General features: G+C 40.6%; 1 long non-coding RNA gene and 1 pseudogene across 1 annotated transcript; both read left to right on the forward strand.

Annotated features, from left to right (window-relative positions):
* Window positions 1-8,767: 8,767 nt before the first annotated feature.
* On the forward strand, window positions 8,768-9,149 carry LOC121994026. Its single transcript, XR_006115544.1, has 3 exons — window positions 8,768-8,827; window positions 8,907-8,995; window positions 9,080-9,149. It is a non-coding gene; the product is annotated as an uncharacterized LOC121994026 (long non-coding RNA).
* A 25,116-nt stretch (window positions 9,150-34,265) lies between these two features.
* LOC121994874 lies at window positions 34,266-43,369 on the forward strand (annotated as a pseudogene).
* Window positions 43,370-72,089: the final 28,720 nt, after the last annotated feature.

The following is a 72,089-nucleotide window of genomic DNA, read 5'->3' on the forward strand; positions in this document are numbered from 1 at the left end:
CTTTTCTTAACTAACTAATATTGCACACATGTAATTATCAATACATAAACTCTCTAAACATGCAACTGATAGCAGCGAAAAACATAAACAACTTATCTCTACATTCTACTCCAGCATATGAACACAACTAAAACTATACATCAATCTAATCATGCTAAAATAAATGTATTAATCTGAACATGCATGTAACCATTATACAACTCAGATAATAGGTCTAATATGCATAACAATTCTAATGAGAAAATTCTAAATACATAAAGTCATTTTATGAATTAAATCATCTACATGAATAAACAATTTCAATAGTCTAAATACATGGCAATCTTAATAAATTCTTATGCTAAATCCCAAGGCTTCTATAGTCCAGGCATCACACATCCATCTGCACCTCCTTATCGCCTTCCTTTGCTATAGCTTTTCCTTTCCTTTATCTGCAGTAAGAGGAAAACGCAACTATAAGCAAAATTGCTTAGTAAGCGCTATCTAACTCACAAAACTCGAATATGCATGTGACTGGAAGAAATCTAGGAACTGAATGCTCAAAAGAAGATACTACTCATGCTCGTCTAACAGCAAAAGAAACATAGCATACTGAAATACTAAACATGTAAGCAAATCTAAACAACATGTCAGCATACAAGAAAACTAAACTTGCTGAATTTTAAACTTATGTGAAGCTTGTTTCTTTTGTCTAAAATCTCATACTTTAATACTTCAAAATAATAATCAATCTCTTATTGGGCCCAGGCGTAGTACCATTGCGCGCTCCCTAATAGAAACTGAGGTAGTGAGCTACCAGTTCTACGAGGGTAAAGACCTCGGTCTTACCAGGGCCAAGACCTCGGAATTGGTCACCTGGATTTGTTTAACGACAACCTCGGAAGTCGGGTACTAGCCTTTCAAAGTAAAATATCTTAATTACTTCTTCTTTAAATGCCTTGGCATTTTAACAAATACCTTGTGCCAAAATCCCTAAAGTCTTGACTTTGGGATCTACTTAAGGCCTTGGCCTTTTTCTTTCTTTTCTTTATCTTTCTTATACTTTTCTTAAACTCAAAATACTGTAATACTTAACAAGATCTGCACTATGATACTTAACAAAATCTGCACTATTACACTTAACAAAAATCTACACTGAAATGCTTAATAAAACTGCGCTGAGATGCAAAATAAAACTGCAGGCTTATAAATAAAACCGTTCATGCATATTGAGGTGGCAAGAAAACTTAAATCTGAATGCTTGAAATAAATAACAAGATCAAAACTGAAATACACTAGCACAAACTGAAACCTGTGGTTCAGATTATAGCACTTGAAGCAATAATTCACACAGGCATTCAAAACTAACATCCTGCTAAAGCTTAAAAAAAAAACCACGGCATACTCAGATTAAAGGAAATTGCTACGGTATGGAACAAAAGGAATTGCTACTGTGACAATTGCTACGGTAACAAAAGGAAACAGAAGGTTGCTAGCTCCCATTCAACCCAACATGCTCACCAAGTCACAAATAACAAATCTAATGGAACTTGCTACTGTAAACTTAAAGATCATAATTGTTCTTCATGCTCCTTGCCTAGAATAACAAAATCCGAATTCCAGCTACAAAGCTTGAGGTATAAAACCCACATGCTTGAACTTTACCCATCATGTTCTTTCTTTGAAAGTCACGGCAGCAAACCCATCACAATGACTTTCACAGCATAATTCGAAAACAAAAACAAGAAGCTAACATGAATCCGAAACTACTCTACTGCAGGTGAGGAAGCACTTACCTCGATTCTTGGATTCAAAACCGAGAGAAGAAACTTCTAGGGTTTCGGATAACTCGAGATTTCAGCCCTTCTTTGTGCCTACGAACTCTCCTTGATGAGAGGACCGCGAGGATGTGTAGAAACCTTCGGATGAACCTTGGCCAGCTGCCGGAAAATGATCCCTAACCTCCCTTTGTTTTTCGCACGAGCTCCGCCGTCACACGCAGAAGAGAAGGAGAGAATGGTTTAGGTCACAGGAAAATAGAACATCAACTTATCCCTTTTTATAACTTAGTATCTCTGTTATGGCTTAAGACCAATTCGTTATTAATTTGTTCATGAAAACACATGGTGAACGCTTGGCTATCGCGATTCACTTAAATCTTGGGTTGGGTCGGAGGTCGCGGGTTCGAATCTCGGCCGAACCTCTTTTATACCTAATTATTTTCTATTATTAACTACTACTTAAATTAATTTCACTCTTTCTTTAATCAGCACTGCCCGCTTGGGCTTCTGGTCAGCAGAGACAACTAAAGGTTTTGCTTAGCCGGCGGTTTCTGGTTCGAACCTTGGCTCAACCTTTTTATTTTTTTTGCAAGTTCTTTTGGTAAAAATACCAAACGAACTCCGAAAATTACATAAAAATACTCTAAAAATTCCTAAAAATATCTAGAATATTTCTAAAGCATTTCTAAATATTTTTAAGTACTATTAGGACTCGCAATGAGGAAATTTGGAATGTTACAATTCCCCATACCTTATAAAAAGTTCGTCCTCGAACTTAGAATAATTCTAGATATCTTTGTCTCATACTGTCTTCACGCTCCCACGTAGTTTCCTCGTGCTTCTGATTTTGCCAGATGACCTTCACAAGTGGTACTTCTTTGTTCCTTAGTCTCTTAACTTCTCAGTCTACTAATTACTTCTTCTTGACATCTAGTTATGTAGAGAGAGGAAATTAAGCAAAATTCTTGACTTTAAACATTTAGGAGTAAGCACTTCTAAACACCTCATTATTCTACTCATATAATCAAATACTTCTAAAAATTTCTCTTTACTGTAAAGAATAAGAAAAGCATACTAAAAAAAATTTAAATACTTTCTTACTTGAAGACGACAAGGCTGGTGCTGATGTATGATGCTGGAGAATAGGAACTGCTCTGATACCAACTTGTAACACCCCACCCTCCTCACTACTAGTCTGTGAGGGTGGAGCGCTACTGGACTACTAACTTTTCTTAACTAACTAATATTGCACACATGTAATTAACAATACATAAACTCTCTAAACATGCAACTGATAGCAGCGAAAAACATAAACAACTTATCTCTACATTCTACTCCAGCATATGAACACAACTAAAACTATACATCAATCTAATCATGCTAAAATAAATGTATTAATCTGAACATGCATGTAGCCATTATACAACTCAGATAATAGGTCTAATATGCATAACAATTCTAATGAGAAAATTCTAAATACATAAAGTCATTTTATGAATTAAATCATCTACATGAATAAACAATTTCAATAGTCTAAATACATGGCAATCTTAATAAATTCTTATGCTAAATCCCAAGGCTTCTATAGTCCAGGCATCACACATCCATCCGCACTTCCTTGTCGCCTTCCTTTGCTATAGCTTTTCCGTTCCTTTATCTGCAGTAAGAGGAAAATGCAACTATAAGCAAAATTGCTTAGTAAGCGCTATCTAACTCACAAAACTCGAATATGCATGTGACTGGAAGAAATCTAGGAACTGAATGCTCAAAAGAAGATACTACTCATGCTCGTCTAACAGCAAAAGAAACATAGCATACTGAAATACTAAACATGTAAGCAAATCTAAACAACATCTCAGCATACAAGAAAACTAAACTTGCTGAATTTTAAACTTATGTGAAGCTTGCTTCTTTTGTCTAAAATCTCATACTTTAATACTTCAAAATAATAATCAATCTCTTCTTGGGCCCAGGCGTAGTACCATTGCGCGCTCCCTAATAGAAACTGAGGTAGCGAGCCACCAGTCTTACGAGGGTAAAGACCTCGGTCTTACCAGGGCCAAGACCTCGGAATTGGTCACCTGGATTTGTTTAACGACAACCTCGGAAGTCGGGTACTAGCCTTTCAAAGTAAAATATGTTAATTACTTCTTCTTTAAATTCCTTGGCATTTTAACAAACACCTTGTGCCAAAATCCCTAAAGTCTTGACTTTGGGATCTACTTAAGGCCTTGACCTTTTTCTTTCTTTTCTTTATCTTTCTTATACTTTTCTTAAACTCAAAATACTGTAATACTTAATGTAACGCCCAAAAATTCTCAAAACTATTTTAGAAATATTCTATGATTTTTCTGGAATTTTAGGATATTTTTACAGAATTTTTAGAGTAGCAGAAGTAGCAAAAACAAATAGAAAACGAAAACAGCCTAAGCGGGAATTGAACCCGAGACCTATGGTTTACGGATAATGTTAGTAACCAGTTGAACCCAGCAGGGCCGTGCTGAAAGGAAAGGGAGGCAACTAAATTTATATTAGAGTTGGGCTTAAATTACCCACTTAATATAAATAGGGAATTTAATAGGTGAAGAATTATTTTTTTTTTTAACGTGACTTTTCCTTCTCCTCACCCTAGCCACGCCGCCCCCTTCCCTCTCCTTCTCTCGGCGCCAACCACAAGAAGAAACCTAGGGTTCCTTTCCTAGGGCTTCAAGGACACCTTCCGGCGACATCTCCGACACGAGGACGTTCCCCTTCGCGAGAGGAACGCTTAGACGCGAGAAGATCGTCGAAAGGTTCGTCTCCTCCGAAAAATCTCGCGATTAGAATCGTAAGAAATTACGAATAGGAGGTAAGAAACCCCTCACCTGTAGTATAAGTAGCTTCCGTTTGGTTTTTATGCATTAGTTTAGTTATATGCAGATTTTTCGACACAAAGGGGTGTATTTAACTCTCCTCGCAGGTTTAGGGATTTAGTGAGTGCCTTTGGATGGGCCGGACACATCTTTCTCCCTTCAGTTGGTGGTTTAGATGTTGTCGGGTGCCTAAAGGTAGTCTCCCTAATAGAGAGGGGAGTTAAAGCACACTAGGTGTTCGATTAAATGACTAGCTTAGAAAAATGTAACTTAGGCATTTTTTTTGATAGCTCAGAAAATGCAATGGGAGCATTTAAAATATCTTAGTCAGCCTTATTACAGCTTTCATGGGACTACGGTCCAATGGGTGGGCTCCCACAGTCGCCTCTAGGTTTAGATAACCTAGCTCTGGGTTCAGATAACCTAGAATACAGCAAAATTAAGCAATTAGTAGCTATATTCAGTATTTTATTTTCAGTAGGCACTGTACTGGACTAGATGTCCATTGGGTTGGACTCCCATAGTCGTCCCTAGGTTCAGATAACCTAGTAAACCCTACTAAGTTCGGGTCTTGCAAACCCGGGTCAAGTTTGGATGCGCACACAGCAAGTACAGTTGCCGGGCCCAAACAGCAGCATGATTACTATTTTCACCTATTATGATAATAGCTTTCAAATTCAGAACTTAGTTATGTGAATATAGTTTAAGTTCAGTTTTAGCTCAATTTTAGTTGTAGATGCAGTTTAGTTCTCCTAGTTGATACTACGAGATAGCTCCAGTTCAGCTCAGTTCCTTATTATTGTTTATGCCATGTGATTAGCTTGCTATGCCATGTTTTAGTATTCAGTTCAGTTATTTCAGTATTCATATCCATGTATTTCAAAAAGCATGATTTAAAGACATGTTTGCATCGTTGCATGTTTTAGTGAGGTAGTTGGTTTCTTACTAAGCTTTAAGTTTACAGATTCTATTTCCCTTATACTGCAGATAAAGGTAAAGGGAAGATGGACTAGCAGAGGAAGCTGGAGGTCAATGCAGAGATGGTGTGTGTGGCAGGAATCTGGAATGAAGATCCTTAGGGATTTAGCAAGTTCAACGTTGGAACTTTTAGTATTTCTAATTTTATGCACTTTTAGACCTTAAAATGTTTCGAACCATGAAAGGTTTGTTTAGATTGTTAGTAATTATGTTAGAATGCTAGTTAATAGATGTTAGAACTTGTTTTAATTGATTTTAGAACTCTGATGTGAGATTTTGGCACGAACAAGTGCTGAAATCAGGGGGTCTGATTCGAAATCAGAACCCAGATCGATCTACAGACCGATCAGAGTTGAGTTGTGCTGCTGGATCGGTCAGCTGACCGATCCAGTCGCGAACAGTGAGTACAGAAGCTCACTGATCGGTCAGCCAACCGATCAGTGAGCCACTGGATCGGTCAGCCGACCGATCAGTGAGCCACTGGATCGGTCAGCCGACCGATCAGTGTACTCCTGGATCGGTCGATAGACCGATCCAGCCGCATACAGAAGCGATACAGCTTCTGGATCGGCCAGCCGACCGATCCAGAGTCTTCTTCCGTGCCAGTATCAAGCTGGATCGATCTCGGGATCGATCCGACAGCCCAATCGATCCATGGATCGATTGAAATGCCTGATTACAGCTAGCATGACATCCGAGAGGCATAGATTATCCTCCCTAGCATGTGTACAACTCCTAAGTACACCTAGAACATTAAGTTCAGATTTTACAGTAATCAGTTTAGAAAAATTTTAATAAATCTAGATTTCCGCAATAGTAATTTAGCACAGCATAATGTAGCGATCGACCTCACAGCCTAGTCAGTAGGAGGCGGGTCGTTACACTTAACAAGATCTGCACTATGATACTTAACAAAAATCTACACTGAAATGCTTAATAAAACTGCGCTGAGATGCTAAATAAAACTGCAGGCTTATAAATAAACCGTTCATGCATATTGAGGTGGCAAGAAAACTTAAATCTGAATGCTTGAAATAAATAACAAGATCTAAACTGAAATACACTAACACAAACTGAAACCTGTGGTTCAGATTATAGCACTTGAAGCAATAATTCACACAGGCATTCAAAACTAACATCCTGCTAAAGCTTAAAAAAAAAAACCACGGCATACTCAGATTAAAGGAAATTGCTATGGTAAGGAACAAAAGGAATTGCTACTGTGACAATTGCTACGGTAACAAAAGGAAACAGAAGGTTGCTAGCTCCCATTCAACCCAACATGCTCACCAAGTCACAAATAACAAATCTAATGGAACTTGCTACTGTAAACTTAAAGATCATAATTGTTCTTCATGCTCCTTGCCTAGAATAACAAAATCCGAATTCCAGCTACAAAGCTTGAGGTATAAAACCCACATGCTTGAACTTTACCCATCATGTTCTTTCTTTGAAAGTCACGGCAGCAAACCCATCACAATGACTTTCACAGCATAATTCGAAAACAAAAACAAGAAGCTAACATGAATCCGAAACTACTCTACTGCAGGTGAGGAAGCACTTACCTCGATTCTTGGATTCAAAACCGAGAGAAGAAGCTTCTAGGGTTTCGGATAACTCGAGATTTCAGCCCCTTCTTTGTGCCTACGAACTCTCCTTGATGAGAGGACCACGAGGATGTGTAGAAACCTTCGGATGAACCTTGGCCGGCCGCTGGAAAATTATCCCTAACCTCCCTTTGTTTTCCTCCCGAGCTCCGCCGTCGCACACAGAAGAGAATGAGAGAATGGTTTAGGTCACGGGAAAACAGAACATCAACTTATCCATTTTTATAACTTAGTATCTCTGTTATGGCTTAAGACCAATTCATTATTAATTTGTTCACGAAAACACTTGGTGAACGCTTGGCTATCGCGGTTCACTTAAATCTTGGGTCGTGTCGGAGGTCGCAGGTTCGAATCTCTGCCGAACCTCTTTTATACCTAATTCTTTTCTGTTATTAACTACTACTTAAATTAATTTCACTCTTTCTTTAATCAGCACCGCTTGCTTGGGCTTCTGGTCAGCCGAGACAACTAAAGGCTTTGCTTAGCCGGAGGTTTCTAGTTCGAACCTCGGCTCAACCTTTTTATTTTTTTGCAACTTCTTTCTTTTGGTAAAAATACCAAACGAGCTCTGAAAATTATATAAAAATACTCTAAAAATTCCTAAAAATTTATAGAATATTTCTAAATCATTTCTAAATATTTTTAAGTACTATTAGGACTCGCAATGAGGAAATTTGGGTTGTTACAGCCTGCGCTACCTGCAGGCTTGGAGGCGCCTCCATTCCCTTTGAGGCATCTCAAACCCAGTCCGAGGCACCCTTAAGGGCAATGGAGGCACCTCAGACCCAGTCAAGATGAACATTTTGTAAAATACCGAAAAAATGACGAATATTAATAAGGGAATTTTTTGGAATTTTTGGACATTTTTCGGGAATTTTTCGGAGTTCGTACGGACGAGTTGACGGGGATAAAAACGGGGCCCGGAAAAGCCTATTCGGGCTACTCCATTTAAGTGAGAAAAAGTTGATTTTTTTACTTTTTCTTTTTAAATTCCTTTTCTTTATTCTCCTCACCGAAAACTCTTCTCCCTACCCGAGCCTTCTCCTCTTCTTCTCTCACGCCCGACGCCGGCCCTAACCGCCGGCCCTAACCGCCGGCCGGCGGTCTCTTCCTCCCCGAAACCCGAAGCCATTGCCTCTTCCCTTCTTCTCTCCCCCACGCGTGCCTGCCGAGCCTCACCCGACGACTCCACAGCCCGACGGCTGTGCCCTAATCGCCGACGCACCCCTCGGTGCCCTAGCCACCCGGCGCCGCCGATCGCCTTCTTCTCGTTTTCCCTCGCTGTGGAGATTCCGGAGCCACCACAGCCGACGGCCGAGCCTCTCTGCCGATTGGGTCGTGCCCTAGTACTGCCGGCCTCCCCTGTGATCTTGCGCCGCCGTTGTCACCCACAGCTGACTGGAACAGTGTGTCCACCCCGCCGAGCCTAGTTCTTCCTCTGTGTGCCACTGCCGAGAGCGAGCAGTATCGAGTCATGCCCTAGACTTGGTTCACCGTCGCTCTAGCGAGTTGGTCTTCAACCAAAGGCAAAACTCCAAGCTCTAGTGGCTTCACCGTGACCTATACCTCACCATCAGATCTTCCTGCTTCACCACTAGCTGTCGGCAGAGAGAAAACAAGAAGGTATCGGGTAAGTAAGGTTTATTGGATTTGGATTTCAGATTTGGTACAGGATGTTGTGCTCACCGGGTGGATGTCTGTGGTTGTAGAATCAGTGTAGCTCCGGCCAAGAATTTGCGACAGTAGGTATTTTCAGCTAGCAATTTCCAGCAGCAACCTCCCTGCTGTGAGGATTGAGGTAAGGTGTAGCTTGGTTGGAAATTCTGTATGTTTAAGAATGTGGATTAATTACTGTTTTGGTTTGTTCGTTTTGTTCCAGCAGCAATTTATCTTTGCTGGCTGTAAACAATCCTAATTGGGTAACAACTTTGTGACTTCCAGCAGCGGTTGAATTGAGGTAAGGTTTATGGTTTTGATCTTTGTGTTAGATTATTGCTAGTTGTGTTAGCAATAATTATTGATTAAGGTTTAGAAGTTGTATAGCGGTGTAGTTAGGGTTAATGAAACTAACCCTAACTGGTCAGTGGATTAGAAATTAGTTTATCTATTTGTTTATAATTAAATTAGTTAAACTGTGGGATTTAACACAGGACTTTGAGGCGAGACGAGTATCTCGGAGTCAGATTGGACCTTTCTATTTTCGGAGGCGGGTACTTTTGACTTATTGTCTTTGATATGCTTAGTAATGAAAATAATATGTTGCATTAATTGTGTTTCCTATTTGTTTCGGTTAATCACTGCCCACTACATGTTACCTGTATGATTGATTGTTTGATTGCATCTCGTATTGATCTTGTACCCGATCTATCATGCTCATGGGTAGTGATATAACCATGTTTCACATGTTCAGGACCTAGGTTTGATACCTTATTGATCAGTATGTCTTGATATGACCTATTCATTATGGTGCCCATTATTAAATGTCCAGAGGTTGGTTTAGTATATTACCATGCTTAGTGACATGCACCATTTGCATGATCGCATGCTGTGCGATAGATTGCTCCATTATTGTCGAGCACATTGCCAGTTTCATCACTGTTCGGTGCTCCGTTGTGACGCTCATGGGTAGCGAGATACAGCATGGTAGCACGTCAGTTTGACTCTTCCGGTGCTCCGTTGATCCGCTCAGGGGTAGTGTGACGCAGCGTGTAGCACGTTAGAGTTTCCTCCCCGTCATAGCGTACCGGGAGATGAGAGCATTGCGCTCCCCCATTTATTATTTGGGGTAGGAGTACGTATGTACTCCGACAGCATCCCGTCCACTCGATCACTCATCAGGAGTGGTGTTGCTGAGTGCACGGTTGTCACAGCCCTACCCACTTGGTCCCACTTTTGTTGTGAGTTGGCTGACTGGCGTCAGGGGTGACCATGACATTGGCATCATATGCATGATGCATGTATTGCTTGTGTTTGTGCTTGCTGCATTTATATGCTGCATATTGTTTGGATACCTATGTTTGACATGCATACAGGTCTTCTATACCTTTCGGACTGTTTGTCCTTATACCAGGTCCTGGTTAGTACAGTTTCTCTCCTGTTTACTTCAGATGCATATTTTTATCTTTCTTATATCAGGAGACTGTACGCATGATTAGTGCTAGGTGTTATTTCCCTACTTTGCATATCAATTGTATCTGCTGAGTGTTGGACTCACCCCGCCTCCATTGTTGATATTTTCAGGTTGATGCTGTCAGGAGGGAGTTCCAGTCGCTGGTCCCCACAGCACGTAGTGCTACTCCCCTGCTGTTTTTTTTGAGTTGTTGTTTTATTTTAGCTTTTCGCTATCAGACTTTGTTTTAGTTTTGTTTTGGTCTTTACATATGGATATTGTATGGAATCTTTCCGTTTGATGGACTTTTGGTATGATTTGGATTTATTCTACTACATGCCTGCCTGGACGGCAGAAGAGGTGAGTTCGTCGGATTTGAGCTTTACGAGTGTAGTGGAGTAGGGTTGATTTCGAGTCAGGGTATAATCTATCTGTTTACTTATATAAACTGCGTGGTGATGCTTTATTTTGTTGTTATTATTCCAGCCGCCTGTGGCTGAGGTATATGTGAGATGTAGAAAAGTTTCAGATTGTCCACCGTACAGGGGAGATGCTGCCGAAATTTTCTCGGACAGGGACTCCTCTGGGGCGTGACACATTTGCTATCGGATAAAGCTTTATCCGGTCAAACTTCTTGGAGGCACCCTCAACCCTCTTGGAGGCGCCTACAACACTCGAGATAGACTTTCCAGGAGCTATATAAAGGCCTCTGGAGCTAGAAAATAATCAATCAACTCTATATTAAGTTCCTAGCAACTTCTGAGTGCTCTTAGTGTGTAAAAAAGGCTTCTCCGCCTACAGTGAAGGAGAAATTCTAGTGGAACTGTTCCACTGCCTTGGATTAACAACCCCCTGGGTTTTAACCAAGTTAAATTCTTGTCTCCTCTTCTTTTTCTATTATTTAGTTTTTATATTATAATTGTTGCTAGTTTTTGAGTTGAAAGTCTTGAGGAGGGTGTACTTTTCATTTGCAAGCAATTCACCTCTCTCTTGCCGGCCCCGCTGCACCAACAGAGTCCGGCTGAGTCAATAATGGCATAAAAAATATGTAGACTAATATCTATATCTAATCTATGACATAGGGCATATAGCAAGAAAGATTGAAAATGATGCATCATCGCGATGTCGTGAGTGGTCAATAGTAAAATGCAAGAGGCTAAAACTCTATAAAGGGCATAGTCCTGAACTCTAAGGGAGACTAACCTGAATAGGGTAACTGTGGGTACTCGCTCATCCCAAAAAAAATATGAGTAAATTGTATTAAGTGTGATGTGTGAGTAAGGATCACCAAATGATGGATCCCTAAGGGATAGCACTGAAAAGTGCATGGAGATGGACGTAAACCTAGAAAGGTACGGATGACAGCAGGGGATAGTGTGATATCAATACCAGCTACCCTAGTGGTGTATATAAGGTCATCTGCTATAACTAGGTTATTGTATAGTGCAACACATAAACCTATGTTAACTGAACTGCTACAATAAACCAGATGATGCAAGCTGTAGTAGTCGATGACTTCTATAGCAGGAATGCATGAACACATAAAGAATTGTCTATCTAAACACCTGGTCCATATAGGACTGTAAATAGTACTAGCAAACCTAATCCTAAGCTCCTCAGTAGGAAATCTAGGGTCAGTACTAGCGATAGAGGGCCCAGCACCAAGTCTAGAACGTTTCCTAATTTATCAAAGAAAACTAAACTAAGCATAAAATACTAAAACAAAATAAGTTAAAACTTAGGAAGGGAAATAGAATTTACCGAGGCATCTTTACTTAGAATAATAGAACTGACGATCTTGGTTGTTCCATAGCAACGTAATAACGGAGGAAGAAATGAAACTTTAAAATTTGATTTCTTTTGCGTTAAAGCCTAGTGAAGGTCTTTGCAAAAGAGAAAAAGAAGGTGCATCTGTTGGGGGCGCCCCTACCGCCCCTTATATAGGTCAATCCGGGCGCCCGGACGGGGTTCGGGCGCTTGGATCAGAGTGAGGCAGGGCACCCGGAGCATGTTCCGGGCGCTCGGAGTTGAATACCGGGGGCGCCCAACCCTGGTTTCTGACTTTTTTTTTTTAAAAATTAATATTAATTTTAATTTAACTTGATTTAAGTTAATTTAATTTAGAAGTTAAATTTTAAGTTAATTTCTTAATTTGAGTTAATTATTTTTAAGTTAAGTTATTTTTTTTAAAAAAAAATAAATTTTTGAGTTAAAATAATTTTTAAAATAAAAATTTTTAAGTTATATTAATTTTTAAGTTAAGTTATTTTTTTAAAATAATTTTTAAGTCAAAATAATTTTTAAGTTAAAATAATTTTTAAGTTAAAATATATTTGAAATTTAATTTTAAGCTAGACTTAATTTGATTTAGTTTAATTTTAATTTAATTTTAGTTTTAAATTAATTTAAAGTTAATTTAATTTTAATTTTAATTTAATTTTAATGTCAATTTAATTTTAATTTAATTTTGATGTTAATTTTAATTTTAATTTTAATTTAATTTTAATGTTAATTTAATTTTAATTTTAATGTTATTGTTAATTTAATTTAATGTTAATTTAATTTCCATTTTAATTTAATTTTCATTTTAATTTTAATTTAATTTAAATTTAATTTTAATTTAATTTAATTGAAATTTATTTTTAACTTTAATTTAATTTAATTTAAAGTTAATTTAGTTTTAATTTAATTTAATTTATATTTAATTTTATTTTAATTTAATTTAATTTCATTTAAAGTTAATTTAATTTTAATTTGATTTAATTTTAATTTAATTTAATTTTAATTTAATTTATAGTTAATTTAATTTAATTTTTATTTTAATTTTATTTTATTTTACTTGAATTTAATTTTAATTTAATTTAATTTTAATTTAATTTAATTTAAAGTTAATTTAATTTAAATTATGTCCTTAGTCATCTCACCCTATTTGTGTTTTCAATAAGGGAAACCTATAATTTTGTGAGATGAGTTAAGTTAATTTCAGGATTTAGTTTAACTTTTTGTTAGATTCAAGTTTGGCTATGGGCTTAACAAACAAACAATTTTTTGATAAACTTCTGGGTTATGGTGAGTCACTTGGATATCATTAGAGTCACCATGCTTTCGAGATTTTTCAAATAGTCCTATCCACTAAACTTAGTTCAAAATCTTGGTCTAACTAGTTAGGATTCGTAAGAGGTAGTTTCAGTTAGTTACATTCAGCAAATGCACCAGGTCGAAGCCATATCTTCATAGACATGCATATATAGAGCTTTTCTAACCTACAATCATCCAAAACTTCACCAGTACCGTAGGTCAAGTTAAACTTTGTGCTTTCTTAAACTAATCCTAATTATCCTGCCGAGTAAGTTATTTTTGGAGGTGCCAACTAGTTTAGAGTCTCCCCCTGAATTATTGATCTGAATTAACTTTTAGTTCTGGGTTTATGTCGATTACTTTTATAATTATAATAAACTTGATGATAGTCTAGGTTTGATTTTGTTCTGTAGTTATTTCTATTTTTTGAGTTTGGTTTAGTTGATTTAATTTTATAGTTACATTCTAAACTAGGTTATTTGATTTTACATAATATACTTTATTTTTAGGTATACAGTATTGATTAATTCCTACTTGCGTGGTTAGACACCCTTTCGGAACCCAAACTTTAGTTTGTGTTTTGTTTTGAGTTATAAGTGACATAAATGATTTATTTGTTGAGCTCGACTTGTATCCAAGCCTAGATTTGTTGTATACTCCTTTTTGATTATTTAATATTAGATCCAAATTTTTAGATCTAGTTGTGAAATTTTCTAACAAACTTTTAAGTTTATTAATTTCAATTTTTAGCGTTGAATTTTCCTCCTCAAGTTTTACAACTTATTTAGATTAGATTTTTCAATTTGTTCCTTGAGGTGTTGGTTTTCCTTAAGGAGTATTTTATTTTGATTTTCGTGTTCAGTTAATTTTCTATTTAAGCATGCAATTAATTTAAAAAACTTCTTGCTTAAATTAAAATATACCTCATCGGAACCTTCGGAAACGAGTACGGACTCGTGGCTTGATTCAGGTTCGGACCCGTCTTCCGATTCGTCCTCCGATTCTGATTCGCGGGCCATCAGTGCGAGGTGGCTTCGGTGCTTATGATCTTTGGCATCCGATTCATCTGAAGATGATTCGTCCCACGTTGCTTTGAGTGTCTTCTTTTTGGTTGCCTTGGTTTTGTCATTTTTCAATTTTGGGACCTCGTTCTTGTAGTGGCCCTTCTTGTTGCATCTGAAGCAGGACACATTCTTTGGTTCGGTGGTGGAGTTGATCTTCTGTAGGTCTTTTCTGCTAAAGTTCTTCTTTCTCTTGGTGAACATTTTCCTTACCAAGTTCACCAGTTGTTCTTCGTCTTCTGAGTCTTGGTTAGACTCACCTTTAGATTTAGGCTTGGTTCTTGACTTTTCTTTGGAGGAACCTGCAAAAAGAGCAACATCTTTCTCGGTTCTGGTGTTAGTTTGTTCATGTAGCTCAAGTTCACAAAATAATTCGTCTAATTTTAATTTTGAAAGATTCTTTGAAATCTTGTAGGCATCTACGATGGATGCCAACAATGCATTTCGAGGAAACGCGTTCAGGGCGTACCTTATTAAATCACGGTTCTCCATTTGGTGGCCGATAGTGTGAAGCCCATTGAGGATATCCTTTATCCTCGCGTGGAGTTGACTCACCGATTCTCCTTCCTGCATTTTTATATTAAATAATTTATTTAAATAAAGATCATGTTTAGTTACCTTAGCGTCGTTGGTTCCTTCATACAGTTCTATGAGCTTGTCCCACATTGTAGTGGGGTCCTACTCTATTCAGCTCCTCCTTTGTTAGCCCACATTGTAGTGTGTTGAGGGCTTTGAAGATCTCGGCTTTCTTCTTCATCTCCGAATTCCACTGTTCAGGGTCTAACGGATTTCTGGAGTTGTCGACAGGAGTGTTGTATGCTCTGGTGATGCTGAACCACTGGTCGAAGTTAGTCTTTAGATAGACCTCCATTCGCTTCTTCCAGTACAAGAAGTCGTCACCGTTGAACAGGGGAGGACAGACGATGCTGAATCCCTCGATTTGGGCCATAATTCTTGCACACACAAAAAAACAAAGAAGAGAATCCCAAGACTTGGTCTTGGATTTAGCAGTGTGGGAGAAAAAGTAAAAACTTTAAGACTGAATTGGTGTTGCACCAGTTCAGTTTGAATTGCTACAAAAAAAATTTCCAAAGAGGTAATGATACCAATCTGGATTATTTTGAAAAACTTAAAACCAAAAAATGAGAAAAAAAAAAAACTTTCACTCCCTTTGCCTGATTGGTGGTAGCACCAAATCAGAGCGGTACCCGCTCTGATACCACTTGTTGGATCGTAGAGTTTTGCTAGGGGAGGGGGTGAATAGCGATCATTAAGAATTCAAAAATCTATTCGAGTATGTAGCACAAATAAGAAAAATAAAGATAATGCTAACACAACTAATTTTACTTGGTTTGGAGCCTTCGTCGACTCCTACTCCAAGGCCCGCACTCATCGAGTGCTTTCGTTGGGTAATCACTAATAACTTGCAAAAATGATTACAAAAATGAGTATAGGAATTATTAAAAGAATACCGACAACAGAAATAGAAGATTAAATCGTAGGTTGTCGGAGAAGCCTCGCGGCGTCGTAGGAGCAGTGCACAATAGAGCAGTCGTAGCAGAAGTTGTTGTTTTGAAGCTCTGGTGGATGCCTTCTTTTATAGGAGTGCTTCAGGCACCTGGATTCCTTTCGGGCAGCTGGACCGTGACGTCATCAGACCAATCGGCGTGCTCCTAGTTGCCAAGATAGAAATTGCCTTCTGGGCGCCCGGACCATCTGGGCACCCAGATCCCTTCCGAGCGCCCAGACCATCCAGGCGCCCAGACCATCATTTTCTAGCACACCTTTTTCCTGCAAGAAAATATTAGTCTGAGGCAAAATATAATTTATACTACCCTGTAAATAAAGTGTTAGCACAATTATATTCAAACGAGTAGTAATTAGATTCTGTCTCACCGAGACCAGAATCAAGTCATGATCTCAAATTAGATTCCCGAAATGGTTCTAAGTTGGATCAACGCCTAAGTTCCCTAACTGGGAACGCGTCCTCGCCTAAGTTCCCCTCTAATGACTTACCTTAACTTATCCGCCAGACATCCGGTCAGCCCGTGGACCTATCTGGACTTCGTACCAGCTATTTGGTCAGCCCGTTGACCTAGCTGGGCTTTGTGCCAGTTATCCGGTCGGCCTGTCGACCTAGCTGGGCTTTGTGCCAGCTATCCGGTCGGCTCGTCGACCTAGATGGACTTCACACCTACTATCTCGTTGACACGTCGACCTAGCTGGATTTCTCTTGTACACTCAATCAAAGTGTTAGATCACAACAAACCTAACTTAACCTACTTTGTCATTTATCAAAATATGAGTTAGACCATTAGTGCTAATCACACCAACAGCTTCCTTCTCATCCGCCAGCATACTCTTCCACAGCACCTCATCCCTCAAACGCATCGAGCTCATCGACTCTCTCCCGTGCCATCCTTCTCGCTAACAGCGTCTTTCGCTCGACTTCCTGTGCTCCTAAGTTCCAGCACATTTAGACACAGTGGTTAATTACCAATATGACCTAACATGACTCGGTTGACCACATCAAAATTACCTCGGGGTACTAACAATCTCCTCCTTTTTGATGTGCATCAATTTGAGTTAAAGTGTAAAATACCGAAACTGGGTGAATCACCATAACAGAATTTATTTGAATTTTCAAAAATTTTATGGAAATTTTTCGGAGGCCGTATGATGTTGGTTATGGGGATAAAAACTGGGCCCAGGAAAGCCTATTTAAGGTACCCCATTTAAATAAGGAAAAGTTTGGTTTTCTTTTCCTTTCTATTTTTCTTTTTCTTTCCTCCCCTGCCGAACTCGCGTGCCGAGTCGTTCCCCGACGTCGCCCTTCCTTCATCTTCTACGTGCCATTACAGTTTACCAGTCGATGACGCCGCCCCCGCGTCAGTTCCTTTTCTCCTCCCCTCGCGTACAAAATCGCCGGCCGAGGGAAGCTTTGAGTCCTCCCTTTTCCCTTCCTCCTCTCTTCCCTGATCTCCCCTTTGCTCACACGCTCTGCCTCTCTCGCAGATGACTCAACGCCGAGGCCAGAGGAGACTCGTCACCGGAGCTCGATAGTGCTGAGGAAGTCCAAGCCAAATATGGGAGGGGATTTGTTGGTTCGGCACCACTGGATCGATTAGGTGCCATCACCCGATCGCCGATGCAGATTGGGGTTCGGAGCACAGAGGTGAGGAGCTAGCTTCACCTAGATCTTGCAACGTCTAGAGCGCGAGCCGACGACAGGGCCGATCTTTCTTCTTCCGTTTATGCTCACCATCGATGTGCCCTAGTGCAGTGTCCGATTCTCCTTTCTGTTCGTCGACAAGAATCTCGTCGTGCCCTAATGGTGATCTTGGAGGTTGTTGCTGGATTGGTGTGGAATTGTTGATCTCTTCTCTTGATCCAAAATTCTGTTCTGTGGGGTCTTCGTTTGGTTCCGGCAGCACTCCAATCAGCAGTTCCCTTTGTTCCAGCATCTAGAGGGGCTGTGAATTGAGGTAAGGTTCGGGTATCAGAAATTTCCTTGCTGTATTTCAGTTGTTTGGACTGATTCTAAGAGGAATGGATGTTTAGTTGTTCCTTAGGTAATTGTCGACAGAAGCTTTAGGGCAGTGAGGTGGATTTCTAGCAGCTCACCTTGTTTCCGGCTGCAAACACATTCTTTGACTGTGGATCAATCATGGCTATGAGTTTGAGGTAAGGGTAGGAATTTGATATGTTTTGTAGTTAGATGTTTATGTGTAAAGGGAATTAGGTTTGGATTTAATCTAATGGGTTGATTGGGGATTAAGTAACTAACTCGAATTAACTATTAGATTTAAATAGGTAGATTGAGGTTATGTTGATTAGGGGTTTACCCTAAAATTTGTCTAAGGGATTTTATTTAGCAATTCTTATGATTTTAGCTAAATAAAATATGTATAAATTGGTGACGCAGGACTCTGATTCGAGACGAGCATCTCGACGTCGGATTTGACTGGATTGGACCTTATATTTGAGACGGGTACCTTGACTTATCTATTTTGATATGTCATGTTGATATTCTTAGTAATAAATAACAAGTAGGAATATTTATGTTTATTGTTGCATCGGTATGTCATTACTTACTACCTGAGCATGCTGTATTTATTTTCTGCTATTGCATACATGTTCCTTGATTATTTATGACCTTAAGGTAATGACATACCATGCCTTATATATGTTCATGACCTAGGATTTTTTACCATATCTAACCTGTGTACCTAGACCATTGATTTGGTCCATTTGTCCTTTTAGTACACATTATATAGAGATGGATAGGATCAGGATATTTCTATGCTTAGTGTCTGCATCATCTTGCATGATTGCATGCTGATCGATTGACGACTCCGTTATTGTTGAGCGCATTGCCAGTTACATGGATCTGCACACACAACAACTCATGAGTTAGTGGTTTTTATTCAAGTAGGGTGTGTTGCAGCAGGTTGCTTTGTTTGGCTCCGTTGGTCCGTTCATGGGTAGTGTGACGCAGCATGGTAGCCGACAACGATCCCTCCTCTGGATATTCTTTGGGAGATGAGAGCATTGCGCTCCCCCACTTATGATTTGGGGTAGCAGGATTGGTGTACTCCGACAGCATCCCGTCCACTCGGTCACTCATTAGGAGCAGTGACGGCAGAGTGCACGGTTGTCACAGCCCTACCCACTCGGTCTCACCATCGTGTGTGAGACGGCTGACTGACTGTAGGGGTGGCCAGGACATGTCATTAGCATCATATGCATATTTGCATTATTTGCTTGTGTTTGCTACACTTTATATGCTGCATATTGGATGGATGTATATGTTTGACATGCATACAAGATTTACGATATTTTGGGTCTGACGGCTTTGATATCCCTATACACAGGTCCCGGTTAGTATAATTTTTCTCCTATTTATTTCAGTTTGCATTTATCATTCTTATATCAGGAGACTGTACGCACAATTATTATTGCTAGTTATTATTTACTATGCATGTCAACTAGATATCCGCTGAGTGTTGGACTCACCCCCCGTTATTACTATTTTCAGGTTGAGGTTGTTCCTGTGGAGTTCCAGTCGCTAGTTCCCCTGCATATCGCAAGGATGTTTGTTTTATTTTTGGGTTTCCTTATTATACTATCTAGACTACATTTTAGACTTGTACTAGTTTTGCTCTATGGATATTGTATGGTTTTGTTTTATTTGTCGATGGGGTTTTATTTTGGATATGTTTTGCTACATGCTTGCCTGGATGGCAGATGAGGTGAGTTGATTTTATTTACATCTTCGTAATTTGAGTTTTATGGGTGTAGTTGAGTAGGAATAAGTTTTGAGCTTTATGGGTGTAGTTGAGTACGATTTTTTAGATGATTTCCTTATCGTTGCTTAGGTTTGGTTTTTTTTTTCTATTAAATTGCGTGGGTTCTTGCTTATTTTGTTGTTATTGTTCCGACCGTGTTGGCCGAGGTATATGTGGCCCTGAGGGCATTGTTAGAAGTTTCATATTGTCATCCGTACAGGGGAGATGCTGCCGAAATTTTGTCTGGCAGGGACTAGTTGGGGCGTGACAATATTTTTGGTATCAGAGATAGGTTTTGCGAGTCAAACTGGTACTTTCATATTTGTATGGATTTCCATTATGTTCATGTTTCAGAAATCCATTTCGGATTTATACGGATTTCCAGTGATTTTATCGTTTCGGAATTTTCGAGGTCAAAAAGGGGGACTAGACAGCGATGGAACATCTCCAGACAGCAAATAGGTAAAATATTGATTTTTATAATTTTGATACTTGTAGTAATATTTGCGTCATAATTTAACAAATATGAGGCGAGGTACACGTGTTCCCGTGCCGAGACGTGGTGCAGGACGACCACGCAAGAGGATGTTGGAGTCACTGGCAGCAGAGTTGCCAGAGACGTCTGCTAGGGTCGAGCCTGTTGGTCAGGGACAGACCCCGCATGGTAATGCCGGTGCGTTTGGTTCTGAGACTTTGATGGTTTCAGAGGTACATACCTCGACCGTACCCATCGTACCCACTCCTATGGTATTCACAATACTACCAGCGGTGCCACCTGCGGCATATTCGGCACCTCCTCCTGTCGTACCCACGACATACCCGGCAACCCCGCCACTAGTGCCTACTACATACCCGACACCACCGCCATCGGTGCCTACTACACACCCGACACTCGCACTAGCAGCAGCAGTTGCTCCACCTCCGGTACCACCACCCACCGTACCTCTAACCGCGCCCACTTATGCTGACCATGCAGTGCCACTAGTGGCACCTACCCCAGCCTATGTAGCAGCACTGGGGATACCTCCCCGAGCCTATCCAGCGGTACCACCTGTAGTACCAGCTCCAGTGGTTTCGCTAGTTCCTGCAGCCATCCCTACTCATCACACTGATATAGTTGCAGCACGAGCTCAGATCCCAGCTTTGGCAGAGTCGATGAAAAGTCGATTCACCCTATTTTGGGGAGAGATCGATCCGAGTGTGGCCCAGTCCTGGATAGAGACTTTGGAGCGGACCTTCTTCTACATGGCTTGCTCCGAGTGGGAGAAAGCAGAGCTGGTTGCTTTCCATTTACGAGATGAGGCTGATATCTGGTGGGATACACAACGTTCCATTATAGGCGAGCAGAATATTACCTGGGCGAGATTTAGAGAGGCTTTTGAGAGCCGGTGTTTTTCACGAGCATATCAGACGACTCGCCGACATGATTTTCTAAGTTTGTGGTAGAACAACTGCTCGGTGATTGAGTATAATGCTGAGTTTAATCAGTTGGCCAAATTTTGTCCAGAATTAGTTGCTGAGGACATGTCTCGTATGGTTCAGTTTATCCAAGGACTAGATGGACATCTGCAAGTAAAGCTTGCCGGTTTTAGGAATTCATCCTATTTAGAGGCATTGGATAGAGCCCTTATGATTGAGTCAGCTCAGCAGAGAGCATTTCCGGATAGGAAAAGGAAGCAGACGGGTCAAACATCAGGATAAATCCAGCAGGCAGAGGCGACCGGACAGCAGTAGAGTTGTCGCAGTCGGCCAGGTCAGGGTATTTATGGGGCTTCTGGGCAGCCTCAGAAGTCAGGGTGATCTTCATCACGACGTTCCCGGTCTTCTTAACAGAACCGGAAACAACCCGCCAGCGACACTCACTGCACTAAATATGGGTCAAGAGACCACCTCACCACATCCTGCTCCCTAGGACAGTCAGTTTGCTATTATTGCAAACTACCTGGGCATTTGAGCCGAGATTGTTCATTGAAGGCTCAGCATATGGCTTCCGGAGTGTCTGGTCAAGGAGGGCAACCCAGTCAGACAGGGACTTATCGAGGAGGGTGAAGAGCCCAATCTTCGCATAGCCAGCAGAGGACAACTCCCCCGGCAGCAACTGCATATGGCATGCATGGACAGGAGCACTCCAGTGCCCTTATGATATCACAGGGTTCTTATGTGGGACCTCAGTATCAGCTGCAGCCCCAGCCACTGGTTCAGTACCAGTCACACCCTCAGCCCCTAGTTCAGTATCAGCTGCAGCCCCAGCTACTGGTCCAGTACTAGTCACATCCTCAGTCCCTAGTCCAGTATCAGTCGCAGCCTACATATCCGTCTCTGGCTCAGTACCCGGCACCGTCACAGTGGCAGGCTCAGACTCAGGCGCAGCAGCCTTTGCCGGCACTACCACTGCTAGAGACTGGACGTATTCATGCGGTTACCAGAGAGGATGCACAGCGGGCCGACAGATCCATTTTTCATGGTATGGTTTTACATTATGCATTATCCGCTGATATGCTGATAGATACTGGTAGCTCGCATTCTTTTATTTCCCGTGCTTTCGTGAGGGGCATAGGTAGATTACCCACTTTCAGACCGTAGCGATTGCCCATCTCTCTACCGTCCGGTGATACTTTGGACGTCACCCAGGAGATCAAAGTTTGCCTGTTAGATTTTGGCAACATGATACTCATGGTTGATTTATTAGTGCTGGAAATGGTCGAGTTCGATATTATCCTTGGCATGGATTGACTGTCTACATATCATGCCACGGTTGATTGTCAGACGAGGGTGGTCACATTCCGACGTCGAACCAACCCTCGTGGGATTTCACTGGCATCAGGGATGATGGCATAGCGATCATTTCAGCGATTCAGGCTCAGAAGCTGCTGTCACATGGCTGTCAGGGTTTTCTATTATCTTTGATTTATACTGAAGACGGAAGTAGTTCTCAACTCTCTGACGTTTCGGTAGTCTGAGAGTATCCAAATATATTTCTAGAGGAGCTACCAGGTTTGCCTCCCAGAAGTCAAGTGGAGTTTGCTATTGAGTTGATTCCGAGAACCGTGCTGACATCGAAAGCTCCTTATCGTATGACGCCAAAAGAGTTGAACGAACTGAAGGTTCAACTCCAGGAGCTTTTAGACAGGGGATTTATACGTCCTAGTGCTTCTCCGTGGGATTCTCAGGTATTATTTGTCAAGAAAAAGGATGGTACTCTGAGGTTGTGCATCGATTACAGACAGCTGAATGCAGTGACCGTCAGAAATAAGTACCCTTTACCATGGATCGAGGATTTATTTGATCAGCTCAGAGGTACCTCAGTATATTCTAAGATTGATCTATGGTTCGGATATCATCAGCTGAGAGTCAAAGAATCTGATATTCAGAAGACAGCATTCCGTACCAGATACGTCCATTATGAGTTTTTGGTAATGCCATTTGGGCTTACCAATGCTCCAGCGGTATTTATGGATTTGATGAATCGCTTATTCCTGGAGTATCTTGATTAGTTTGTTATCATTTTCATCGATGACATATTGGTATACTCGCGTTCCGAGGAGGAACATGCACAACATCTTCGCACAGTCTTGGAGACTCTTCGACTGTAATGACCCAATTTTCCTTATTTCAAGTTCTAAAAGTCCATAAAAATATTTGGAAATACTTTTAAAATATTCTAGAGATTTTTAGGAATTTTTAGAGTATTTTTACGTAATTTTTGGAGGTCGTTTAGTAGGGTTACAAAAAGAAAGAAGTTTTAAAAAAAAACGTTGAAGGTGAGATTCGAACCCACGACCTCGGGTCGGACTGACCCAAGCAAAACCGACCTAACCAGCTGGGCTACACGGTTTTTGTTAACCTTATATGGAGAGAAATAGATTTAAGCTATAGTCGGAACAAATAAAATAAAAGAGAAGAAAAATAAGTTTGTAGAAGCAAGGGTTCGAACCCAGCTCCTCGGCCCAAGCAGAAACCGGCCCAACCAGCTGAGCTACGCGGGTTTTGTTAACCAGGTATGTAGCGAAATATATTTAAGCTATAGTTGGAACGTTTAAAATAAATTGGAATTAAAAGTGCGCGGCTGAGGGTTCGAAGCCGAGACCTGTGGCTTCGAGCAAAACCCAACTGACCAGCTGCGCTAGCGGTCGGTGTTAATCAAATATGCAGCGACATATATATAATCTATAGTTATAATCGAAACCCTAGTTTTAAAAGGATCTAATTCCTTTTCTCCCGAGCCGAAAACCCTTTTCTTCTTCTCACGCGACGGCGCGACTCTTCTGCTCGGGCGAAACAGAGCCGTGTTAGGGTTTCGTCTCCGGCGCTTGAAAAAGGGCTCTCTCTGGCCGGTCTTCACCCAACTGTGATCTTCTCGTCGTGGAGAGCACGAGGACCTGAAGGAGACGCCGAGACCTTCACCTATCCGAAACCTTAGCAGCCATCTTCTCGGTTGTAAGTCCAAGGAAACAAGTGAGTTGCTTCTCACCTGCAGTAGGAGTAGTTTCCCGATATTGATCTTCTCTTTTTGTTTGGTTTCGGAACTTGCTATTGTATTCGGATTTACTGCCATGAACCTGAATTGATTTCCTTTGCTTTTAGTTGTAACCTGCCTAAGGATTTCGATATTTCTGTGAGGATTGATGGGTTAAAGGGTTCTGCCGTGAGGTTGAAAGGAAGAAGATGGAGAAGGAAAATTAAGGGAGAAGTGTGATGGGCATTTAGCTCCTTTTTGGTAACCTGCCGTGCCTCAAAAAAAAAAAAAATTCCGGGAGGAATTGTATGCTGTGATCTTATGGATTAGGGCAATGGGCAGAAACGATTTACATGTTTAATAGCAGTAATTAGTTTTCCTTGCTGCAGGTATCACAATTCAATTTGTTGGACTGGGAAAAAAATGAAAGAATTAATTAGATTGGCATGTGGCAATTGTTTTTCTTCTTCACTGTTGTAGCACGTGATAGGAGGAATAATTGTCGTAGTAATTGGTTCTTTTTGTCTTCTTGATGTGGTACCGATCATGAAAAGATTTAGTTTCGTTTGAGCTTATAGCTTAAGAAGTATGCACTGCCGGGTGATTTAGAAATTCTGTTTTTATCACTTAGCAAGCATGAACAACCTCTTAATTATGGAGTTCAGCTTTTATAATAAAGCTTACAATTTGCCCTGCCATGGAACAAAATTGTCCAGTACATTAAGCTTGCAGATTTCTAGTTCTTTATGTTATTAAATGTGCATGAGTAGCATTTCTTCAAAGCAATCAGTTTCTAGTTTCTTTTTTTATAGCATGCAGATTTTTAATAAGCAGATTTTCATAAGTACTGCTTGCAGATTTTGATAAGTATTGCATGCAGAACCTCAATCTTAGAACAGATTTTTACTAAGCTTAATATGCAGATTTTTATTAAGCATTAGTGTGCAGATTTTTATTAATCATTAGTATGCAGATTTTTATTAAGTATTAGTGTAGATTTCTGTTGAGCATTAATATTGCAGAATTTTTATTAGTTCAGTATGCAGATTTTTGGTTTAAGCATTTCAAAGTTAGAATTTGCTTAAACATTTCAGTTTCTTTTAAAAGAAGTATTCTTTTAGAAGTATTAACAAGTATAAGAAAGCTAAAGAAAAGAAAGAAAAGGCCAAGGCCTTAAGTAGATCCTAAAGTCAAGACTTTAGGGATTTTGGCACACAAGGTGCTTAAATAAATGCCAAGGCATTTTATTATAAGAAGTATTTAAAGATAAAAAGTATTTTACTTTTAAAGGGCATGTACCGGACACAAGGTCCAAGGGATGGGCTCCAAGTTGCCCCTAGGCACAAGGCCTAGAAGTATCTTAGTAGTTTCGGGATTAGCTACCTCGATTCTTATTAAGAATGCGCGCAAAGTGGTACAATGCCGGGCCCAAAAGAAGTTTATTATTATTTTGAAGTATTAAAGTATAAGTTTAGTTCTTGATGTTTGAAGCATTCAGTAGTAGTTTTATTTGTTTCTTGCTACTAGATTATTCAGCATGTTTAGTTTTATTTGCTTTCAGCATGCTGTTATAGTTTTAGTCTTATGAGCATGTTTAGTTTTACATGTTTAGAAGTTTTACATGTTTAGTAGTTTTACATGTTTAGAAGTTTTACATGTTTAGTAGTTTTACATGTTTAGTAGTTTTACATGTTTAGTAGCTTTACATGTTTAGTAGCTTTACATGTTTAGTATGCTTCTTTTATAGTTTCATTCTTATGAGCATGATTAGCTATACATGTTTAGTATTTCAGTTAGCATGATTTCCTTTGCTATATATGAGCATGAGTAGTTTTATATGTTAGCATTCAGTTTTAGCATGTTTTTATTTATATACATGCATATCGAGTTTTTGTGAGTAGATAGCGCTCACTAAGCTTTATGCTTATAGACTGCACTTCCTCCTACTGCAGATAAAGGGAAGGAAAAGATTTAGCAAGGAAGGCGACAAGGTGGTGGTGATGAAGGTGTGTGATGGCTGGACTATGGAGAGATCCAGAATGAGCTGGCAAATTGCCAAGACTTTTCTGTTTAGTTAGTTTAGTTCTCTTTTAATGCTATGATGAAGTTGAGATTGTAATTGAGTCTATTCCGCACTTGTAGTTTGGTATGTCTTATCGTTGGAGTTCTATTTGTTTACTATTGCTAGAATAGTTTCCTTTTAGTTATTGTGATATTATTACTGCGTGGTTGTGAAGTATTTATACCAGCCGCATGTGGCTGATGGTTTATTATTTGTTTGTATTATGGGAAATGGTCACCGGTACAAGGGAGACTCTGCCGAAATTTTTCGGTAGGGTTTTTCCTAGAGATTTTTAATAAACCGGTTAAGTAGAGTTAGTAGATAAGTAACGGTCACTCTTAGAGAGTAGTAGTAGTAGTAAGAAGGGTGGTCGTTACAGTTGGTATCAGAGTAGTGTTCCATTCTCCAGCATCACACACACATCAGCATCATCCTTGCCGTCTCCAAGTAAGAAAGTATTTAAATTCTTTCTTTATTCTGCTTTCCTTATTATTATCTGCAGTATAGAGTATTTGTTTTTAAGTGCTTAAGTAAGATAGAAGTTTGTTTCTCTTTTATTCATATACCTAAGTTGGTTAGGAAGGATAGAGAAGATAGCAAGTCTCTTTCTTTGCATAATTAGATGGCAAGAAGAGAACATCCCCGTACCGTTCATATTGAGGACCAAGTTCAGGAGAACGAAGAGCCCAGAACCCCTGGGCCTATTCTCTCTGAAGTTGTTGCTTAACTTCAGAGATAAGTAGCGAGCAGCAGCATGTGATTGCCAATCTAATGGCCAATCAGAAGCCAGCTCCTCTCACTCCCCCAACCATTAATGTGGAGACCCCAGTGGTGACTGAAGTCGCCACAGCATCTAAAAGACAAGAAGCATATCTCATCCAGTGGCTGAAGCTGAAACCAGAAAGCTTCTCAGGAACGACTGAGCCCTGGGATGCCCAGGCTTGGTTCAAGACATTTAAGAGCACAATGGAGCTTCTTGACTGACCAGAAGTCGAGAAGGTTGATACCATTAAGTGTGCCTCTTTCTGCCTATCTGGAGATGCTTGTATGTAGTGGGGGCGAGTTAAGAGTAAGAGAGCAGTCAACCAGATGAACTGGGTTGACTTTGAGATAGAGTTTTACTAAGAGTTCTTCCGCCAACGGATCACCAATAAACATTATGAGGAGTTTATAAAATTTAGACCAGGTGACCTACCAGTAGAAGAAGTGGTTAAAAGATTTAACAGGCTAGCTCACCTTTGCCTAGAGTTAGTAAATACAGTGAAAGAACAAGTCAGACTGATGCTCCGAATGCTGAGACCAGAAATAACACCTAATGTGAGTAGTGAAACTCACCGACCATAGATTGGTGAAGAGCTAGTCAGCAAGGCATTAGTGAGCACTATCTGAACAGCAACAAAGCACAACAAACGCAACACAAGCCAGTCAAGTAATCAGAACTGGAAGTACAAAGATCATAAGAAAGACCCAAGCAGGAAGATGTTCGGGTAGTCTGTGAGTATCCAAAGGTATTTCCAGAAGGGCTACCTGGACTACCTCCCAACAGATAAGTGGAGTTTGAGATTGAATTGGTTCTTGGTACGCGTCCAATTTCAAAAGCTCCGTACCGGATATCTCCAGCAGAGCTGAAAGAGCCACAAGAACAATTTCAGGAGTTACTTGACAAGGGTTTCATCCGCCCTAGTCATTTACCCCGGGAAACTCCAGAGTTGTTCGTTAAGAAGAAAGACGGATCCATGCTAATGTGCATAGATTTTAGAGCGCTGAGCAAAGTAGCAGTTAGGGACATGTACCCTCATTCCAGAATAGATGATCTATATGATCAGCTAAAAAGGGCAATAGTGTTCTCTAAAATAGACCTGTGCTCTGAGTACCATCAGTTGAAAATGAAGGAATGTGATATACCCAGAACAGCTTTCAAGACCAGATACAGACACTATGAATTCGTAGTCATGTTTTTTTGGTGTGACTAATGCACCTGCAGTTTTCATGGACTTAATGAACAGAGTGTTCAGAGAATATCTTGACAAGTTTGTCATTGTGTTCATCGACGACATTCTAGTCTATTCCAAAACTTCAGAGGAGCATGACACGCACTTGAGAATAGTCCTGCAGACCCTTCAGCAAAAGCAGCTCTATGCTAAATTCTCAAAGTGCGAGTTCTGGTTGGAGCAGGTGGCGTTTCTAGGTCACATCGTTTCTAAAGAAGGCATTCAAGTGGATCCAGCCAAAGTAGAAGCGGTCAGCAACTGGAAGAGACCTAAGAATGCCAGGGAGATCAGAAGCTTCCTTGGTTTAGCTGGGTACTATAGGAAATTTGTGGAGGACTTTTCCAGGATAGCCTCTCCACTTACAGCCCTCACCAGGAAAGATAAGAAGTTTGAATGGTCAGATAAATGTGAGCAGAGTTTTCAAGAACTCAAGAAGAGACTGACCAGTTCTGACTGTTCCGAGAGCGACAAGAGTTTTGACATCAGTGATGCTTCCAAGATGGGATTAGGAGCTGTACTCATAGAAGGAAAAGTTATAGCTTATGCTTCCGGACAACTCAAAGACTACGAGAAGAACTATCCCACCATGACCTAGAGTCGGTGTGGTCTTTACATCAAACTCCGCGACACTACTTGTATGGAGTCCAGTGCAGAATCTTACTTCATCATCTTAAGTACTTCTTCACTCGAAGGACTTAAACATGAGACAGCGGAGGTGGCTAGAGTTGGTCAAAGATTATGACTGTGAAATCCTCTACCATCCAGGTAAAGCTAATAAAGTGGCGGATGCACTAAGCAGAAAAGCCGGTGCATCCTTGATGTCCTTGTCATCATTAGCCCTACATAAGGAGTTGTCAGATTTCAGACTTGAAATTATTTATGGGCAATTCTCTGCATTGACCTTAGAGTTAACCCTACTCGAGGATATACAGAGAAAGCAAAGTGAAGATCCTGATATCCAAAAGATCAAGCAAGGGATACAGGAAGAAGGAAATTCGGAGTTTCGAGTATCGGACAGTGGAATTCTTTATCAGGGGAGTCGCCTTTGTGTTTCCAATGATGAAGAGCTGAGAAAGAAAATTTTGGAAGAAGCTCATAGTACACCTTATTCCATGCATCCTGGTTCTACCAAGATGTACCAAGACGTAAAACAGAAGTTCTGGTGGTCTGGACTCAATAGAGATGTAGCTAAATATGTCAGTACTTGCCTGACATGCCAGAGGGTCAAAGCAGAACACCAGAGACCAGGAGGAGTTCTACAACCTCTTCCAATACCGGAGTGGAAGTGGGAAGACATATCCATGGACTTTATAGTAGGTCTCCCAAGAACCACAAATGGATATGATGCGATATGGGTGATAGTGGACAGATTGACCAAGTCTGCTCATTTTCTAGCCATCAGGGTGTCTCACTCTATAGAGCAATTAGCACATGTTAAAGAGGTGATCGGACTTCACGGAGTTCCTAAATCTATTGTTTCGATAGAGATGGGCGCTTCACCTCTCACTTTTGGGAGTGTGTTCGAATGCACTAGGCACCAAACTCAAGTTCAAAGACTTTCCATCCCAACTAGACAGAGCGAGTAAATCAGATTCTAGAAGATATGCTCAAAGCTTGTGCATTAGATTTCAAGGGAAGTTGGTGCAAGTATCTGTGCTTAGCTGAGTTTGCCTACAACAACATCTATCAGGCCACCATCAAGATGGCTCCTTATGAGGCATTGTATGGCAGGAAGTGCAGATCACCCATTTGCTGGCAAGAAGCAGGTGAAAGAAGAGAGATGGAAATGGAACTGGGCATTCAGACAGAGCTGATAGATGAGACTACTCAGGCTATTCTGAAGATCAGACAGAGAATTGAGACTGCCCAGAGTAGACAGAAGAGTTATGCTGACACACGCCGTAGGCCGCTTGAATTCCAAGTAGGGGATTCAGTCTTTTTCAAGGTCGCTCCTATGAGGGGAGTGATGAGATTTGGCAAGAAGGGCAAATTAAGTCCTCGTTATGTAGGGGCTTACCTGATCACAGAAAGGATTTGGAAAGTAGCTTACAAGCTGGATTTACCACAAGACATGTCAGCAATACACAATGTGTTTCATGTCTCCATGTTAAAGAAGTGCCTCCACGACCCTAGCCAATATCAGAGCAACCTTGCGACCGTGAGTGCGCCTGTGGCAGGAGCACCCAGGGCACCACCTAGCGAGGGAGATTATGGGATTTGTTTGTGGTATGATTCATCGTTACACAACGAGGACGCTGTGTCTTTAAGTGGGGGTGATTGTAATACCCCGGTTCTGAAATTCTGGTTAAGTATGGCTTAAAAGGTTAGATGGTACTATCCATATCACCAAGGTGTACCTTCCTTTTCGGAAGCCCAAACTTAAGAACTCCAAAGTTAAGCGTGCTTGGCTTAGAGAAATCTAAGGATGAGTGACCTCCTGGGAAGTTTTCCAGGGTACATGCGAGTGAGGACAAAGAACGCTGAAAGGACCTACGGTGATTTGTGGAGCTAGTCGTCAACCCGATGGGCAATTCTGGTGGCGTTCTCAGTTCGGTCCGGCTGGGATGGGGATGGGGCGTTAAATTTATCATGTCATATATGATCATGCTCTTATTTCCTTACCGAGACTGTATATCTTTGATCGCCTTACACTTTTATCCATGCACTACTATATTCTTATTACCCGCTGAGTGATCCGCGCTCACCACCCCTTATACTGGTTTTCATTTGCCAGGGAGTAGGTAGAGGATTCATGGAGTTGATTAGAGGATCCTGGCTGCCTGTCCCACATCACATCTGAGATCAGTTTTCCATGCTATTTCGTATTGTGCTATTGGTACTTTATATTTGGTCTTGGTATTATGTTATGTTGTCTTGTTTATGGTTTTGAGCCTTGTGGTCACATTTATTCATTTTGGATTTTGTATTGTGGTGTAAGTCATGTCGGCATGCAATCAATGTATTATCTTGTGTGGTTTATGTTTGTACTAGCCGTGTAGGCTGAGTATTATTTTTTATCTTTCACTTTATTTTTAGTACAGTCGTGTAAGTTATTTATTATACAACTATATGATTATATTTCTTTTGTCCCAACCGTGTGGGTTGTGTATATAACTGCGTGGTTATGTATCTTCCAGCCGTGTGGGTTGTTGATTATTACTTGTGACTTTGTATACATGATTCATTTGCCACACAACTACAGGGGAGGTGCTATCAATTTTTCGTCAGACAACCTTACCTTCGGGGTATGGCGATTTATTGGTATCCGAGCCACAGGTTTACGAGGTCTATTTTTCATGTTTTGGATTTTGTGATTTATTTTCTCAATGTGACCTTTTCGAGTTTTGGGACTAGGCAGTGACAGGATATCTCCAAGGTATAGGAATGTAAGGTATGTTCTAGTGGTGGCTATACTTGTTTAGGTTCATTATTTTGTTTAGTTATGTTGGATTCTATATTTATTTCTATACCTATCTAGTAGGCACCCACTGACTTGTTATTAGCATGGTGACACTTAATGAGACATACCTATTTGTCTCTATACTCTTGTAGTACTTATTTAGTTGCTTGTAACAGGTATGACGCATGGTGGTTCAAGCACTATTCACACTCGTTGTTAGAGACAACCTCGGAAACAATCTGCTGAGTCAATGGGACTTGAGCTCAACGTTAGTGAGTTGAATCCAACTGATGCCGAGGCAGTTAACAGAGGACAAGGTCATCAAAACCATATGGAAGATTAATGATTATAGTCTCAGAGAGTTCCTTCAACCATACCAGTATCTACTCCTACTATACCACCGGTGGTACTAGCTCTTACTACCACTGGTAGGCGAGGGATATGCCACATATACCATTATTAGCTCGATCAGTGAAAGATCGACTTACACAATTTCATGGTGATTCTGATTTATGGGTTGCTTGTGCTTGGTTGGAAAACCTAGAGGGCACGTTCGAGTATATGACATGCACTGAGGAAGAAAAAGCTGAATTAGCCGCTTACCAGCTACGTGATCAGGCAACTACTTGGTGGAAAATGCAAAAGATGATTTTCGGAGAGCAGGTCATTACATGGACTTTGTTTCATGATGCCTTTGAGAGGCAATATTTTCCTACTATTTTTTTGCATGGCACATCGCCGGGAGTTTTTGAATTTAAAGCAAAGCGATCGTTCGATCATGGAGTATAATGCGGAGTTTAGTCGACTTGCAGAGTTTTGTCCACATCTGATAACTCAGGATAGTGATTGAATGTTCCAGTTCATTTAGGGCCCTGCGACCTATATTCGGATTAGGATGTTAGGGTCATCCACCAGTACTTATTGAGAGGCTTTAGATTGAGCTCTATTTATAGAAATGATGTAGCAGCAGGTATCCCATGAAAAGGGAAATAGTATGCAATTGCCTCAAGATAAGTCTGCTAGTCAAAAACATCAGACTTTGGGATAGAAAAGAGGAGATATGGGATATGAATCATGATTTACTTCTGGAGTATCTTCTCAACCCCAGAAGTCAGGGCTTTCGATAGTAGGATCTCATTCCATTTAGCTGCACCAGAAGAATAACTCTAGTAAAGTGAAATGTTTGCAATGCAGAACTAAAGGACACAACAGGACAGAATGCCCACTCGAACAGGCAATTTGTTTCTATTGTAAACACCCAGAGCATATGAGCCGAGATTGTGCCTTTAAGGCACGAGTGGAGAGCACTGATATTATCCTTCAAGGGGGTAGACCTCCTCAGTCTCAACCATAGAGAGGATCGCAGCAGACCCAACTCTCATCTCGTCAACAGCAAGTGATACCTGCACCAACATAGATATACTTCATTCAGGGTCAGGAGCACCATGTATTACATGTGACTGTTTCTTATTATCAAACATATCCAGCATAGCAGGACTTGCCTCCCCCATCTCGGCCCTATCCGACTCATCAACCCCAGTTACAGCAGCTGGCTACAGCTCCTCCGATCTAGCTGTAGTCTAATTTGAGAGTGCCACCATTAAACCCCGAGATCGGACATGATTATGTTGTTACATGAGATGAGGCACAGTGGGCCAAGGGAGCAGTTCTTCGGGTATTATTTCAGTTTATTTCATTTATACAGATTTATTGATAGATACTAGTAGTTATTATTCATTTGTATTCAGGGTATTATGGGGTAAAATTAGTAGATTATCTGTATAGCTATCACCCAGGCTAGATATATCTCTACTATTGGGAGAGGTACTAAGCAACGGTTTGGTTTGGTTTGGTTTAGTAGATTATCTCTACTATTGATATATCTCTACTATAGTAATAGATACTATTGGAAGTCAATGGATGTCCTTTGGACTTCGGAAGTCAAACACTTATGGTAGATCCGCAAGTGTTGAAAATGACGAAATTTGCCATCATCTTAGCTATGGTTTGGTTGGCTATGTATCATGCCATAGTCAACTGCGGAGGGAGAGTGGCCACATGGCAACCACCAGTATTTGTTATCGATGATATTGGCTGCTGAGGATTCTTGAGTTTGGATAGTAAATTTAGGGACCAAATTTTTATTAGTGGGGGAGAATGTAAGATACAGAAAATTAAATAATAAGTGTTATTGGAGAAATAACATTATTGGAATTTTCAAGGATTTTTAGAAATTTTTTCCGAATTAAATGGAGTCCGTATGACACGTTTAACCAGATAAAACAATTAGGCTTAGAGGATGCCTTAAGTGGGAGTTGATTAAAGAATTAACTTAGGGTTTAATCAATTAAACCCTAATTATATAAAGTTACCGTGCTTCCTTGATCGTGCCGATTTCCCCTTCTCTCTCGATCTCCTCTCAATCCCAATCGCCGATCGCCCTCTTCCTTCTCCCTCTTGCCTCTGCGCAATGTTGCCGCCACCACTTGAGGCTTCACCACCCTTCGCCAATCGCCGGGCATCGACGCGACCGCCTCTTCTCCGACCCCCCCCCCCCCCCAATCATCTCATTTCTCTCCTTCACTACTCCTAAACGTCGGTTGCTACTCGTGAGCTCCTTGCGATGCGTCGGCACCCATCGACGGTCGTTGCTCCTCTCCTCCTCATCATCATTGACGGTCGCCCAAGACTTGCTTTGCCAGCCAGCCTCCCTTCCGACCTCCCATCTTTGGTCGCAGACACCAAAGGGGCTACCGACAACCAAGCTTCCGATCGTGCCCTAGAGCTACCTTCGAGTCACCTCCTTCCGATCTGGTACCATCTCACTGTATGCTGGCGTCTCTTAACCTAGCGCCACCATCAGCCTCTATTGCTTACTGCCATCATCGAAGAAGAGGAAAGTTAGGTAAAGATGCTTATTAACTTCAACAGTGATGTGGATTTAGGTAAATTACTATTAGGATTCCTAATTAGTTGTATTTGGGATTGTTTTCCAAATGGAAGTGGAGGATTGGGTCAGTTGCTTGGTTCCAACCAGTACTGTTTGTCGACGATCCACGTTTTCTGCCCGTGAACCCCTCCGATCGTGAACCACCATTTGCCACCAAGATTTGGTGAGTATGTGAAATGATTAGGTTAATTCAATTAGGGTTTTTAACCCTAATTGGGTTCGAGTTTGGTTATTTGAATTATAGTAGATTGGATTGATTTGTATTCTATGTTTCAGAGTTTTGATTCATTTTGAAGCGAACTATTGGACTTGAAGATATTCAATGTGACTTATAATAAAGGCGGGTAATTCTTCCTTGGCCCTATTGTTTTTTAAACTTAGTGCATGGATTATCTGATGGATTAGATTACTTTATCTTGACTCCACCCATATTTTTTTCCTGTGCTTGATACTTATATGCTTGATCTTTGAGATGCTCTTTTTATTATCTATACAGTCTCATTGTTTGATATTTCTATTCTGTAGGGTACACACATGTATGGTGTGCACGATAGGAATTTGCATTTAGATTATTTGTATGCAGTAGCATACACACGAGTTTAGTGTGTGTTATAGGAGTCATCATGCTGATTATGCATATATTAGTGTATACATATGTATAGGTGTTGTCATGTATTGTAGAGGTTATTGGTTAGCGCATGTTGGATCTTTTCATGTATATAGGTATATGTGATTGAGGGATCATGTTTCTGGATCTATGTGTGTTGGGTGTGCATACATGTCGGGTGAGTTCTATTGGAAGTATCTTGATGATTATACCTATGTTGTGAGTGTATACGTGTTTGAGTGTGTGTATGGGTGGCTGGTGTGCATTATGGGAAGTATCTTGTTGATTAAACCTGTATTATAGTATCTGTACATGTGTCTGGTGGGTACTATTAGAGGTATCTAGATGATTATGCCTATGTTGAGTATTTATACATGTCTGGTGTGTATTATTGGAGGTATCTTGTTGATTATACCTATGTTGTGTGTGCACACGTGTTTGGTGTATACTATTAGAGGATCATGTTGATTATATTATACTTATGTTGAGGGAGTTGTTGCATTGATGATCATTGTATCGGTATCAAGATTATTTACATCATATTTATCATTGTATTATATGCATGTTGACGACCATTGCTCCTTTGTGCTATGACCTAGTTTGATGACCATTGCTCTCTTGCGGTATGAGCTAGCTTGACAACCATTGCTCCCATGTGATATGAGCTAGTTTGACAACCATTGCTCCCATGTGGTATGAGCTAGTTTGACAACCATTGCTCCCTTATGGTATGAGCTAGCTTGATGACCATTGCTCCCTTGCGGTATGAGCTAGTTTGATGGTCATTGCTCCCATACGATATGAACTAGTTTGATGGTCATTGCTCCCATACGATATGAGCTAGTTTGATGACCATTGTTCCCTAGTAGTTGGGTTGCCCATAGTGATCTATGGTAGAGTGATCTTGCATAACCTATACCTAGATAGCTACCTCCTGTTTGCTCATAGTGTTTTGTGGTAAAGTGATTTCGCGTAAATAGGGACCCTGATATTTCGGACTGCCCACAGTGATATATAGTAGAGAGATCTCATGCAGTCCGTAGCTAGATAGCTAGATAGCTAGATGTCTTGGTCACATGTATTTCTTGTGGTGGAGCGTTTTCCCACACATATGATAGTATGCTTGTAGTTTATCCTTGGGTCATTATACCCTGGGTTGCCAACAGTGATCTGTGGTAGAGTGATCTCGCGCAACCCATAGCTAGATAGCTATTTCCTGTCTGCCCAAAGTGATCTGTGGTAGAGTGATCTCGGGCAAACAGGGACCCTAACATTTTGGACTGGCTATAGTAATCTATGGTAGAGTGATCTTGTGCATTCCCTAGTTAGATAGCTAGATGTCTTGGTCACTTGTGGTTTATTTGTGGTGGAGCATTGCTCCCATATATTGCAGATTGTTTATGGTGGAACGTTGCTCCCATATATTGCATATTGTTAATGGTGGTGCATTGCTCCTACATATTGCAGATTGTTTGTGGTGGAACGTTGCTCCCACATATATGGTATTCTTATGCCAGAGCGTTGCTATCACATTTGATGATCTATTATTGTTTTATCACACATGGTTATACTATCATATATATATTGGCCAAGTGTATACTATCATATATATATTGGCCAAGTGTTATGAGATGATCTATAGTGATTTACTGATTGTTATATTATATGTGTTAGACCGATACTGGTATGTATGTCTATCATGTCATATATGATCATGCTCTTATTTCTTTACTAAGACTGTATATCTTTGATCGTCTTACACTTTTGTCCATGCACTACCATGTTCTTATTATCCGCTGAGTGATACGCACTCACCACCCCTTGTACTGGTTTTCTTTCGCCAGGGAGCAAGTAAAGAATTCATGGAGTTGCTTGGAGGATTCTGGCTACCAGTCCCATGCCACATCTGAGATCAGTTTTCCATGCTATTTTGTATTGCGCTCTTGGTACTTTGTATTTGGTCTTGGTATTATGTTATGTTGTCTTATTTATGATTTTGAGCTTTGTGGCCACATTTATTCGTTTTGGATTTTGTATTGTGGTGTAAGTCATCCTAGCATGTAATCAATGTATTATCTTGTGTGGTTTGTATTTGACCCGTGTAGGCTGAGTATTATTTTTTACCTTCCACTGTGTTTTTAGTACAGTCGTATGAGCTGTTTATTATTCAACTGCGTGGTTATGTTTCTTTTGTTCCAGCCATATGTGTTATGTCTATAACTGCGTGATTGTGTATGTTCAAACTGTGTGGGTTGTTGATTATTACTTGTGACTTTATATTCATGATTCATTTCTCACTGCTAAAGGGAAGGTATTGTCTGTTTTTCATCGGACAACTTTACTCTCGGGATGTGACACCTGAACTTCAGATTCTTATATCAGTGCATCTATATAAGAGTAGGTGAAAAATACCACTATACATTGATCAAGTTGAATAATCCTTCTTACTAAAGAATTATCTCGATATTGTTACTGAACTTAATTAATCAAATGAAAATTACTATCTTTTAATATAGTAACTGAAGCTTAAAGAGATCTACCAGGACGATTATTAGATGATTATTATTTTAAATCGTTTTAAAACAGTGAATGCATTAAGGGGAGTTTTGTATTTTCGTACTTGGATGATCCTTAATTAATTTTGTTTGAAAACTTATTTCAATAATTTATTTCAAAAATTGGGTTGAAAATTGTGTTAGAAAATTCAAATTGAAAATGTTGTTTCAAAATTCTATTTGAAAAATTTGTTTGAAACAACCGAAATTTTCTCACTTCGAAATTTGTTTAAAAAATCTGTGTGAAAAACTTAATTGAACAATTTGTTAAAAAAAAAGTGTTTGAAAAGTAATTTGAAAATTTTGTTTCAAAAATTGGCTGAAATTTTTACTTGGAAAATTTACTTGAAAAATGTCTTTAAAAATTAGTTTGTTTCAAATATTTACTTGAAAATTTTTTACTTGGAAAATTTATTTGAAAATTTTTACAAAATTTACTTAAAAATTTTTAATTGGAAAATTTACTTGAAAAGTTAGTTAAAAACTATGTTTTAAATTTTTTTTACAAGACAAGTATCTGTTTAACTTAATCTATGTTTCACCATTGAAAGTTTGAAAATCTTGTTACTATTATGCTATTTGATTGCATACTTGTTGTTAATGTTTTGCATTATTTTTGATGTATACTAAAGGGGAGGATAGTGTGTTAAGTTAGAAAACTTAGAAAACTCACTTTACTCACTCTAGAAAAGTTAACCAAAGAAATCATACTTTTCATGATTTAATGTTTATTTGTATTTTTTTTCTAACTTTAACCCAGCTTGTCATTAAATCAAAAAAAGAGAGATTATTAATACATTTTGCACTAATGATCATGTTTTGATGTATGACAAAAGGTTAAAGTTAGATGTTGTGCAATCTAACCTTTTTATTAAGTGTGTAGAATTGGAAGACTTGAGGGGACCTGACACTAAGCTGAAGTCCAATTGGGAATTGGTAGGAAGACTGGATAGGTTGATGTCTGGCAAGAAGTCCAGTTGGGTCTGCGGAACATGACAACTAGATGAAGTCCAGATGGGGCATCAAGCAAGAAGACTTGGTGGTTAAAGAAGTCAAGTAAAGACTGAAATTTGTAAGTGAGGTAAGAACTAGAAGAGAGTGGTCCACTGAGGACGAGCCCCAGTGGGGCTATAGGCGCTAGTTCATCTTAGATCCATTTTGGAAGTCTAAGTTGAGACCATGAATAGATCATGCTCTTGGGAAGACATGATCTAATTAATAATCATTCTATTTTACTGTGCTAACTCTGTTTTGCAGGTTATTATTGTTGCAAACACATTAATGTAGGAAATTATAATGGCCGGAAAAAAGGGGTTCCATGCGTCTTGAGGTCCGGGTTGTTTTTTAGGTATGTCCTAAGACATATTATTTGATAAATAGATATTCACTATTTGAGTGCATATTATATGTCTGAATATTTTTAAACTCATTTACTGAATGTTCGTAATACAATTCATAGTATATAAGAATTTATGATTGGATCATAACTTTTGATTATCTCTGCATGTGTAATTATGAACACATTAGAATTTCCCTAGTCATCGAATTGGTGCATTCAGAAATCATCAATTCTATAAAACTAGCACGAATTATACTGCTTGGTTCGGTGAAATAGCTATTTCTCACTAGCTGTAGACATTGGGATGTCAAGAGTTAAACGTGGATGCTAGTTATGGTAACTAGTTCATTGGAGTGACTTACTGTAAGACTTCATATGGTTCTCTACATATGTCTATGAAGTTCTTACTATAGCTCGAGTGCAAGTTTCCTTTGACTTAAGGTATACAAGTCATCTTGGTCATGGAAACTTATACTTTGACATCTTAAGCAAGTATCTCTTCGAGGTGTAGACCCGAGATGATTGGGTATAAGTCAAAGTACCTAAAGATATTTGGATAGTCCACAGAGGATTCACCACTCCTTGCGAGGAGACGTATACCCTATGACCACTCGTTAGGATTATTACTCAATGTTTTTGTCCAAAGCATCATATGTTAATAGTATGAGACTTTTGTATACATGTATGAGTAATTTCAATCCGCATAATAAGGAAGTATTACTTGGGCTAGGTGTAACGTAGTCAACCTAGTGGTGGCAAACACATAGACCATGTCCTAAACTAAGTGAGTATAAGACGAGTGAAATGAACGAGGCATGACTCACTGTAGCTACTAAAAGGTTCAGAATTAGTTCTGAGATCAACTGTGTGTTAGTATTAGCCCTAATATCAATTATGAGATGATTGTAAAGGGCTTCTTTTGTATCATATTTTATTATTAATAAAGGTAAAGTTGGTTATTATATTTACTTCAATTTAGTGCCGAATGAATAAGTATAATAATATCCTAGAGTAGGAAGTTCTAATCTACACCATATCAATTGGTTGAATTGATAGTGAGATATTGTAGATATGCATAGAACACTACTCTTAACTATTCCTAGTCAAGCATTAATATGCAAGGACAATATTAATGCGTTGAGACTAGCATGTAGGTCAACAGATGACTTAATCTCATAAGTCATGGATATGAATATCAAGTTAACGCATGGGTATATATTAGAGAATATATACTGAATGACCCGCCATGAGAATGTTTCATGGATTATTATATGAGTGTCATAAACATTCTCATGTGACTATTAGTATGAATAGTCCTTAGACCTGAAATCACTACGGTTCCCTACATAATGCGTTATATACTTTGGTATCGACAAACGTCACCTGTAACAGGGTGGACTATAAAGTCGATCACTGGGTCTGCAATGAGTTATGTGGAGGGATGTGAGTGATGTAGATGGGATATATCACTTCCATATGACGGAAGCGATATCTGTGGGTCCCTTGATTAGTAGGACATAAGAATGCATGGTCATGCTCAAATGAGTCAATATGTGATATTGAGCTTATTTGTTTTAGTGTGTCTACCTAGAGATCAAGAAACACAAAAATTGATAAGACGATGACACGGTCTATGCGTCATTGATCAATCTAGATATCAAAGATAGAAGGACCAAGTCATATAGGATAATAGCCACCGGAAAGGTTAAGTCAGATCTCGACATTCTCGTCACTTGGGTAGCAATAATGTCTTGATAGATGTCACTTATTGCTTCTGCACTACAACAAAAATGTTAAAAGACAACACCATAAAAACAATGGTTTTAAGAGAAACTATTTTGAATTTAGCCAAAGACAACGATTTTTGACAAAACCGTTGTCTTTGAACTCCCATTAAATATAAAAGACAATAGTTTTGTGAAAACTGTTGTCATTGAGCGACTTCGTTTTAAATCAACAATACTTTTTACAATGGTTTTCTAAAACCGTTGTCTTTAAGCGTTTTTTTAAGGCCTACGACAATAATTTTGATAATACCATTATCTTTGACTTTATTCATTTCGTCATTTTCCCCTCGTAGTTTTGCTTTCCTTCTCTCCAAAAATCTTTTCGGCGCCGTGTTTTCCCCTTTGCGTTCCCGAACCCTAAGTCATTTTTCTTTCCCTCTCCTCGGACGATCTCTTCATGTCATGACACCAAATGGATCACTTGCGCGAGATCTACAAGTGCCTCAAAACCCTAGTCAACTTCCTCCTCTGCCATCACGACAGCCTTCCGAAGCGCAACCCTAAGCCATGGGATCCTCCCTTCGACCCGTCGTAGCCCTCTCCCCCGATCTCCTATCCCATCACTAGCCTCGAAGCCCTCGCCTCCCGCTCCTACCTCCACTCCTTTCATTTCCCCTTCAACCGCGCCTCCATCCCGCTCCCGTCCCCGGTAGATTAAGATTTATTTGTTTAAACAATTCTGTATTGTTTCAGCCAGATGTGGTTGTTAACTGTGCTGCGCTCTTTGTTCCTCGTGCTTGTGAAATGGACCCTGCAACTGCTGTGTCCATAAACGTGCCATCTTCTCTTGTAAATTGGCTATCAAACTTCAACAATAGCAATTCTCTTCTAGTTCATCTGTCAAATGATCAAGGTTACTTGCTTTCTATATTTTCCCTGTGTTATTTGTGCAATAGATGTCTCACTCATATATCCATGTCTCCCAAACATGTGTGAAATTAGGATCTGATGAGTTTTCTCAATGTACTGAGCTGGAAATTTGTAGATTTTACTATCAGAAATCACTTCTTTGCTTTTACTCCAATAAGAATCTTTTTACTTTGTTTCATTTCTCCTTGGATCAACAGACTTGATTTAAGATTGATGACTTGCAAGGAGTTGTATTCACATTCCTGATTAAGTGAAAGCTTTTGTACATGTATGTTAGCTGATGCATTATGAATGCAGCTGGGAGATAACATATGCCCTAGGATTTGCTAGTTAAGCCTCCAGACCTATGTCTTAGAGGCTGTGTTAAATGGAGTTGCAAGGGATGGGTGATTTAGATATTAGTGTACACAAAAATATATCTGGTGCGAGACTATTATTTTCTTGATCTTATTTTTTTTCATAATCTAATCAGCCTTAATTTGTAGGACCTCTGACTGACAAAAAGATGCTTCCTAGCTATCAATCTATTGAGATTTATGTTAAGGAAAGTGACTAACATGAACTTTAAAATTCAGTGGATTGTGTTATTAACATTTGTGATGGTGACAATCTTGTTTTCATGCTTTTGCGCTTAATAGCTTTCGATTGGCTTTTACTCATAATTCATTCAATTAAGAATCAATGTGAACTTATAGTATATAAAGGGGTAAAATCATTTTACAAAGAAGAGGATGAAGCTGTACCTGTAAATATGTATGGAAAAACAAAACTAGCTACAGAGCAGCATATCATTGCTCACTGCTCAACTTATGCCATCTTGAGAAGCAGCATAATATATGGGCCACGGACAATTTCACCGGTTGAAAAGTCACTTCCAATCCAGGTGAACATTTCATGGATATGCCTCCAACCATTTACATCAGCTAGATGCAATGTAATCAGGAGGATGTATTTAAGGTCTTATGTTATTAATTCTAGATACTCGAGAGAAACTTGAGTCCAAATCTAACTTGCCACTATGTTTTCAGTGTTTAGCCTCGCAAACCTATAGCATTTCCTGATTTTTCTTGATTATAAATTTTTCTGAGTGGTTGATGCCATTAACGTCATTGTGTACAAGTGTTTTATAACACCTTGTTATCATTTCCTGGTAACTACATATTTCATTTCATTCTGACATACTCTTGCCTTCTATTCATGCAGTGGATTGGCATTGTTCTTAATAAACAAGGTCATGAGGTTGAATTTTTTTCATGACGAGTTCCGTTGCCCTGTGTATGTAAAGGATATGGTGGATGTCATAATGGCTGCAACTAAAAAGTGGATATCCGTTTGTCTGTTCCTTCATCTTGCTATTTGATGCTTTGCTAACCTTTTTTCAGAAAAAAATTCTGCTTGATGAGAGAAAATTCGGTTGGTGACAAGGATGCAAAATGGATTTGCATGTCATTCAGTGTGTTTGAAAGTATTTATGAAATCTCAACTTCTAACAAGGGAGCCATCTGTTCTTGCCTCTCATTTCATATGGCAAGCAAATGCAATTGCTGCTGAACGTGGGTGGAGCAAATAGGGTGTCAAGGTTGCAAATGGCCGAGTCAGTTGCACGAATCAAAGGATAAAAGCCCTCTTTGATCAAGCCAGTATATGCATCATTTGTAAGTCTTCTTCTCTTCCTCAAGCTAGATTTCACACATGTATATCTATTCGAATTTTGCTAACTTCTGTCGGTAAGTTGGGCAGTGCTCTTAAGTTCTTTCATGATTTGTGTCATACCTTATAAATTGTTAGGACCCCTGTATTGAAAAATATGGATTGTGGTTTCACTTGGAGGTCTGACTATTCTTTCCAAGATAAACTTGTGAAAATTCTAAGTTAACTAGAGTCCATCCAATCCTATCAGACAAGATTGGCGACTGGTTCCAATTTTAACTTGCTGAAGTGAATTGTCCAAGATTTTGAAACTTGTCTCTTTTGATCATAAATAGCTTGCATGTTTTTACAAGATCTAATACACATTTCTTTTATTTATATGATTATTTTTACAAGATTTGATGACTTTTTTTTTATTTCTATAATTGTAGATTGTGCCTTGTGTATTGTTTGCACTTGCAATTTACTTAGAAGTTGTTTCGGTGTTGCCATACACAAGGTCAACGACTGATGTAGAACATAAAGGTAAAACCTAAATTATCAGATCTTTGCATATTCAGAAATAAAATCTCAAATTTATGTATACTTTTTAAATTGTGAAACCATTCACGACTCTGAAAGAATAACACACATATGGTAACTGTTGTAAAAACATGTGTGTTTATTATTCTTTTAGAATAAGTTTTTTCATATATATAATAGTATATTTCTTTTGATATCAATAGGTTGTTGATCTCCTGGTGCCTTATAAAAGGATGGAAAGATTGGACTTTTTGATATAGCTGGTGTGGGGAAGACTGGATTCATTATGGAACTGATGATTAACAATATTGGAAAAGGTTGGCATGAAAGAATCAGCAAGTGAGAAAGAGGAGTCCAATGAAATCCTACAAGTTGAATATTGTGATGGGACTTGGGTTGATAATAATTAAGTGCAATCCTACATGGAATGAACCACCATCACAAGTTTCTAGTCTTTTGGATATTGTTCATTAGTTGTAAATGAAGTTTATTTGTATTGGGATAAATTTTATTTGAACATGAGACATGTTTCTTATTTTGTGATTGTAATTCTTGTATAAGTAACATTTTGAATGACATTGATATGGGGAATATTCTTTCTTTTGTGATTATGAGCCTTTATTATATATTTATATTGAAATCTAATATATTGATATTAAAAGACAATAGTTTAAAAGACAACGGTTTAAAACCATTGTTATTATCTATCGCCCTCAAAGACAACGGTTAAAAACCATTATCGTACCCCCAGAAACCATTGCAAATGGCAGCGTTATTAAATGTGCTCTAAACAACAACAATTTTAAACCGTTGCAAAACTATTGTCATTTCATTCAAAGACAGTAGTTTAAAATCATTGTCGTAGCCCCCACTTTTAACAACACAGTTAATTACAACGGTTTTAAGGTCTTACGACAACGGATAAAATCTATTGTCTTTTAATATTTTTGTTGTAGTGATGTATCTAAATGTTGATTTGGATACATTGTCAACGTTACGAGAATCTATTGGGTCACACACAAAGAACAAGTTGATTTAGAGATGAGTTCATATGATGGATCATTGGATTAAATCTAATCCGAATTATACTCGTTGAGTTCGATTCAATTGGATCCAATTATTGGATTGTATCTAATTCAAATTAAATTCATGGAGCCAATTTGGATTGATGTTCATGGAGCCAATTTGGATTGATACGGTTCAATGAGTTATACTCATTGAGTGATGGTTCAATGAGTTAGACTCATTGGGTGAACTTGAATTCAACTAGGAAGATGAACGGTCAATTTTGAACCATTAGATTGGAAGACCAAAGGGCAAAACCCTTTGGTATTCATGAGATGGATATAAATATGATTTGTGGATAAATTTTTCGTTAGATGAAAAACTTTTAGTCTTCTTCTTCCACCTTCTTCCTTCTCTTGGCTGAAACCTCCTATCTTGGTTGCTAGCACAATCTTAAGTGGTTGCCTTCTCCACTTTGTGAGTTTATGAGACAAATGAAGGCTTATTCGTGTGGATACCATTAGAGACATGGATGCGTGATTGTGCTGAGATCTTAGTTGTCAGGAGATCGTGTGCACACACCAAAGGTATAACTCCCTACTTCATGTAGAAAATTAGTATATGGTTTCCTTTCGCATGGATCTTCTGAGAGGAACTAGATGTTTTCCACTGTGTTTTTGCGTGTTTAGCGCTCTAGTTCCCTACACTGTGATTTTTCGGTTAATTGGAGATTATGATGTACTACTACTATGTGCCATGTATGATAGTTCTATAATTAAGTAGTTATTTATAGACGGTCAAGATAAACTAGGAACCTATTAGGTTACATACACTACGAGTCTCTAAAAGATGTAAAACAAGTTAGATAATAAGATTCTCAGATCAAAAGATAAATGTTTGGTTGGACCATAAATAAGATAAATATGAAAATATTTATCGAAACAGAAGCATGGATGGGCCACATCTCTTATGAAAGAGTTGAACCCTATTTGGTTTAGTCATGAACTAATTTGGTTTAGCCATGAAACAATTTAATTTAGTTGTGAACTAAACCAAGGGGTTAATGAGCTAATTTTTGGTTAATGCATAATAGGTTAGATTTGGACTCTCTAATCCAACTCATGAAAGAGGACTATATATTGATATGATTAAGAGAGAATTAATATACAATTCATTATTAGCTTGATTATGTTTTGAAAATATAAACCTAATACCTCTCTCTCCCTCTCCCTCTCCCCCTCCCTCTCTCTTGCCGCTGACCACAATAAGAGGTTCTCCTCTTGTTATCGTGAGCCACCCAAAGGAAGAAGATCTTTCTTTTGCTTCTTCTTTCTCTTCTTGATCCTTCTCCTTCGCTTATGGCTAGTACCTTCCAAAGGTAAAGCTTATTTTCTTGGAGTTGTCTTGAAGAGCTCGATGTGGATACCAATAAAGTCGAGGTTTGATAACGTCGCAAAATGTTGATGCCCTTCTCATTACAGGTCATCTGTAAAGTATACCTAGAATAATTGCTATTTGATTTGGTTTTTGTTTTATGATCTTGTCCGCCTGATTGTATCTTACATGTGTGTGCTGTGTGTGATGTAATAAATTAGTTTATTTATCGTTAAGTTTTCCGTTATGCATGTTTACGAAATGTGTTCTTAACACACACCGTATCGGGCAATCCCAATAGTGGTATCAAAGCCCGATCATGCTTCGACATGATTATAAAATTATTTTACGATTTGTAATTAGTGTTGTGATTACTTTTTGAGATTGTTACTGGAATTATTAAAAATTTTACATTTTTGGAAGTTTCCTATATTTTTAGGAAATTTCACTTTTGGAAAGTTTTAAAATAATTTTAGAAAATTAAGTTTAGAAATATTCTGTTAATATAGAAATTATTATTTTTTGAATTTTCTAGAATTTTAAGAAATATTTTATTTTTAAAATTTTTTCTAATTTGTTAAATAATACCAAATTTAGAAAGATTTTAAAATTCTTTAAAAATCAAGATTTGAGATATTCTGAATTAAATTATAGAATTTTAGGATTTATTAAAATATTTTATTTTTAGAAAGTTTCCTAAATTATTAGGAAATACTAAATTTGTAAAGATTTTAAAAATTATAAAAAATCCAAATTTAAATTATTCTGTAATAAATTAAGAAATATTAATTATTTATTTCATAAATTGTTTGAAAATTTATTTGGAAATTTGTTTCTAAAATAATTAAAGATTCTTGATTGATAGAAAGATTTGAGATGAGATATGTTAATTAAATTTAGAAATTAGTTTCCTAATTTAATTAGATAAATCTTTATTTACTAAAATCATATTTATAATATATTTTTATTTCTAAAATAGAATTATAACATATTTAAATTTATGTCATGTTCATGTCATATTATAAGTCATGTAAATGCATTAATTATGACATGATTAGATTTTGCCATGTGTACGATGTGATTAGATCTTGTCGTATATATGATGTGTCATGCTATGCCATATGTGCTATGTCATATGTGCGATGTGTCATGTTATCATCTATGCCATACGTGCAATGTGTCATATCATCATTTATGTCATGTGTATAATGTCATGTAGATAGAATATTTACATGATGTAGATGAGATCAAATCCTTTACACAATATTAAAACATACACCTTCCGTTAATAAGGTAAGAACCAGAGTTTAAGTTCTTGTTTGAGTTGTTGGCCAAAGTCAAGCTCAACTTGAAATTAAATATGTTCAAACCATCGAGATTCAATCTCATGATTAACAGGTTGGTTTTAAATTTAAAGCATTGATTTGTTGTGCCAAAGCCATGATTAATGTAGATAGAAGTGAAGTTGGGTGATATGCATTTGATGTATACTTGTTAATATGTTAATAACCCAATATTTATGCAAAAATCAATTAGTTGCTAGCATAATGTGATAGTTGCATATAAGTGATATGCAATCGGTAAACTTGTTACCTACCACTGTAACTAAGAATGACTTGTTGAACAAAGTCAAGGTTGTTCTTATCTATGGTGGATATCAACTCATTTAGAAAAAACATACCATCTCCCGAATTCAAGATAAGGGTATTTGAATTTGATAAATAAGTGGGTTTTATTACATGTAAATTGTTTACATAAATAAAATCATATCTCTCATACATTCTCATTTTTATATTTTTAAGTTAATCATTTAATTATGACTTCTGTTACTCTGTGTTCGATTTTAAACTTGAGCAAACTAACTAGGCCGAACTTCTTGGACTGATTTCAAAATTTGAGAATTGTTCTCAAAGCTAAGAAGCTAGCTTATATCCTTGATGAGCCTCTTCCCACAAGTCTTGATGTCGATGCAATTGTGGACCAATTGTTGGCCCATCAGAAACATAAAGATGATTTTGTACTTACAAGTTGCATCATGCTAGCTGCTATGATTCCTGAACTACAGAAACAGCATGAGCATTTGGATGCTTATGATATTGTTTATCATCTTCGTGAGTTGTTTGATGAGCAAGCTAGATCTAAAAAGTTTGAGGTCTCCAAGCTTCTCTTTTGCTCAAAGATGCAAGAGGGTACGTATAGTACAATTTGTACTAAAGATGAACAACTACATAGAGTATTTAGCATCATTCAGTTTCATGATGGATCATGAGTTAAGTATTGACTTAATTCTACATAGTTTGCCAAAAAGTCATTCATAATTTGTGATGAACTATCAGATGAACAATTTGGAATTGACCATCCTTGAGATGATTAATATACTCAAGACTGTGGAGTTTTCTGTTAAAGGTGAATAAAAAACCATGATGTTAGTAGACTCCTCTAAGAAAGGTTCTAAGATGAAGTTAATACTGTAACGACCCGCCTCCTACTGACTAGGCTGCGAGACCGATCGCTACAGTTATGCTGTGCTAAATTACTATTACGGAAAAAGAACTGATCTAATTTGAAATTTTACTGAACTAAATGCTGTAAAGTTTTAACTTAGTGTTCTGGGTGTACTTAGGGGTTGTACACATGCTAGGGGAGGTGTTTACTACTAATAATAACCTTCGGATTGACCCACAGACCGATCTACTGATACTGGCACGGTAGGAAACTCCGGATCGTTCAACCGACCGATCCATAAACTACACTGCAATTCTGTACGCTGCTGGATCGGTCTGCCGACCGATCCAGCTGCTATCCCTCATGGTCCCGGAGCTGGACTAATGGCTACCCGGCCAATCCCATGTCTCCCGATCGATCCACGGATCGATTGGAGCTTCTGTTCGCAGAACCCAGGTCCCTGATCGATCTACCGACAGATCAGAGACTCCCTGATCGGTCTGCCGACCGATCAGGGGTTTCTGATTTCGTATCAGACCCCTGATATCAGCACTGATGCGTGCCAAAGATCTCACATAACGACTAACTAATGCATAATAAACATTCCAATAACATATAGCTAACATTCCAACATGACATGGAGCATGGTTCATCAACTCATAACCTTTAACTACTAGAAATGCATAAAAAGGAAGGTATAAGAAAATGTCTTAAGGAAGAACTAGTTTCTAATTTGCTAAACTCTCCAAGGTCTTTTATTCCAGTTCCTGCCACACACACCATCTTTGCATTGCCCTCCAGCTTCCTCTGCTAGTCCATCTTTCCTTTACCTTTATCTGCAGTATAAGGAAAATAAAATCTGTAAGCTTAAAGCTTAGTAAGAAATCATCTACCTCACTAAAACATGCAACGATGCAAACATGCTTTTAAAGAATGCCATTTGAAAACATGTACTGGTATGGCATACTATGGTTGCAAGCATAAACTGAAATAACTGAACATGTTAACTAAAACATGGCATAGCAAGCTGATCACATAGAACAATAATAAAGAACTAAGCTGAACATAAACTGAGCTAACTGAAGCTAACCTGAAGCTGAAATCAAACTCAACTAACATAACTGATTTTATGAGTTTTGAAAACTAATAAATAGTAGATTAAAATACTAATCATGTGCTGTTGGGCCCGGCAACTGTACTTGCTGTGCGTGCATCCATAACTAAACCCGGGTTTGCAAGTCCTGAATTTAGTAGGGTTTACTAGGTTATCTGAACCTAGGGACGACTGTGGGAGTCCAACCCAATGGATATCTAATCCAGTACAGTGCCAACTGAAAATAAAATACTGAATACGGCTACTATTTGCTTATTTTGTTGTTTCTAGGTTATCTGAACCTAGAGCTAGGTTATCTAAACCTAGAGGCGACTGTGGGAGCCCACCCATTGGATATCTAATCCACTTAAGCTGTAGTAAACTGAAAATGCTGAATAGATGCTTCTAATGCATCCAATTGAGCTGTTAAAAATGCTTAAGGTGCATTCTCACTAACTAGCTATTTTATCGAACACCTAGAGTGCCCGAACTCTCCTCTCTATTAGGGAGACCACTTCTAGGCACCCGACAACGTCTAAAACCTCAACTGAAGAGGGAATACGTGTCCGGCCCATCCAGAAGTGCTCACTAAATCCCTAAATCTGCGAGGAGGGTCAAATTCACCCTATGCGTCGATGAAAATCTGCAATATAACTAATCTAACAACATATGACCAAACGGAAGCTACTTATACTGCAGGTGAGGGGTTTCTTACCTTGTGTGCTAGATTTCTTACAAATCTAATCGCTAGAAATTCCGGTGGAGACGACTTCTCGACGATTCACTCGCGTCCACGTGCTCTACTCGCGGAGGGGAACGTCCTTGTGCTGAAATCGTCGCCGGAAAGTGTCCTTGGGGCCCTAGGGAAAGAACCCTAGGTCTTCCCTTGTTGTGGCGCCGAGAGAAGGAGGAGAGGGAGAGGTGGCGTCGGTGAGGTTAGGGTGAAGGGAAAGTTGCCGAACCAACACAAACAAAATAAACCAAACCAACTTAAGTTCTTAATTTATATTAAGTGGATAACTAGGCCCAACTTAAATATAAATATAAATGTTTCCCTTCTCTTTCAGCACGGCCCTGCTGGGTTCACTAGTTACTAAGGTTAACTAAAGGTTTAGCGGACCCGAGAGGTTCCGGGTTTGATTCCCGCTTAAGCCTTTTTATTCTTTTAATTATTTTTGTTACTTCCGCTACTCGGAAAATTCCGGAAAAATATCTAAAAATTCCAGAAAAATCATAGAATAATTCTAATGCAAGTTTGAGAATTTTCGGGCATTACAAATACATTAGGCTAAGGGGAAGAGCAAAAAGGCCAAGACAATATAACTAACACAAAAGGGCACATGCCATCATTGTGGCAAGATGGGACACTGGCGAAGAAACTGCAAGATATATCTTGAGTCCATGAAGAAGAATAAGGTATTTGATGCCCCATCCTCTTTAGGTATTTTCATTATTAATTAGCATATTATTTCCTCAGACACTTGGATATTGGATACTAGGTATGACTCACATATATGTAATGACATACAGGGGCTAAGGAATAGTAGAAAACTCGTCAAGGGAGAATCAAGTCTGCGAGTTGGAAATGAAACAAAGGTTGTTGCAGTCGCCATCGGAACATACTTGTTAAAACTTCCTAGTGGATTTGTGTTAGAACAAAATATTTGTTATTTTGTTCTTGCATTGATAAAGAACATTGTTTCTATTACTTAAATAGAAAAGGTTTCCATTTGACTTTTAGTAACAATTGTTGTTATATAACTTTGAATGATATTCTTTATGGCACTAGAACTTTATGCAACGACATCTACATATTAAATATATCTGGTGATGTATTCAATATTGAAACGAGCAATAAATGCGCTTGAATAGATAATCAATTAACCTATTACTTGTGGCATTGTTACCTTGGCCATATAAGCAAGAAACACATGTCCGAATTACAAAATATTGTAGTTCTTGAATCATTTGAATTAAATACATTTGATACATGTGATTCATGTTTAAAAGGCAAGATGACAAAGTTACTAATACGGGGTATGGTGAACGAACCCTTCAGGTGAAGTTGAAACCAAAGTCAAGAGGAGGCCAAGGACTAGCTAGGCCCAGAAAAGCTCAGTCTAATGAAACTTCTAGTATATGATCAGCCAAGCGAAGGTCAAACAAACACAAGTGTGCCTATATGCACTCGACCGGGCAAAGCCCGACCGAGCTTAAAGGCGCTCAGCCTTATGGGGCTTCTAGTATATGACAGGTCAAGTAAAGGCTGAACGAGCACAATTGTAACTGTATGCGCTTGACCGGGCAAAGCCCGATCAAGCTTAAAGGTACTCAGCCTTATGAATCTTCTAGTATACGATCAGTCAAGCGTAGGATGAATGAGCACAAATGTACATATGCACTCGAAAGGGCAAAGTTTGACCAAGTTTAAAGGCACTTAGCCTTATGAAACTTCCAGTATATGATCGGCAAGCGAAGGCCGAACGAGCACAAGTGTGCTTGTATGCGCTCGATTGGGCAAAGCCTGACTGAGCTTAAAGACACTTAGCCTTTTGAAGTTTCTAGTATATGATTGGCCAAGTGAAGGCCGAACGAGCACAAGTGTGCTTGTATGTGCTCGACCAGGCAAAGTCCGACCGAGCTTAAAGACACTTAGCCTTATGAAGTTTCTAGTATACAATTGGCCAAGTGAACGCCAAACGAGCACAAGTATGCTTGTATGCGCTCGACCAGGCAAAGCACGATCGAGCTTAAAGGCACTCAGCCTTATGAAGCTTCTAGTATAGGATCGGCCAAGCAAAGGTCGAACGAGCACAAGTGTACTTGCATGCACTCGACCGAGCAAAGCCTGATCGAGCTTAAAGACACTTAGCCTTATGAAGTTTCTAGTATACAATCTGCCAAGCAAAGGTCGAATGAGCACAAGTGTGCCTGTATACGCTTGACCAGGCAAAGCTCGGCCGAGCTTAAAGGCGATCTACCTTATGAAGCTTCAAGTATATGATCGGCCAAACGAAGGCCGAACGAGCACAAGTGTGCTTGTATGCGCTTGACTGAGAACAGTCTGACTGAGTTTAATGGCAATTAGCCTTATGAAGTTTCTAGTATATGATCAGCCAATTGAAGGTCAAACAAGCACAAGTGTACTTGTATGCGCTCGACCAGGTAAAGCCCAACTAAGCTTAAAGGCACTTAGCCTTGTGAAGTTTCTAGTATACGATCGGCCAAGCGAAGGCCGAATGAGCACAAGTGTACCTGTATGCGCTCGACCGGGCAAAGTCCCACCAAGCTTAAAGGCACTCAGCCTTATGAAACTTCTAGTATACTATCGACCAAGTGAAGATTGAACAAGCACAAGAGTGTGCCTGTACGTGCTTAACCGGGCAAAGCTCGGTCAAACTTAAAAATATTCTTCATTTACGACCAGCTTAATGACCAGTCAGGCTATAATCTCTACAGAAGATATGTTCAATATACAAACCGAATTAATGACTAGTCGGGATATATTCTCAGTAAAAGATATGCTCAGCAAGCAACCGATTTAACGACCGGTCGAGATATATTTAGCAGAAGGTCTTCTCAAAATATGATTGGCATAATGACTAATCAAAATATATGCAGCAGACAAGTAGTGGACAACCTTATGATAGCCTGGCAGATTTGTTGAGAAATATTCTCTCGAAGCTTCTTTAGTTATAGGGACATATTCCTTTGCATATTTCATTAAGGATACAAGTTACAAATGACAAAGGAGGTACATCTGGGGTATAAAAAAAGATTCCTTGAAGGATTATTACATTAACTCTAGGTTGTACTTCTTTCATCTTCTAACAAACTCTAACAAATCGGGGACCACCTCACGATTGTGGTGGTTATGTGAGGTGGTAAAAAAAGAGGAATCCTCTCCGCTGACAAAGTACACAAAACACAAATATTTGCATCTGAAACTCTACTTTCTAACACTTTTCATTACTGTACTTCTTCCACCTTCGAGAGAGAGAAACTTACTTGAGCGTCGGAGAGCCTAGATAGGGATTCTCACCCTAGTCTTATGTCACTAACGCTTTGTTGGCTTGCCTCACTATGCACAGGATCGCTGAGGGTTTCTCTTCAGATCTCAATAAACTTATTGTTCATGGGGGTATTGCCTAACAAAGCTAGCGCGCCATCTCATCACCTTCAAACAGGATTAAATTTGACGCCATCAGTGAGAATCTTTGCCTGAATCTAAAGCTACAAGATGGGGGAGGCTGGAAAACTCAACATCGTTACCCTAACGTAGGAGGATTTGGATTTGTTCATCAATGCTAGAGTACAGAAATTACTTCAACAATAGTAACAAGCTAATACTGGCGGTATAATGCCACCACCAAATTTGGAAGCATTAACAACTGCTCACCAAAGGGAGAGAGGGGTTTAGGAGGAAGGCCCTGCTCACTTACTCCCTGCACGTCTCTCACCAACACGACTTCCCCGAGTTCTTTTCCGTACACCGTTAGAATAGCTAGGTCAAGGAATAATACCCTAGGAGTCTTTTGGGGAGGTACCTATGCGAGATGGGTATAGAGGAAAAGTGATGGTTAGTGATAGCTCCCCTAAGCGAATTGCTACTCCATTCTCTCAAAGGGTATTGGATGATCCATTACCCAAGCGATATCGTCATTATCGTCATCCAGAACCACGTCCTCAGGCTGTACAACATGTTGGGATTCCTTGCGAGGCCCCACAAAAGTGGTGTACATATCATTAAATAACTACTCATAACACGGAGGAGGGTTATAGTTTGCGAAATCAGATAGAAGATAATTCCAGATATCGTCGGCGTTCCCTAGCTCTAAATTCCAAATTGCATCAAAGAAAAAACAACGCACTCAAGATTGAATATCAGATAATTGAACTGCAGTTGGGGACTTTGCAGCTCCCGGTTGAGCAAGTTCAAGGGCCTACCTGAGTGCAGCAAGAACAATCATCCACCCGAGAAGAAGAAAATTACAGTAACACTGCTCGAGGTAATATCAACATGATAGCTAGGGAGCCCACTGATGGTGACTTCAACCAAGCAAGGAAGTCATATGCTTAGCGTTTAGTCATTCACGAGGTTGGATGAAATACCAAATGAGCTATCGGGCTAGAGATAAACTTTGGATCTTGAGATCTAGAGGGGGTAGAAGTATCCCATGATGAGGCATTGATAATTAAGGTTGTGATAGTCAATTATAATATCTCTCGTACTTTCATTAACACATGTAGCTCTGTTAATATCATTTTCAAGCAAGCTTTTGATCAGTTATAGATTGATCCGAGCGAATTCTAACCCATGTCAACTCCTTTGAATGGATTTACGGGTAATGAAGTACAACCGCTCGGCTAGATTAAATTAGCTATATCTCTAGGAGAGGAGCCCCTGATGAGGACACACTGATTGATCTTTATGGTTGTAAATGTGCCCTCAACATATAACGTCATTTTTGGTCGACTGACCTTGAATAGATTCTGGGCGGTTGTCTCAACTTTATGCCGAAAGATGAAATTCTCAGTCAATGATCAAGTAGAAGAGGTGAAGGGTGACCAGCTGGTAGCACGTAAGTGCTTTGTGGAAATAGTCAAAATAGAGGCCAATGCCGCTCAAAAGATCCAAAGGATGGAGGTTGACACTATCTGCTGAGCGCCGCCCATCTTTAATACATAAAGAAGCTTAGCATGATCTTGATCTCTAACCATCTCTAGCCTTACAGAACTTAACAAGTATGCCTGTAGCCCATTCAAGTATTTTGTCCTACTTTTTTGTATAATTAAAGAAAAGTGTAGGCAACATTATCTAAAAAGTTTATACACTCTCCCGAGCAAGTGGATCGGTTCTCCCTCAATAGTCTATTGGCAACTTTAGGGGGTGACCAGACAAGCTCCCTTAAGGGGCGACTGGAGACTTTAAACCTTTATAGTATATCGACGACCTTAAGGGGTGACCAGACATGCTCCCTTAAGGGGTGTCCGGAGACTTTAAACCTTCATAGTCGATCGGTGACCTTAAGGGGTGACCGGACAGACTCCCTTAAGGGGTGACCGGAGACTTTAAACATTCACAGTCGATTGGCGACCTTAAGGGGTGATCGGACAAGCTCTGTTAAGGGGCGACCAGAGTTTTTAAACCTTCACAATTGATCGGTGACCTTAAGGGGTGATTGGACATGCTCCCTTAAGGAGCAACTGAAAACTTTAAGCCTTCACAGTTGATCGACGACCTTAAGTGGTGACTGGACATGCTCCCTTAAGGGGCAACCGGAGACTTTAAACCTTCACAGTTGATCAATGACCTTAAGGGATGATCGGACAGGCTCTCTTAAGGGGCGACCGGAGACTTTAAACCTTCACAATAGATCGACAACCTTAAGGGGTGATCCGACAGGCTCCCTTAAGGGGTGACTGGAGACTTTAAATCTTCACAATCGATTAGTGACCTTAAGGGGTGATCAGACAGGCTCCCTTAAGGGGCAACCAGAGACGTTAAACCTTTACAATCAATCGAAGACCTTAAGAGGTGATCGGATAGGCTTCCTTAATGGGTAATCGGAGACTTTAAACCTTCACAGCCAATCGACAACCATAAGGGGTGACCGGATAGGCTCCTTTAAGGGGCGACTGGAGACCTTAAACCTTCACAGTTGATCACCGACCTTAAGAGGTGACCGGACATGCTCTCTTAAGAGGCGATCAGAGACTTTAAACTTTCACAGTCGATTAGTGACCTTAAGGGGTGACCAGACAAGTTCCCTTAAGAAGCAACCAGAAACTTTAAACCTTCATAGTCGATCGGCGACCTTAAGGGGTGACCAGATAGATAACCTTAAGGGGCAACCGGAGTCTTTAAACCTTTAACAAGTTGATCAAAGAATTATTTATCAATTCTTCTTATATTATATCTGGCTTGCTTATTTTGTTTGGGATTATTTATCTGACCGACTTATTATGCAGTCTGGAAGTTCATTATGAAATTCTTATATTATATCCGGCTCATCTATTTCGTTCAAGAATACATGCCTGATCAATTTATTATGTGGTCTGGAGGTTCATTATGAAATTCTTGTATTATATCTGGTGATCCGGCGGTAAGAATGGGGGGCCCACCCTCTGAAGGGTCCCAGCCTAAGGACGGATGGAAGGCTGGTCAAGCAGGTAATGGTCCGAGTGGAGCTAGAGATAACCCATCCATGGGCTGGGGTTTCCGACGCCAAGGCAGGAGGATCAAAGGGCCGAGCGGGAATCCGCTCGGCTGGGACCGAAGAGCCGAGCGGCTTGTCCGTTCGGCCAAGATAAGGGCGAGGGTACAAAGGTGGCCGAGCGGCCTATGCGCTAGTCTCGGGATCTGGGATGTCAGAGGAGGCATGTCTGATGATCAGACCGTACACAAGATCGCACGATGGAAGATCTCGCCGTCACATCAGGGAGAGTTGGATACAGTAGCATCATGGCCTCATGGACGTCTTCCTGACAGATCCATGTCTGGGCATGGCCCTTCTGACAGACCCACACCTGGGCATGGTCAAAAGCAGGTGGTTGCTTTGATTGGCGCGCCCAGGCTTCTTTCGATAGTTCTATATAAGGCCTCCATTTCTTCACCGGAGGTACACGAGTCTTCTACTTGAAAGCCACATCTTTGCTATTTCCTCGCCTGACTTGAGCGTCGGAGGGCCGTCGCCGGGACACCCCTCCCGGCTCGGTTTTGTTGCAGGTTCGCCGGAGCACCTGAGGATCCAGTAGGGAGCGCCACGTGCCCAGCGTCCGCTGACTCTTGGTTTGGACAGGATCAAATTGGCGCCATCTGTGGGAACGCACCTGCATCCGAACAGAGACAATGGACGAGGCTGGAAGAATACACAATGTGGCACTCTCACAAGAAGAGTTGGACGCTCCGGTCGAGATGAGGGCCGCCAAACTTGTGGAGCAAAAACAGAAAGCAACGGCCGAGCGGCCAAAGAATGGGGAATCTTCGTCAGATGAAATACCAATACGGGACAACAGAAAAGGCAAGTCCCTCCGAGCGGACTCTTCTCCCGAGCGGAAGCACCGACTGCCACAGTCCCATTTTCCTCAAAAGCAGATACTTCATCTCCCGAATTCAACTTATAGCAAGCCCCTACTTCTGGAGCCTCAAGAGCGGGAGTTTGATGTCAGGCGATGAATCGACCGCATACAAGTTGGGTGGACGATCCGCCGAGCGGATGAAGATGGATTGACACTTGGATTCACCATGAAATCGCAAATTATCTCCAGCCTATCCGGGGCGGGGTGAAAGGTGCACCAATAGGATATGTGCTGTATATTTTCCGTTTGGTTGTATATTTGAAATGTAGAAGGCAAAATGTTATAATGTGCACAATGGGCACTATCGGCCGAGTGGCCTGTCTTCATGGTGTATAAGATCCGAGCCAGGCGCTCGACGAAGAAGGCCTCGAGCCGTTCGGCTGGAGGTAAAGTATCCGAGCCAAGCGCTCGATGACGAAGGCTCGTGGAGCAACGGGAGCGGAAGGCTCAAGTAAAAGGATATCGCAGCGGGCCGCCTCCACCACTGGGTGGGCCGAGCGGCCATGAAGGACCGAGCGGGAAGTTTCGCCATCCTCCTGACCTTGATAAATTTCGACGAACCCCGCGTCGTTCGACCGGAGGTATAATATTCGAGCCAAGCGCTCGACGAAGCAGACCCAGAGCCGTTCGGCCTGGAGTACGTTATCCGAACTGGGTGAAAGGTGCGCTAAATGTAAATTTATATACATTTCGGTTGCCTATGTACTTGCGATGCAGGAAGCAAAACACGTTGAGCATTCTCCGCCGAACGGCTTACTGTGTGAAGACCCCTTGCCGTTCGGCCGGGGCATAGAAATTATCTGAGCCGAGCGCTCGAATAACGAAGGCCACCGAGCCGATCGGCCGGGAGGTTTATATCCGAGCCGGGAGCTCGGGAACGAAGGCCAAGGTCGCTCGACCTGGTAAGGAGTTAGCCTTGAAGGCCGACGAGCACCGTCGTTAAAGATCGAGAGCCGCGCCGATCGGCTATAAATAACCGCGCCGACGAGCACCGTCGTTAAAGATCGAGAGCCGCGCCGATCGGCTATAAATAACCGCGCCGACGAGCACCGTCGTTAAAGATCGAGAGCCGCGCCGATCGGCTATAAATAACCGCGCCGACGAGCACCGTCGTTAAAGATCGAGAGACGAGCCGGCGTCTATAAATCCCCGAGCGGAAGACCGACGAGCACCGTCGTTAAAGATCGAGAGACGAGCCGGCGTCTATAAATCCCCGAGCGGAAGGCCGACGAGCACCGTCGTTAAAGATCGAGAGCCGCGCCGATCGGCTATAAATAACCGCGCCGACGAGCACCGTCGTTAAAGATCGAGAGCCGCGCCGATCGGCTATAAATAACCGCGCCGACGAGCACCGTCGTTAAAGATCGAGAGACGCCGGCGTCTATAAATCCTCGAGCGGAAGACCGACGAGCACCGTCGTTAAAGATCGAGAGCCGCCTATAAATCCCTCGAGCGGAAGACCGACGAGCACCGTCGTTAAAGATCGAGAGCGGCGCCTATAAATCCCCGAGCGGAAGGCCGACGAGCACCGTCGTTAAAGATCGAGAGCCGCGATCGGCTATAATAACCGCGCCGACGAGCACCGTCGTTAAAGATCGAGAGCCGCTACCGATCGGCTATAAATAACCGCCCGACGAGCACCGCCGTTAAAGATCGAGACGAGCCGGCCTATAAACTCGAGCGGAAGACCGACGAGCACCGTCGTTAAAGATCGAGACGAGCCGCGTCTATAAATCTCCGCGCCGACGAGCACCGTTAAAGATCGAGAGCCGCCGATCGGCTATAAATAACCGTACCGACGAGCACCGTCGTTAAAGATCGAGAGCCGCGACGGCTATAACGCCCGACGAGCACCGTCGTTAAAGATCGAGAGACGAGCCGGCGTCTATAAATCCCCGAGCGGAAGACCGACGAGCACCGTCGTTAAAGATCGAGAGACGAGCCGGCGTCTATAAATCCCCGAGCGGAAGACCGACGAGCACCGTCGTTAAAGATCGAGAGCCGCGCCGATCGGCTATAAATAATCGCGCCGACGAGCACCGTCGTTAAAGATCGAGAGACGAGTCGGCGTCTATAAATCCCCGAGCGGAAGACCGACGAGCACCGTCGTTAAAGATCGAGAGCCGCGCCGATCGGCTATAAACATCCGCGCACCGTCGTTAAAGATCGAGAGACGAGCCGGTGTCTATAAATCCCCGAGCGGAAGAACGACGAGCACCGTCGTTAAATATCGAGAGACGAGCCGGCGTCTATAAATCCCCGAGCGGAAGACCGACGAGCACCGTCGTTAAAGATCGAGAGCCGCGCCGATCGGCTATAAATAACCGCGCCGACGAGCACCGTCGTTAAAGATCGAGAGACGAGCCGGCGTCTATAAATCCCTGAGCGAAAGACCGACGAGCACCGTCGTTAAAGATCGAGAGCCGCGCCGATCGGCTATAAACATCCGCGCCGACGAGCAATTTGTTTAATGGATTAAGCCGATCGGCCGCGTGACGGAGAACGCTTGAGAGAATGACTGACTCTAAGCATAAACGTTAAGCAAACAGAAGAATATTATAGATAATGAGTACGAAGACAAATTAAAGGCAAAAGAGCAACGTTGCCGAGCGGATGAAATACAGAAAGCCCTTGAAAGAACTCGCCTCACTCCGGATCTTCAAAATTAAAGAAAGCGTCCGGGATGTCATCAATCATGGACGCCAGGTCAGAGGCGGGAATATGCATTCCCTCGGGAAGGTGGCCACCCTTCTTCAGGTACGCCATGGTTACCCTGACCGCTTCGGCGAAAGTAGAAGAGACATTGTCGCCGAATTTTGCGCCGAACCGCTCCGAATGAAGATATTCTTGGCGCGCGGCGGCTAAGCGACTCGGCTCTCCCTCCTTATATTTTTTAAGTACCGCTCGGCGGCCGAACGGATCTCCCGCTCGGCGTTCAGCTCGGCCTCTAGCTTTTTAGATTGCTGATCTAAGGCCCGGACTTCAACTTTCATTTTATCCAGATCAGCAATCGCCCGCCTCTTCCGGCCACTGGCGCGCTTCACCTCCCCGTCCCGCTTCTTCACCAAGTCTTCGAGTCGGGCCACCTCTGCAGCCAGATCAGCAGCCTTCTTCTGTTCGGCCTCGAGGGTCTGTTTCTCCCGCTCGGCCGATGGACCCCCTGATACTTGGAGTTTTTCCAGGAGATCCTCCAACTCGACCAGCCAGTGGCTAGTGGCGATTTGCTCGGCCCAGCGCTGTAAGGGAAATAATAAAATGAGGAACTAGATAGTAGCCTATCACAGAAAGAAAAATGAATTTAGCTGAGTGGCCTGCTGCATATTGTTGTCGCCGAGCTGCTTGGGCGTCATGAGGGCCACTTGAATCTGCGCGTCCTCAAAAAGCTTGGCGAGCGGACCCGTCAATGTTATTTCGTGAACAGGGCTCGAGGGCCGATCGACGGACAGTAAATATTCCTCCGATGGAAATCGGAGGGTAGTCTTGATGGTTGGATGGCCGGACGACGCTTCTTCAGTCGCGGCCGCCTGATGAGAGGACTCCCCTATGGTGGAAGTTTCGCCTAACCGACGTATGCGGCGACGAGTCCGGGGAGGAGAGCCGGAGGGCTGTGCGGTAGGCGAAGCCACGGGGGTCTCGATCTGTGATGGCGTGAGGTCCGACGAATCTACCCCGATCGGCGCTTGTGGTGCGCCTTCTTGAGTCGGAAGGCTGGGGTCCCCCAGTGGGGGATCCCCGACTTGGGGGACTCCCAGCTCTGCTGGAGCAGAGGAAACAGGGTCCGCCTCAACCTCCATTGAAGCGGCTGAGGTAGCTTTTGTTTCAGGGGCGGACTGCGCCCCCCCTCTCCTGCATCTGCCGGGCGGCTGGGGATGAGACCCCGCTCGGCGAGCTCTTTTTTGGTGGCCGCTTCAATCTCCACGGCCTTCAACTTCAGATGAGCGGTAGCCTTGGAGCGCCACATGACTTCAGCTGCAGTAAAAGAAATTAAAATCAATTAGACAAAAAAGACTGAGAGAGTAAAGAATTCTTACTCATGCGGAAGGGGAGATTTGCCCGAACGGGAGACAATCCGAAAATATACAACACCCCCTTGAGAAGCAACTGGTCAATCTTGTATCGCTGACCAGACAACCAGTTCGCCGCATGAAGATATGCCGGGTTGCTTCTGAATTTGCCGAGATCCGGCTGGGTCGGCACGGCGGTTTGCCATTTGGTTCGAAATGCTGGCCGCTCGGGGAGTCGGATGTAGAAGAAAAATTCTTTCCAGTGCTTGTTGGAGGTCGGCATATTGTCAAAAAACTTAAAGCCTATTCTACTCTGGAAAATAAAAGTCCCCAGCTCGGATTGTTTAGGGTAGAAAAAGAAGTGGAATATTTTGGGGTCAAGAGGGATACTATGCAGCTTAAAGAGGATGACCACCCCGCTCAGCAGTCTAAAGGAATTCGGCACAAGTTGGCCGAGCGGGATGCGGAAATAATTACATACCTCCAAAATGAATGGATGGGTAGGAAATCTAAGGCCACCCTGGAATTGGTCTAAAAAGAAACAAACGGTGCCGATCGGCGGGTCATGAGGCCGGTCAGACGGGTCGGCTACAACTATTTCATAGTCATCGGGAATCCCATACGTCCGAACAAGGCGCCGAGCGCCCTCCTCATCAAATCGGCTCTCCATAGTCAGGTACCAAGGGCCATGAACTCCAACAGCGGGTTCAGAGGAGCTTGCCATCTCGAAGGAGCAAAAAGACAGCAAGAAATCGAAGGAATGGGAACAAAGGAGGCAGAACAAGTTGGGAAGGTCCTGTAATGGAAGGGAGAAGCTTACTGAGGGAAGGTAGACAGAAAGGATCACCAAAGAGCCGGAGACCACCAAGAGGCGAGAGCTGGGACGACCGGAATGATGCAGCAGCAGCGGGCACCTTCGACGGAGAATACGCGATGAAACAGAGAATGCGGCGTAAAAGGGCGAAGACGAGGGCTTTATACGAACGAGGCTGGTCGGCCTCGTCCGTCGGATGCAGGTCACGGAAGACGAAGTCATCATCTAGCCATCCGTTTCAAAATGACCAGCGTCCCATCGTACGGATCATCACCGCCACGCCAGAGAAGTCACGTGGCGCTCTGTCTCCAGGCACAATTAATGCGCCCATACCGCGCATGCTTCGACTTAATGGAGAGGATTTGCGTGATTTTCGAGAAGATCTAGACAAGCAAACATCCATGTTGAGCGACAAGACAACCGAAATGAAGAGCCGAACGGCTGAATGTGGTAGAAGGGCCGAACGGCCCCAGAGATATTATAAGCGACTGGAAGGCGACGACCGCCCGCTCGGACACATAGTCCAGTCAGTCGGACTCACTGCCTCCTTCGACTAGACTTGAAGGGGAGGCAAGTGATCCGGCGGTAAGAATGGGGGGCCCACCCTCTGAAGGGTCCCAGCCTAAGGACGGATGGAAGGCTGGTCAAGCAGGTAATGGTCCGAGCGGAGCTAGAGATAACCCATCCATGGGCTGGGGTTTCCGGCGCCAAGGCAGGAGGATCAAAGGGCCGAGCGGGAATCCGCTCGGCTGGGACCGAAGAGCCGAGCGGCTTGTCCGTTTGGCCAAGATAAGGGCGAGGGTACAAAGGTGGCCGAGCGGCCTATGCGCTAGTCTCGGGATCTGGGATGTCAGAGGAGGCATGTCTGATGATCAGACCGTACACAAGATCGCACGATGGAAGATCTCGCCGTCACATCAGGGAGAGTTGGATACAGTAGCATCATGGCCTCATGGACATCTTCCTGACAGATCCATGTCTGGGCATGGCCCTTCTGACAGACCCACACCTGGGCATGGTCAAAAGCAGGTGGTTGCTTTGATTGGCGCGCCCAGGCTTCTTTCGATAGTTCTATATAAGGCCTCCATTTCTTCACCGGAGGTACACGAGTCTTCTACTTGAAAGCCACATCTTTGCTATTTCCTCGCCTGACTTGAGCGTCGGAGGGCCGTCACCGGGACACCCCTCCCGGCTCGGTTTTGTTGCAGGTTCGCCGGAGCACCTGAGGATCCAGTAGGGAGCGCCACGTGCCCAGCGTCCGCTGACTCTTGGTTCGGACAGGATCATCTGGCTTGCTCATGTCGCTTGATTTATCATTAAAACTAGAAGATCATCAGTAAAGTCTTATGTTATATTTGGTCTATTTGTTTTGTTCAGCATTATATGCAGCCCAAGAAGTCATTAATTGTTTGTATAATACTAGGTCTACTTATTCTAGCTACAATTTCTCTATGGAGTTTCTCTACAAAACATATGTTACAAGCATACTTAAAAGTTCAATTTATATCTTGAGATATGGGTGGTTCTGAAGATAATGAAATTACACAAGACAACAAAAGACAGGTACTTACTAGTTTTCATCAGTATCTGATGTTTTATTATTATTTTGAATAGCAAGTAGACATTATATAAGTATAGTATAGAAATATATATTCACTCAAACTTGCTTAGTACATTAATTGTTTTGGAAGCTCCTTGTTGAGCTGCCGACGATCTATGAAGAGGGGAGGAGGTTCTTTTGACAAATAACCTCCCCCCCCGTTAATTGATGAACAACCCCCTCAGCTGAATGAGTGAGACCCCTACAATGCGTCTAGCATATTCTTCATCAAATTTGAGGGAGTCCAAATAGGATCTTCGTTTATCCTTCCATCGCTCCTCCTCACCTGCCTTGTACGTGTAGTTCGGACTAAAGGTTGTCCCTCTCGACCTTGTTGGCAGCTTGTTCTGCTCTGGAACATTTTAGTTCATCTAATAAGGAGGTTATCTGTGAATCTTGGGCTCTTAGTTTCTCTTGTTGCTGTAGCAATAAGAAATTTTTGGTGGCCAACTCTAGAGCTAGTTCAAGAGATCTGGAGCCATGCAACAATTCTAGCCTTTCTAAAAGTGTGGTTTTCTGAGCTAAATCTAAAAGAGCCTTATCTTTTAAAGCCTTCTCCACGCAAAATTGAGATTCACTCTTTTGTAGTTGAAGCTCCAAGTTTTCCTCCTGAGCCTCCTAAGACTATAATTATATGAGATAACCTTGTAGAGTCTTCTCTAGGCCAGTGATAAGCTTGACTTGTGAATTTATTTTTCCTCGTAATTGAGAAATTTCATCATTAGGAATAGTAGGGGAAACTTGCATATCTATCTTTTAAAACTTTGTTAGCTCTCTCTAGGTCCGTAGCTAGTTGACTTAAATGTAATCTTGAAGCATAGAACTGGATAAAATAACAATAGAATTATATTTTGCAGTAAAAAGCTAATAGAATTTAATTAAGGACTTACAGCGGTAGCATTACATGTGTGCTCATCAGAGCGCTTAGCAATTGTGCTGCTTTGTATTTGTCTTTGTGCTTGAAGCCACTATTCAGCTAAAGAGACTTTCAGCTTAAGTATCCCATAAGGTGAACGGGAAGTGGGATCTAGCCCTTGTTAATATGGTAGCCTATGAGATTGCTTAAAGAGACATGAAGAGCTAGTAGAAGCTACAGGCCCTGGAGGAACAAAGGGAAGTTCAGGTGTGGGTGATGGAGCAAAAGATGGTGGGATGGATGATGTGGTCCCAACTAACTCAGGACTTTGTTCAGATATTGGTCCTGTTAACACATTCGCCTTGCACGATGTTTAGTTGTAGGAGGGACCAAGGCTCATAAGGAAGTTAGCGAAGTAGATGTGGCATTGGGTGTCATCTCGATAGAGGAAATAACTGAAGGAAGCACACGAGACATAGGTATAAGGGGGCTGAGCCTCATCATGTCAAGTACAAAATGAGAATGACTACTTGTGGAAGACTCGGGCTCTTTACCTCGATCATAAGAAAACTCTACCACAGTGATAGAACTTTCTCAATGAAGGGTATTGTAGGCAAATCTACATCCGGAGCCTCTGTTCAGGGTTTTTTGTGCCTGACAACGAAAGGAGTATCTTGTTCTGAGGGACTAGAAGAGGGTTCCCTTGTTGGCTCAGCTGAGGGAAGTAAACCAATAGAGGAAGAGGGTTGATTGAGACGACATTCCCTCAGTAAGTCCTCTCCTAATTTAGTCAGAACTACTCTTGTTAGTTGGGTATTTCTATACAAGAAAGCTGGGAGAATAACTTTAGCTAGGAAAATGAGTGAAGGTTAAAAGCTCATATAAAAAATGATCAAAAAATGACAAACAAACATTTATAAGGAAAACAAACTTACTAAAGGAGGCACTCAATTCCGTGTCAACTTGACTAAGTCCAAAAGCATATAGTAAGCCTTCTACGACCAATGCAGGCAAGTTAAACTTGGCACCTTTTACTTTCCCCATAGAAGCATGAAAGGTGGAAGCTCTAGAAATATCGCCTAAGTTGGGAACAAGAGGAAGGTTCTGTTGTCAGGTTATAGGATAAGGTGGAGGAAAGGGAAGGCTTATAAAGAAGTATTTATCTCTCCATTCCCCTTGTGGTGGAACCCTAGTAAATAGAATTGCCTTAGGACGCACTTGAAATTTGAACAGACCATTCTCTATTTGACGAAGATAGAAAAAATGGTGGAATAGACGGGTGATAAAGGGATATCGAGTAAGCGAAAAGAAATGACAATACGACTTAGAATACTGAAAGATTGGGGAATAAGTTGGTGTAGGAGAAGATCGAAATAGTGGCTAACATCAACAAAGAAAGTATGTAGAGGAAATCAGAGATTGGATATGATTTGTTCCCGAAAGAACGTAATGCTCTATGGTAGAGGATGGTGAGAACGGTCTTTTGGGGTAGGAAGGGATATATAGGGAGGAATACCATAGTTTATCTGGTGTTCGTACGCCTCATGCAGGGTGAAATTGGAAGAACATTGAATATACCACTAGCTATGCTCCGACATCTTTGAAAAAAAAAGATCGTTATGAGCAAGAGCAGAAAGAAGAAAAATAGAGAGTCAAAGGAAAAATGATGAAGTCTTAGGGTTTTCGCCAAATGTTTATAAGGATTCTTAAAAAAGGCTAGTTAAAGGAGACCGTCAAATCCTAGTAGTGTAAAAAGTGAGATCAACTATGAGACATTAGATGAGTGAGTAAAGCGGTAGATACAGTAAAAAAGGTACATATACATGATGTTAGGTACACACGTGTCACCAATAGGAAGTCAATGTCGATAATTGATGCAACGAGTTATATTCCCGAAATCTTAGTGCAATTACTGAGAATAGGTTTTAGGTTCAAAAGCTCGATGAATATTAATAGTTATAAGATATAATGACCTTTAACACAGGTCAAGGTCTTTTTTTATATGTATAGGAATGAGCCCGATCAGCTGTTGAAAGCCGAACGAGTGTTAAGTCCGGGCGAAAATATACGTGGACAAGAACCAGCTCGACCATCCGTTAAGGGTAGAACAAACCATAAACCTAAGCAAAAACAAACTTGGGCAGAAATAAACTCGTTCAGATGTTAGAAGCTGAGTGAAAATTAATTCCAAATGAGGATAGATATGAATATAAATAAGTATATTTAGTTGGTAAAAAATGAATACATGGTGAATTGAAAAAATTTTAGAAAAAATTAATTTACCTTTGCTTGATTACCTAGATTTTCATTTGTCAATATTTGAACATTAGTAATGAATTATATTGGTACTTAAAATGTTATCAGAGGTTAGGAAAATGTTAGTGCTTGAATTGCCGAGAGACTCCTTAATACAATAATATGCAGGGATTACATAAGTTTAGAGAATAAGTCAGTAGGTATGTTCTTAAGTATCCTCTTGCGATCTAGAAAATTAACAGGAAGTTTAGAAGTTAGATATCCCTTCTCCCTCAGTTGTTTTATAGCCCCCTTAACTCCGTGGGTGAAAGCCTTGATGATGGATGCAGCAATAGGATCGTTAAAATTGATCGATTAAAGGAGTATTTTCTTTCTTTTTTCAAATCATTCGTCTTCACCCGCTTAATAAATTGCTAAGGCATCTTGGGAAGCTTTTAGATCAACCTCTTTGATTGATGTAGCTGATTGGGCCTTGGTCAAAGATAAGCGCAGAGTGTCTATCTCAACATCTTTATGTTGGATCGTAGACGTTCGATAGAGGGGGGTGAATATCGAAAAATGTTCGAACAGGAGTAATCGCAGCGGAAAAGTAAATCAATGCTAACACAATTCACTTTACTTGGTTCGGAGCTTGTGTCGACTCCTACTCTAAGGCCCGCAGTCGTTGACCGCTTTTGGTGGGCAATCACTATTAATTCGAATATTACAGAGTTTAAGTACAAGAATTAATAGAGAAAGAAAATATCGACAACAGAATAAAAACAAAACCAGCACTGAGTCGGAAAGCTTTTCGTGGCGTCGTGAGAGCATAGAGAAGCAGATCTTGGATTCTGAGTTGTTGTAGAAGCTCCACCCCTGCCCCTTCTTTTATATGAAGCTCGGGGCGCCCCGGATCCCTTCCGGGTGCCCTGGTGAGATGTGGCAGGTCCAACCAGTGAGCTCCACATGGCGACGACGCGATGGGATGAAACTTGCCTCCCGGGCGCCCGGATCCCTTCCAGGCGCCCGAACCTCCGGCGCCCGGACCACATTTCTCCAGAAAACTTCTTCTCCTGCAAGACAAGGTTAGTCGAGGCAAATATATAATTTATAACCTACAAAACAGAGTGTTAGTTTAGTTTATAGTTTGACAAAAATAGTATGACTTAGATTCCGTCTTTCCGAGACCGGAATCTAGTCAGGATCTCGACTTAGATATCCAAAATGGATCTAAGCCGGATCGACGCCTACTGTTCCCTTCCCGAGAACGCGTCCTCACAGTCACTCCCTTCCAGTGACTTACCTTTACTCACCTGCCAGACGTTCGGTCAGCCCTTTGACCCGTCTGGACTTCTCGCCAAGCGTCCAGTCAGCCCGTCGACCCACTTGGACTTCTCGCCAGCTATTCGGTCAGCCCGTCAGCCTAGTTGGACTTCTCACCAAGCGTCCGGTCAGCCCGTCGACCCGCTTGGACTTCGTGCCAGACATCCGGTCAGCCCGTCGACCTGTCTGGACTTCGCCTGCACACTCAGTCAGAGTGTTAGATCACGACAAACCTAACTTAACCTGATTTGTCATTCATCAAAACCTGAGTTAGACCGTTAGTGCTACCCGCACCAACAATCTCCCCCTTTTTAATGGAATGATAACCTGGTTAAGTTAGTGAAAAATATGCGAGTAAAAACCAGCATGATTTTTAGGATTTAAGTTAGTTTTTAAATATAACATTTTGTTTCTCTAACTTAACCACCTATCCCTCCACTTTGGCATTCATCAAACAAGGACATAAGTTAAACACTCAAAAATACAGATTACAGTCAAAGTTAAAATGTAAGAAATGATGTCAAGTTAACTTGGGAGAGTTTAAATTTTTGAAGACTTGTTTAAAGCATTAGCTTTAGCCTTTAGAAAATAGCTAAGTTTTGAAAATGTAGCTAATTTTTAAAGATCATTTTTGCAAAATTAATTTAATTTTAGAAAATGACTTTGCAAACTCAAAGCTGATTTTGAAATTTGAAGAGAATTTTCTAATTAGAAATTTGAAAAGCTGATTTTCCAGTATAAGTGTATAAGTTTCAAATTTTAGGATCAAGTTTTAGATTTTCAAAATATGTTTCAATTTTGAAGTATTTTTCAAACATAAGTTTTCAAGATCAAAATTTTAAGGCTAAGTTTTCAAAACTAGATTTATCAAGAAAATTTTCAAACATAAGTTTTAATTTTGAAACCCTTTTCAAACCTGAAAAATCAAAGATTTCAAAGTTGAGTTTTTAAAAGATATTTACTTTTCAAAATTGATTAAAACTAAGTTTGCAATAGATTCAAAATCTTAGTTTATAAAACCTAATTGAAGAATTTAGTTTTATAAAAGCTAGTTTAAAGGGTTTTATAAAAAATTTGAAACATAAGTTTTCAAGATTAAGGATTTCAAAACTAAGTTTGAAAAATCTACTTTTCAATACTGATTAAAAAAAAATTTAAATTTGAAAACCGAAATTCAATCTGAAAACTAAAAAAAAATTTTAGAACAGATATTATGTTTAAGGTGGAGAAAATAATTTTGGTGTTAAGAGTTGATTTGATCCTCCCGCTAAACCTGATATCTAAAATAGCTATCTAACCAATTAGGTACTTACTGACTATCAGAAGATAGTAGCTTTCACTTTGGTTAGTCAAGTTAAGTTCATTGTAATCAGTTAGCGGTTGACTAAACTGAGTAACTTAACTTGATCACTGTATGTTTTGTATTTAACGCCCAGACTTATATTGATGCACTGACATAAGCATCTTAAGTCTAGACAATTGGCCTATACATCTCACCCCTTTCTATGTATGTCAATCACAAGCAAGGTAAACCTAAGGTGTTGGTGAGATACTCAAATACTAGTCCTAGGGGAGCATGATTTCTAAAGGGATTTTTCTAGTCTAGGGCAAAAATTCAAAACTATTTTAAAATAGTTTTAAATTTTGAAAACCCTAGTCTATTAAACACATCCCTAATTGTCTACGCAGATTACTAAATTCACTTTCAGGGAGTGGTTTTGTGAATATGTCAGCTAAATTGGACTTGGACTCAATGTATTTGAGTTCAATGTCACCTTTAGTAACATGATCCCTGATAAAGTTGTGCATAATTTCAATGTGTTTAGTTCTGGAATGATGCACTGGATTTTTTGTTAGGTTAATTGAGCTAATGTTATCAATTAAGACTTTGACATTTGTAAGGTTCAAGTTAAAATCTTTTAGGGTGTGCATCATCCATAATAATTGTGCAACACACTCTCCTATTGCTATATATTCTGACTCAGTTGTGGATAGGGAAACACAATGTTGCTTTCTACTAAACCATCTGACAAGTGATGGACCCAGTAATTGACATCCGTCACTTGTGCTTTTGCGGTCTAATTTGCATCCAGCATAATCTGAGTCAGAATACCCTATTAATTCAAAATTATTAGTCCTAGGATACCAAATACCTACATTTGTTGTGCCTTTAAGGTATCTAAAGATTCTTTTGACTTGAGTCAAATGAGATTCTTTAGCACATGTTTGGTATCTAGCACACATACTCACTGCAAATAAGATATCTGATCGACTTGCAGTTAAGTATAGTAGACTACCTATGACACTCCTATAGTATTTTAGGTCAACTGGTTTTCCATTTGGGTCATCATCTAGGATTGTGTTTACTGCCATAGGTGTTTTAATCTCTTTGGTGTTGTCCATTCCAAATTTTTTAAGTAATTCCTTAGTATATTTTTGTTGATAAATGTAGTTACCTTCATTTGTCTGTTTGATTTGTAAACCTAAAAAATAGGTTAATTTGCCTACTAGACTCATTTCAAATTCGTATTCCATTAAACTTGTAAATTCATCTAAAAATTCTGAATTTGTTGAACCAAAGATTATATCATCTACGTAAATTTGTGCTATAAAAATGTCTTCTTTTATTAATTTGACAAATAAGGTTGGGTCAATTTGACCTTGGTTAAACCCTTTAGAGATTAGGTAAGAAGTTAGTCTTTCATACCAAGTCCTAGGTGCTTGCTTAAGTCCATATAAGGCTTTCTTCAATTTATAGACATAATCAGGGTGTTCTGGACTCTCAAACCCAGGTGGTTGTCCTACGTAGACTTCTTCTTTTATTAGTCCATTTAGGAATGATGACTTAACATCCATTTGGTATAGTCTAAACCCTTTGTGTGCTTCATAACTTAATAACATCCTTATGGACTCTAGTCTAGCCACTGGGGCATATGTTTCATCATAGTCAAGTCCTTCTACTTGACTAAATCCCTTAGCAACTAGCCTGGCCTTATTTCTAGTAATTTCTCCAGTTTCACTTAATTTGTTTCTAAATACCCATTTTGTTTCTATTATTTTCTTATTCTTGGGTGGTGGTACCAAGTCCCAAACTTCATTGTGCACAAATTGAGCTAATTCTTCTTGCATAGCTATGACCCAGTCTAGGTCAAGTAGTGATTTGTCTATGGTTTTGGGTTCAATTTTTGATATTAAAGATATTTGACTTAGGTTTCTAAAGGATGATCTAGTTTGAACCCTAAGATCTGGGTCTCCAATTATTTGATCAGTTGGGTGATTTGGGTTGACTCTTATAGTTCTAGGGGGTTGACTCTCCTGAGGTTGTTCTTCGTCTTC

This window comes from Zingiber officinale, chromosome 6A (assembly GCF_018446385.1).
Source record: "Zingiber officinale cultivar Zhangliang chromosome 6A, Zo_v1.1, whole genome shotgun sequence".
NCBI classification, from domain to species: Eukaryota; Viridiplantae; Streptophyta; class Magnoliopsida; order Zingiberales; family Zingiberaceae; genus Zingiber; species Zingiber officinale.